This window comes from Schistocerca piceifrons, chromosome 8, assembly GCF_021461385.2.
Source record: "Schistocerca piceifrons isolate TAMUIC-IGC-003096 chromosome 8, iqSchPice1.1, whole genome shotgun sequence".
Lineage (NCBI taxonomy): Eukaryota > Metazoa > Arthropoda > Insecta > Orthoptera > Acrididae > Schistocerca > Schistocerca piceifrons.
Window position 1 is genome coordinate 33,062,474 of NC_060145.1, and position 72,089 is coordinate 33,134,562.

Consider the following 72,089-nt stretch of genomic DNA (forward strand, 5'->3'; position numbering starts at 1 on the left):
TCGCTTTCTAATACACACATCTTATTCATCGTTGCTGTCCTTTACAAAAAAATCATTCTTCGTGTAACAGATACAACCACAAGTCAACATAGCAGTACAAAATACGTCCTATCACGCTTCAACTAAGAACGTATCAGACTGTGCAGAGGCAAGGACTGTGCCCAGCAAGACCACAGTTTGTTTTAACAGTAGCGTAGCTAATCTGAATCTGACATGAACATCGATAACATACAAAAATCAATATGACATGTCCACCTTACAAAATGTTTATATTTGGAAGCAGCCTTGAGTACATAGGCTGGCAAAGAAAATAAAAACATTGGAAACATTTTCAAAAACAAAACCAATAATGGAATCACCACTCTTGGCTCTACTCCTAACAACGAATGTAATGAGAAGAAAACACAATTTCCTGTACCATTTTTAGGGATTAGCGTCTCCTCCAAAAGAACTGGAAACATGAGTTTGAAAAATAATCTTATTCATAATTTGAATCCATTAAAAAACTCAGATGTCTACAAAATTAGCTTTGACATATGTTCAACTACTACAAAGGATAGCACGACTATCAATTGCTCTTAGATTTAAAGAACATCTCTTACGCAAAAAAGGTACAAATATAACCCTTCCTTTGCTGATCATTTATTAGTTACAGGCCAAATGCCTAATGAAGTTCCTGACGTCCGTTTCCAGCACAGAGAATTAAAAATCATTAGACCTAATATTCTTGTTGATGAGAATGTTTCAAGCACCTTTCTCTTAGCGACGATTTCATTGTGAATGAACAGATGCAGATATGTAATAAAAAATTCTTTAATGATGTAATGTACTTATGTCCTTATTTAGAAAAGTCTAAAATCGACTTCTCATTTTCCTCAGAGTACGCTATAAAATACTTTTTCCTTCTCTCCTTTTTATTTATTACATTGTAATTCTTTTTCACACAAAACGTATAATAAAATATTTGCTGTCGCTCTGTCCTGCATAAGTTTTATTTTGCATAATTCTTACTGTTAAGTTGCGAGATGAGCACTTAGGATATTTAAAATATTTGTATTAAACCAAGCAGCTGATTTCTTCGATTGTTCATAGATTCACGAGGCTTGTTTCGTGTCCACGTTGTGGCAAATTTGGCCAATGGACCTCTTAGTCTTATGCCAGCTTCAGTGTCCATTTCCCCTTACAGTCCTTAGTGGCGACAGTATGCTACGGCATGTAGCTACAATTTTTACTGACAATTACCATTGTTATGTCAGTTCCCATTCAAGTAATTTTATGTGGTTTCAAACATGAGTTTTATATATATATGACGAGTGCATATTGCTTGTAAATGTCTTTTCATCTGTCACCACATTTGAGTATAGTCACTGCATAGATTTGTTCCGTTTTCCCAATGAACTCTCATATTCGGTGTCAAAATCGGGTCAAGTTAAATGTTATTGCAATCTGTTGGTTGTATTTTACAAATGATAATTCTTGCTGTTCTCACTTCTGCTACGTGTTTTTACTATTGTTTTTTTTTTCGATTTACCCTCAGTACTAGTTCTTTATCCCTCTCTTGAACCTTTATTTCATTTTGGTCATGGATTCTTTGATGTAGAGAATGAACAACAGGGATTTCTGTGTTACATCATTTTTAATTCAAACACTTCGTTTGTGGTCATCCATTTTTGTTGCTTCCTCTTGGTGTATATTAACCGTTTTTCACAGTATCTTATTTTAGTTTTCTTAGAATTTCGAATATTTTGCTACATTTTACATTGTCCAACACTTTCTCCAGATCGACGAGTGCTGTGAATGTGTCTTTAATTTTCTTCAGTCTTGCTTCTGTTATCAAATACAGTGTAATAATGACCTCTCTGATGCCTTTCCTAAAAACTGGACGAGCTGCCATCTAACAGACCTTCCTTTTCTTTCTCTTTCTCCTGTATATTATTATATTCAGCAAGTATCTGCTTTTGATATATTCAGGGTTGTCCTTTCACCTCGGTCTGCGTTACAGGGCCCTGCAATGCTGAGGAAGCACCCCAGTGGTCTGTGTAAGGCAATGCTGTGTCGTGCCAGCCTTGTAAGCCAGCTGCAGAGTTCCAATTACATCAGGATAGCTGTGCCAGCAGCCAACTTAGCGTCCACCATCCCCATTGACTCCGCACTGCTCTGCTGGGAGCCGTAGGCCGGCCCCACTACTGCTTCTCCTCGCCAGTGCAGCTGAGAACATGGTAGCAACGACCGCCCGCGATCCGGTATCCGAATCTGCAGCCCTCGCCTTGGAAGTCTCTTGCATGTGTCGGGAGCCGAGACAACTGCCCGCGGTAGCGATCCGAAGAGTGGCCCGCCGCTGGCTGGCTGCGTACCCCGCGTCGGCCTCAGATGGTCGAACCAACGACCTGCCGTGGACTGGGATGCTGTCGCCCCATCTGTTGTTGCGTGTAGCCCAGCGGTGTGTCACGCCCCGCCGTCCAGGAGAGCTGCCACACTTGAATGAATCTTTTTAGGAAATGGCACATATTTATACTCGGCTGTGCGACTGCGTTTTGCCAAGCGCGTCACTTCACGTCACGTATGCATAACACTTCGCTTGGCCAGTGGTCCTCTTCTGCCTCTGACTTGCGCCTTGGAAACTGCTGTGTGCGCCCTCTCTGGCAGTTCTACCCCCCTGTGGCCTCTATTTGCCTTTGCAACTGCTGGTATGCGTAACTTACTGCAATCCGGCCCGCACTTGGCTGTAGCTCATCCTCCTAATATCACACAAAACTAACATTCCCTATCCTAAACAGTGTTGCCGCTACATTATGCCCCTCTTCAGAAAGACCCGGTCCCCGGGCCGACCCTTAACTTATTTTGATCGGCACCTATGGCATATTTCCTTACTATTACAAACCTTCAATGTGGTCTAGCGCCCTTTAAAACCATGACACGAAACAAAACGTAAAATTTCCTTACTGGACGACCACTGCTCGATCAAACGGTTACCTACTCGTCTCACACCCTCTGTTCCCTCAGGGAGTTGCCTCTTCGCCTGATCAGAAAGAAACAACACATAACGAAGTTAAGGCTGTGATGACACTTGGCACAGAGGTGCTCAAAATGATTGTTATTTACCGTTGCCTCTTGCTCTAAAATGAACTTGTTTATGGATCTCAACAGACCTGGCTCCAGAGTTTGATTTCAAAAGGTCAGATTCTGCCTTGTCAAAAGCTCTAAAGTGGTTTCTGGACAGTACAGCTGAAGCTGCGTAACAAATGGTTCAAATGGCTCTGAGCGCTATGGGACTTAACATCAATGGTCATCAGTCCCCTAGAACTTAGAACTACTTAAACCTAACTAACCTAAGGACATCACACAACACCCAGTCATCACGAGGCAGAGAAAATCCCTGACCCCGCCGGGAATCGGACCCGGGAACCCGGGCGCGGGAAGCGAGAACGCTACCGCACGACCGCGAGCTGCGGACAGCTGCCTAACATTCAATTGCGTGACTCCTGAAATTGACGCTGGCAGATGGAAGGTCGGTCCTATTATGTTACACTTAGTTCCATTGATTAAAATTCCGCTCCCCTCGAGCTCTATACGTTTCGCTCCCTTAAACACTCCTTGCTAGAAACAAGTTGCTACTACTACCAAACTCTCATAGGTGGAGAAGATCCAATGCATCCGAACCTGCCGCAAGCTTTAATTTTGGCTCCACGATGTCCCTTGTAGAGTCTATTCCTTTCCTGCTAGCTAAAAATAACTGCACCGTGCATGTGTCCCATATTTGTAGCTTCACAGATTTTTCTCCAACATTCACTATTCTTGATCAATACTCAACACCAATTGTGTCACTACTTTCATCCTAAAATTACATTATATGAACTGGCGCAATACACACGACTTTCCTGACCCAGCGCTGTCGATAACAAAAAATTTAAACAGGAAATAGAACGTCTCTGACATCGTTCAACACATATATTTATTACGGCTTTGCCACAAAATTTACTCTGACACATTTATTTCTCCAGAACCGCGTTTCATTCCTCCTCCAACTACACTCCACATACTTCAGATGCTACACTTCCCTTTTCAGTGACCTGAGGACAGGGATCACCATCACCCTTCCTCCGTCTTCAAAAGGACTGTTGTCCCTACCAGGCTCACAATACTCGAAAACACATATAAAATACACTGCCCAATTACTCTACGCCAACCCAATGATACATGACACGAAAACAAAAAAAAAAGACTACAAATACTCTACTACTTTCTAGATCGCAAAGCATACGGTACTTCACGATGTACTCTATCTTCCTGGTTTTCTCTGTGCTTAGCACCTCCTTTCACTCTCTTTTTCTTCCTCTTCCCTTTCTGTGACACGCCTGGAATCACATCCGGGCAACCCTTAAATGGTCGTAAAGCCCAACGTGTACTATCGTCGTTCTAGTTGGCAGCTGAAGCTTAACATTAACGGGAGATGAGGTTTCAACAACTTGGTATTGCCCTTGATACCTCGTGAGAAACTTCTTCGTTTTCCCTTTTTGCGTATAGGGGCTGGACAGCATTACCCATTGCCCCACTTTATACTGCGGTAAACTTACTTTCCGCTTTACTGCGTCTTCCTGCCTTTCCAAAACCTTTGTATTCGCCTTTTGTACCCGTTTTCAAACATCCCGAATTGTCCTTGCGATTTGACATACAGATTCACCTGTCCTTCCTTTCTGTAGCTCACTAAATCAAACGGTGACGGCATTTTTCGCCCATACACGACCTCATTTTGAGACAAACCGGTATTTGTATAGACTTCTGCATTTTATGCGAATTCAGTATGCTTCAAATACTTGTCCCACTGATGGTGATGAGAATCCACATAAAAACTCGACATCTTCCCGATTGTTCTGTGTACCCGTTCTGTCCTTCTGTTGGCCTGTGAATGCAGCGCGCTCGTCCTCAACTTCTTTGTGTTCAACAATTTACACAGTTCCTTCATTAACTCCGAGATGAAGTTGGCCCCTTGGTCAGTAATTATTGTCTCTGGTACACCAAAGTTCAGAATCCAGTTGTTCACTAAAGCTTGCACGACCATTGCTGCCTGTTGGTTTGGCTTGGCCCCCATCTCCACATACCTCGAAAATGGTCTATTATTGTCAGAACGAATTTGTTCTCCGATGGTGTTGGCCTAAAAGGTCCTAGGACATCAATCCCCAGAAAAGAAAATGGACATGTTGCTTCTGGTAATCGTTGTTGCTGTATCTGTTTCCGACTCAAATCTGCTCTCTGCGCACATGGTTTACAATTATTGACATTCTGATCCACATCTCTCTTCCTTCCTCTCCACCAATGCCTCTCCGCCACTCTCCTAATCATCGCTCTACACCCTCCAAGACCGGATAGCAAGTGATCATTTGCTTCCTTTAGAACCTCATCCCTCAACTTTGCTGGCACTACTTCCCTTGTCCCTAACATCGTTTCCCTACACAGAAGAACGTCGTGCATATTAAATTGTGGCTGTGTCCGATACATTTTACAATAGTTGTCCGCGTCCTGTAATTTTTGCCATACCGCTAGGTCATAACCTATGACTTATATTTTTGCCACCTTCCTACTCAGTGCATCTGCATTACCGTGCTTCTTCCCAGGCTTGTGCACCACCCCATAGTTTAATTCACTAAGCCTCACAGCCCATCTAGCGAGTCTAGTGGACGGATCCTTCAACCCTAACAACCACTTCAATGCAGCATGATCTGTCACTACCTGAAATCTTCTCCCATATAAATAACATTTAAAATATGTGATTCCATAGATTACGCTAAGCATCTGTTTCTCGGTTGTTGAGAAATTCTTCTCTGCTGTATTCAACTGCCTAGACGCATAGGATACAGGATCGATTTCCTGACTAATAACACCCCCTGATGCTTCATTCGATGCATCACATGGTAGTACAAACTCCTTTTCAAAATCTGGAAACACAAAAACCGGACTTGATGTTGACACTTCTTTCAGTTTGCCAAACGCTTTCTGACACTCTTCAGTCCACTCAAATTTCACACCCTTGGCGTCAACGGCTATGCTAAATCTGCAAAACCCTTCAAGAAATTACGATAGTAATTGCAAAGTCCGATAAATGACTGCACTTCCTTAACTGTTTTCAGTTCCCGAAAATCCCTTACAGTTTGTACCAACCTGGGATCTATTCGCACTCCGTCCTTACTGATAATATGACCCAAATATTTACTTCTTCTAATGCGAAATGGCATTTCTCCAAGGTCAACGTCAAACGAGCTGCTCTTAACCTAATAAAGACTTCCCTTAACCGCGGTCTATGCTGCTCCATACTATTTCAAAACACTGTAATGTCATCCAAATAGACAAGACACTGCCGTGATTTCAAACACCTCAAGATACTGTCTAGCAACCTTTGAAACGTTGCCGGAGCATTTTTCAAACCTAATGTACTGTTAATGGCCTCCAGGTGTACAGAAAGCAGTTTCTGGACGATCCTCTGGAACCACCTCTAACTGATGATAACCACTTCTCAAATCCATCGTAGAAAAGTACTTGCACTGTCCTAAGTGATTTAAGTCTCCGATATGTTTGGAATGGTGTATGCTTCCGTTACTGTTTTATTATTGAGGTATCGGTAGTCACAACAGAACCTGTATTTCTTAGTTCCATCAGCAGATTTTTTAGGCAACTATTACTATGCTCAATAATGCAGTCCGCAAGCTGCTGATCAATGAAATCCTCCACAATCGGCTGCAAATACCTCTGTATTCTGTATGGTTTACGGTAAACAGGTGCTTCATTCCCTGTTGGTTTCCGATGTTGCACTAATGGAGTTGCTGGCAACGGCCATTGTGGAAAAAAAACAAATCATTAAATTTCCACAATAATTCTTACACATGCTCTCTTTCTCCTCCTTTCAAATGATTAATTTTGTCACGCAATGCAGTTCTATTGACAGTTAGTGGTTGGCGCTTCGCCTACTTCTCGAACACCAGTCTTCGTCATCTGGCACATCTAAATTTGCTATTAAAACTCCTTTCCTCAAATTTGCGTTCACGGGAACTACTCGCCCGTCGTTCCCCTCCTGTATGCGTGCAACACTACGTTTCCGAAAACAACCCAGTGAACCCAAATCCTCATTATCCTCCATACTGTACCCATAGGTAGATTCGACTCCACATTTACCCAAAGCGACTTCCTAGTGCCACCAGACACACACTCATGCAAACTAAGTCTTAATGCTAGTGTACGCGGTTAAATTGGTTTGTTCATTACGTTGAACGCCCCTCGCAACAGCTTTGCACTGACAACAGTTTCCCTGGCGGAAATAACATTCCACAAAGTTCCACTGTTCGTTGCCCTAGGTCAGTTTTGGCAAGATGTTGATGCAACAAATCCAATCATGTCGTAGCCCTCGCTTACCCATGGTACGATCTCCATGCATGCATTAAATCGGACTTTCTGTATGCGGAAGTCAACTGTCACCGACCCCAAAGACGTGACCTCCTTATCCCCCACTCCACGCAACCTATAATGTTGTGGGTCTAACTTCCTTCGTCCCATTATATTCTTAGTAGCCACTGACACTTGCGCCCCTGTGTCCAACAAAATCTTAAACTTTTTAGTTCCTACCGATCCTACCACCGAACAATCCACTTCTGCATACATATTCGTATCATTGAAATTAAATGGGAGCTCCCTTAGGTGGGTCTTGGGTCCCCTCTGCCGTTTAACGCTCGTCCACCTCTCCTATCTCCGCTTCTCCAACCTCCACGCTGCTGATTTCCACCCCTTCCTTTGTAAGTAGGCTGTTTAGGTTTTCTTATTGGTAACGCCATGTGGCGCTCTGTATGAAGATCGCTGGCTGTGCTGTGTGCAGTCTGTGGCTAGTTTGCATTGTTGTCTGCCATTGTAGTGTTGGGCAGCTGGATGTTAACAGCGCGTAGCGTTGCGCAGTTGGAGGTGAGCCGCCAGCAGTGGTGGAGAGAGATGGCGGAGTTTTGAAATTTGTAAGACTGGATGTCATGAACTGCTATGTACATTATGACTTTTCAACGCTATTAAGGTAAATACATTGTTTGTTCTCTATCAAAATCTTTCATTTGCTAACTATGCCTATCAGTAGTTAGTGCCTTCAGTAGTATGAATCTTTTATTTAGCTGGCAGTAGTGGCGCTCGCTGTATTGCAGTAGCTTGAGTAACGAAGATCTTTGCGAGGTTAGTGATTTGTGAAAGGTATAGGGCCACTCTTTTGTAGGGATTATTGAAAGTCAGATTGCGTTGAGCTAAAAGTATTGTGTGTCACTTTAGTGAATGTTTGAGTACGTTCAGTTTTGCTCAGCTGTTTGAAAAGCATACAATGTAAGAGGTTTATCAGCACAGTAATTCATAAATTTTTCTAAGGGGACGCTTCATATGCCAGTAGTCTTTAATGACACAGAAGAGTGTGCACAAATTAGGAAATTCAAACAAAATCAGAATCAAATTAATATGCAACACCAAAGAGAAATCAGGGAAGTACAAGATCAGCTGACACAGGTAATACAAGAATTACGTATTTCAGAGGACACTCGCGCCCCAATACGGGAAGAGGGACATAGAAATACGGAACAGCCACAAAATAATGACACAGCGCATTTCGGAAATTATGAAAGAAATTGGCAAGGTGCACCGAATTTTGAAATGGAACCACCGAAACGACGTAACAATGACCGATATGCGACTCGCCGACATGATGATTTTGACTATAAGCAGTTCATTACTACACGTAAATTTAAAACATTTAAGAATTCTGGCAACGACATTCATCCACAAGCGTGGCTCCATCAATTCTCTCATTGTTTTCCTCCCAACTGGTCATTAGAGCACAGATTAGAATTTATGTGTGGCTACTTAGAGAATGAACCAGCTGTAAAAATTCGATTGGTCATTCACGATTGTCACAGTGAAGGAGATTTTTACCATGCCTTCCTCTCAGCATACTGGTCTCAAACTACACAAGACCGAGTAAAACATAGCATCATAATGATGAAACATTTCGAACAATCTGAATTTTCCGGTCTTGTGAAATATTTTGAAGACATGTTGCACAAGAATCAGTACCTGTCAAACCCATACAGCCCTCAGAACTCATCCGCATTTGCTTAATCAAATTACCTGAACATTTACGACATATTATTTTGGTAGGACGTTGCAAAGACGACATTGAAGCTTTTCAGGAACTCTTACAAGAATTAGAAATTGACACTGACAATCGCGGAACGCGAAAACAGGAACACAACAATTACAGGTCACATCCGTCGCAATTCCTGATGAAGGAAATAATAACTGGACGCGACAAGGCTATTCTCACAACACAGATCGTGACCAAAACAGACACCACCCATATGACAACCGTTGGCAGAGTAGTAATAATTACAGGGAAAGATCACCTCTCCGCGGTAGTGACTATCACAGAGACAATCAGAGAAACAGACAATATGGGAACAAAAATAATTATTATCAAGGGAGACAGAATAACTTTAGACGCAACGGTCCAGCACGCAGTTACGATTCAGGGAGAAATTCTCCACCACGTGACCGACAAGAAAGAAACTATGGAATCTACCGACATGACGACAGACGATATGATCGTAACGACAGAGCTGAATTGCATCAGAACTGGCGGGATTCAAACAGAGCAGGGCCCTCTCGACAAGGTGAATTTGTAGAAGTTAGGTCTCCAAATCCCAATAACGATGCGCGCCAACAAAGAGACAATAGGCAATGACTCATACCACTGGCAGCCACGAAACGTACGCATGAAACTGACGACGCAGCTGCCGTAGCTAGTAATTACGTAAAAATGGAAGACATTAGAGACATCTTACTCCAGGAACACGACGTAAAACGTAACAACATTGCATATCCTGTGATTCACATTACAGTAAATGACGTAAAATTTACGGCAGTACTGGACTCTGGCAGTCCCATTTCAGTAATTAGTGAAACAGCCTTTAGCAAATGCAACAAATCGAACGATTGTCCCACACTTCCGTTACGTAAGATTAAATTACAAAGTGCAAGCTTTGGAAAAAGAGTGGATGTACGCCAACAAACCAATTTAGAATTCTTTTGTCAAAGCCACAGGTTCTCTATGAACTTTCTTATTGTTCCATTATTGTCGACGGAAATTATATTGGGAGTAGACTTTTTGAATGAATACAAAGCAAATTTAAACTTTCACCATGCTGAAATAAGTTTAGAGAAAGCAGGTAAGTCAATAGCTTTGAAATTTGAAGATTGGCTCTCAAACCATGACGAAGAAATTAATCGGCATTACCTCCTGTCAGACAACAGTTCGGAATTTTCGACGGAACTTGACACTAACAATCACTCTGCAAGTTCTGACAGGGATGATATCGACGGCGCATTTGATACTAATGAGTTAATTCAGAATAAAATTCAAACAATTGAGAATTGTAATGACAGTGATAGGCAAGACCTTTTTGAGATTTCACAAGCACATTCCACAGTTTTTACTCACAAAACAGGAACAATCAAGGGATTTCAAGTTCAATTTCGTGTTCGTGAGCATACTAAATTTTGTGTTAGACCATACGTAATTCCAGCACATTATAGGGACCGTGTTAGAACAGAAATACAATCTATGCATGACGAGGGCATTATTGAGCCTGCAGTAAGCTCATACAACAATCCATTACATGCTGTTGAGAAGAAAAATGGATCGATCAGGCTTGTCTTAGATTCGAGACAAATCAATACTGCCATCATTCCTGAAACAGACAGGCCGCAAAAGTTAGAAGAACTCCAGAATGAGATTTTCGCTCTGCAGCAGAGTGAGATCTGATATGAAACTTCCTGGCAGATTAAAACTGTGTGCCCGACCGAGACTTGAGTCGCGTTTTAATCTGTTAGAAGAACTTCTTCAAAATTTTAATGGTGTAAAAGTGTTGTCTTCTATTGATCTCAGATCCAGCTTTTATCAGATCGAACTTCATCCAGAATGTAGAAAATACACAGCTTTCCTTTGTTTCGGCGTTTGTTATGAGTTTCGGAAACTTCCTTTTGGTTTGAACATTTCTTCGGCAGCATTCATTCGCGGGCTAAATTCCATATTGCCTGAGTTCTTAAAAGTCACATCACCTTATATGTGGACGATATTCTGGTAGCAGAAGCCTCATGGGAACAACACAATCGCATCCTCAACAGCGTGTTACATATTTTTGCAGAATGTGGAATTACAGTTAACTTGGAAAAGTCTGAACTCGTAGGACAAAGGTGATGTTTTTGGGACATATTATTTCTTCTGAAGGCATTCAGCCGGATCCTGAAAAGTTAGAAGCAAACAGAGCCATTCCAGTTCCATCCACAAAAAAACAAGTCCGCAGTTTTCTAGGTCTCGTAAATTTTTACCGTCGTTTTCTGAATATGCAAATTCTAGTTACACCAAAACTTTGTTCTCTCACTGGAAAAAATACTATTTGGAACTGGGACGAACAAGCACAGTTGGAATTCAATTCTTTGAAAGAATAGCTACTTAACGCGCCAATACTAGCTCATCCAGATCTGTCACAAGATTTCTGCCTTAGCACGGATTCTTCTAAAGTCGGTCTTGGTGCCCATTTATTTCAAGAAGCCACAGAAAATGACACTACTGTTCAGAAAACCATTGCTTTTGCTAGCCGAGTGCTAACAAAATCTGAAAAAAAATTATTCCGTTACTAAATTAGAAGCTTTAGCTATCGTTTGGGCATTTAACAAATTCCGTTTCCTTCTTTCTGGTGAGCACGTAAAAGTATAGAGTGATTATCGTGCATTACAATTTCTTATGTCTTCAAAATTAAATCATGACAGGTTAAAACGTTGGGCATTGTTTCTGCAAGAATTCCACTTCACAGTAGTCTACATTCCCGGCAACGAGAACATTGTTGCGGACGCACTGTCACGCGCACCGGCTGGGCTTGAGAAAAGTAGCACAGAAGGCTCATTTGGTACATTCATTTCAGCTACGCACATTTTGGTCCACGAAAATGTTATCATATTCTTCGAACGACTTGTTATTTTAACAATATGGAAAAGAGAATTCGAAGAGTCTTGAAAAAACTTTCAGTATTCTTTACATTCAGAAAGTCGCCTTTGAAAACTTCATCACCACATCTTTAAAGGACATTGCTCACAAACAAGATAAAGATCCGATTTGGAAAGACATCAAAAGTAAATGGCATGAAAAGACACACACTCAGGTTCGGCACTATTACCTGGTTAGAAACAAAATACTCTTCAAACGCTGCACTGTTGATGACAAACTGTGGGTACTTTGCATTCCAGACGATTTTGTTAATAAGCTCATTTGGTACATTCATTTCAGCTACGCACATTTTGGTCCACGAAAATGTTATCATATTCTTCGAACGACTTGTTATTTTAACAATATGGAAAAGAGAATTCGAAGAGTCTTGTCTATTTGTAAACTTTGTCAAAAGGCGAAATCATCTACTATCTCACATCGTGCTCCGTTGTTTCCTATTATTCCTTCTAAATTAAAAGAATTTGCTGCTGTTGACCTCTTGAGACCCCTTGTCAGAACATCTAATGGATTTTCGTACGTTCTAGTCGCTGTTGAACTTACTCCAAAATTTGTTTCTTTCAATCCGTTACGTAAAGCCACTGGACGGTCTGTATCCAACGCCTTTGTTAAAAATTTCTTACGTGAAGTTGTCCAAGTTGCTAAGTTATTTCAGATAACGGACCGCAATTCAGATCTGCTGTTTGGTCACGCATGCTTCGGAATCATAAAATCAAACCTGTTTTTATTTCATTGTACTCACCACATTATAACCCGTCTGAACAGATTATGAAAGAAATCAATGAGCTTTGCAGACTTTATTGTCACAGAAAGCATCAGCATTGGGACAGATATTTACACTTATTTCAAAATGTGCTGAATGAAATGCCTCATGATTCCAGTGCTTTACCACCTACTCTTGTACTGAAGAATGAAGAACCACCGAACAGAATCAGAGAGCTTGTACCTTTCCCGAATACACGTAAACTTCGACACAAAGACATAATTGATTTGGCTCTTAAAAATATAAAATCTGCAGCAGACAAAAGGAGAAAACTACACGGTAAAGCAAATGCAAAGAAATTGTATATTGGTCAGAAAGTTCTCATTAAAGCTCATTCATTGTCACATAAGAAGAAACACTTGAGTCACAAATTCTTTCTAGTTTACAATGGACCCTACAGAATCTGACTTATACCACATGATAATTGCGTTGAAGTTGAAACTCTGCGTACTAGGAAGAGTAGAGGTTTACACCACATTTCACATGTACAACCGTTTATTGAAAGATAATCTGCTTTTTAAATTTGTCTTTGCCATAAAACTTTTCACTTTACATTACTGGTATGCTTTGTCAGACTTAGAATCTGTTAACATGCAACAATGTTTGAGGTTAAATATCCAGTCAAGAACCAAGAGAACTTATTTAAACAGAAATTACGAATGCATTGTTATAGTGAGCAGACGACACAGTGTTGTTATTTGTATATTCTTGCTTGTTAGTTCCACTATCACTTAACGACTATAAGGATACATACTTAGAACATATACCGGCAACGCTAATGAGATTTTCACGCAATATTTTGGTTTACTTGAAAAGACATTCTTTATTTGAAGTACTTTCTGTGGAATTAAAGATGACTTAGCATTTGGTTTCTTTGACAGCTACACGATTATATCACGACGCTACTAATGTGTGACACAATTTACATTGTTGCTTTTGTGCTGTATCTGCTTTATATCTGCACAGTTCTTTCTGAATTCTTCTGGAGAGTAAAACACGTTTTAGTAGTAACTTTTGTGGTATAGCTACAATGAGACTGCCTTTTCCGTAGCACAATAATACGTTACAGCACAGTAGTTTCTTCATCACGGCAATAAGCGTAATAACTAAGATATCTATACGCAAAGCATTTCACTTTTGTTTATCATGAGGTGAGTACATTGGCTTCTGCAGAACTTAGCTTTCGGACGACGATAACTACGACACTTCCACAGAGATTATCTTCCAACAAGACGCACAGTTTAGCGCTACAGTACACGTATTTGAGTGATTAATTTTGTGCTTAAATCAATTAATTTGCATTAATAATATGTTATTTACTTTGTAAAGATGTTTAGACATTATTTATTCTGTTTTGTTTTAATGCTCATGTGTGAAATCAATGTTTAGAAAACTATTCTCATTATTTTATTTATTTACTTATGTCATAATTCCTGTAACACTGATGTATATGTTATTTCGATTCTTTTGTAAAGCCCATATTATTACAAATGGTATCTCTATTGTTATGTTTTTTAATGATGTATTTTGTACCTTTGTTATTGTATTCTCATGTTATAAAGTTGTAATCGACACCAATTCATCAAATTAAGTAACTTGTAAGTTACATTTCACTGCACACGTTTCTGTTGGTCATAGTATATGGACAATATGTGAGAAGTAGGGACTGTTAGTGTTTGCACATGTGTTAATAATTCAGCAAGGGACTGGTTAACAGCATTGCTGGTTCTAAGGACAATTCCAATAACTTTGTGAGTGCACAAGTGGTGGTTATGGACTTGCTATATTACCTGCAAGACTCTTCAGTGGTGATTGTGCACCTGCACAGTCACAAGAGATGGCTGCTGGCCATCTCTACAAGGACTACAGTTGGTCTGCATCTTTGATGACCCACCAATACCATTATTTCTACAAGGACTGCAGTGGGTCTGCACCTCTGGTGGCCCACCAATACCACAATCTCTACCAGGACTACAATGGGTCTGCACCTCTGGTGGCCCACCAATACCGTAATCTCTACCAGGACTGCAGTAGGTCTACTCTGTGATGACCCACCTACCAATATTCTTCAAAACTTCGAATGACTCTGCTGTGGGTTTGCTCTGTTGTGACCCATTACCTGTCTGCATTTCTAGAGTCAGCAGTGTCTTTCCGTTGGAAGGACAACACTACTTCTTCAAGACTGCATGGAAATCCACTACTTCCGTGTGCATTTTCTTCTACTGCTCAGACTTTGAGAAAAACACTGCAATTTTACTGTGATGAATGATCAGGACTGTTTTTATGGACTGTGAGAAAATTTTAGCTTTCGACCAACATTGTATCAATAAGTGTGTGCATTTGATATCTTTGTTATTGTAACTATGATAAATTTTTTTCAAATCTGTGTTGGCCACTGCCAAAAACAATTTGTAAAATTTTTTTTGCGGAGCATGGGGGCTATGTAAGTAGGCTGTTTAGGTTTTCTTATTGGTAACGCCATGTGGCGCTCTGTATGAAGATTGCTGGCTGTGCTGTGTGCAGTCTGTGGCTAGTTTGCATTGTTGTCTGCCATTGTAGTGTTGGGCAGCTGGATGTTAACAGCGCGTAGCGTTGCGCAGTTGGAGGTGAGCCGCCAGCAGTGGTGGAGAGAGATGGCGGAGTTTTGAAATTTGTAAGACTGGATGTCATGAACTGCTATGTACATTATGACTTTTCAACACTATTAAGGTAAATACATTGTTTGTTCTCTATCAAAATCTTTCATTTGCTAACTATGCCTATCAGTAGTTAGTGCCTTCAGTAGTTTGAATCTTTTATTTAGCTTGCAGTAGTGGCGCTCGCTGTATTGCAGTAGCTTGAGTAACGAAGATCTTTGTGAGGTAAGTGATCTGTGAAAGGTATAGGGCCTTTCTTTTGTAGGGATTATTGAAAGTCAGATTGCGTTGCGCTAAAAGTATTGTGTGTCACTTTAGTGAATGTTTGAGTACGTTCAGTTTTGATCAGCTGTTTGAAAAGCAAACAATGTAAGGGGTTCATCAGCACAGTAATTCATAAATTTTTCTAAGGGTACGTTTCACCTTTATTCCTTGGTGACTGGGTACAATGCCTCTGCACATGTCCCATACGAGCACACTTATAACATTATAAACCCTCTGCAAATACTGTTTGCCTCTAGTGTACCCCTGTTGCCACGTCTATTTCCTCACATTGAATTGCCAGGTTAATGGCCGAATACAAATCTTTCTGAGACCCTCCACGCATCTTCCGTGACATATGCGCCGGTAACGCTCTCAAAAATAGATCAACTACCCTTTGCTCAGCCTCCTGCAACAGAACACTATTCGCTTCATCTCTCTGACCCAACTCGTAAGTATACTCATTAATGTCCCTATCCTGTCCGCAAATTTCTCCACAGTCTCCCCCAGTCTCTTTGCCATTGTACTAAACCTCTCCCTAAAGTATCGAGCGCTATTCTGTTTCTTGTACCTTTGTAAAAGCCCTTCCTTTAACTGCTAAAAGTGTCCTGCCTTCGCCGGCCGATGTGGCCGAGTGGTTCTAGGCGCTTCAATATGGAACAGAGTGACCCGTATAGTCACAGGTTCGAATCCTTCCTCGGGCATGGATGTGTGTGATGCCCTTAGGTTAATACGTTTAAGTAGTTCTACTTTCTAGGGGAATGATAACCTCAGATGTTAAGTCCCATAGTGCTGAGAGCCATTTGTACCATTTTTTGTCCTGCCTTCCTTAGGGCCTCGGAACACCTTACGTATGTTTTCGTTTCACCAATTAATCTAATCTTGGCTATGTGTGACAACCGCTCACTAGACCAACCATTCATCACCGCTGAATTCTCCAAATCCTCCACAAACGAACGCACATCCTCAGATGCCTTGCCAGAAAACGTAAAAATCAAACAAGTAGCGGCTGGATCAATCTCCTGCACCCTAGGTAACAACGACTGATCAGATGTGGTTTCCCGTTCACTTCTAGATATTAATTCATTTCTCAGCTGCATATTGTCCTCTGTCAGAGGCTATCTTTTCCATCAAAATCCTCACCGCTTCTGGTTCCGACACACCTTGCATCCTTGACTCTGCCATTGTGTTGCATTCGTTCCCAGTTAGTCCCGAAACAAAACGATTAAGTACAAGAATAATCTGACTCCCTACAGCTCTGTGTCTTCATACTTAGTATCATCATAAACCAATACAAAAGTAATTAAGTGGCACGAAAAAAAATAATCTTACTGTCCCAAATACACTTACTCTGACAACAAAAAGTACTATGCCCACACAAAACATCTACAATGTGGATTTTAACTCTTCATATTCAAAACACAAACAAAAAAGAAAGAAAACGTCCAACATTCAAAAGAAAAATTTCCACAGCACTCACCACATCTTGTGACTGTACTGCAACGAAACATCGTCGATATGGGCTTTTGAAGCATAAGGCCCACTCGTGTGCCTTTAATGGCTGTACGACACAAAGCTTTACGCCTCGCCTTGGCCCGTCAACACCTACAGTGGACTCTTGATGACTGGTAGCATGTTGCCTGGTCGGAAGAGCCTCGTTTCAAATTCTAACGAGGGGATGGACGTATACAGGTATGGAGACAACCTCATGAATCGTGAATCTATGGACCCTGCATGTCAGCGGGGGACTGTTGAAGCTGGTGGAGGCTCTGTAATGGTGTGGGTCGTGTGCAGTTGGAATGATATGGGCCCCATGATAAGTCTAGATACGACTCTGACAGGTAGCACGTACGTAAGCATCCTGCATCCATTCATGTCCATTGTGCACTTCGACGAACTTGGGCAATTACAACAGAATAATGCTACACCTCACAAGTCCAGAGACATCCCACAAGTCCAGCGACACCCCACACGTCCATAATTTCTACAGAGTGGCTGCTGGAACATTCTTCTGAGTTTAAAGACTTCTGCTGGCTACCAAACTCCCCAAACATGATTATTGTTATTGAGCATTTCTAGGATGTCTTCTAACGTACTGTTCAGAAGAGATCTCCGCTCCCTCGTACTCTTACGGATTTATGGACAGCCCTGCAGGATTCATGGTATCAGTTCCCTCCAGCATTACTTCAGACATTCGTCGAGTCCTTGCCACGGCGTGTTGCGGCACTTCTGCCTGCTCGCAGGAGCCCTATACGATATTAGGCAGGTGTACCAGTTTCTTTGGCTCTTCAGTGTACTTTCGTAATCATGCCAAAATTTAATCCACTTTCTTTCATCTGAGTAATGTCCTAGCTAACCGAGAACTGAACCATAACAGATATCCGCGGTACCTTGAAGTTATACATGACAGTTCCCATTCAAAAAGCATCTAACAAAGACTGCAACTAAGTTGACGTCAAAAGATAATATTCTGCATAAGCTATGTGGTACGTTACCGGGTTCCGCAGCTTCAGCCGTAAGATCACAAGTCCTCGACCTAGTCTATTCAGCAGCAGAATATTGCACCCCTGTTCTGATAAACAGCAGCCACAGGAGGCTGGTAGACACGCAACTAAATCAGACTACGCGGATTGTTTCTCACACAATCAAGTCCCCAACAATATTCAGGTTACCTGGCTTGAGCCGCGTTCCAACACCTGATAAGAAAGCATAATCTTCCGATGGAGTATAAGACTACCTGCAGCAACCTGCTGCTACCCAAATCAACAGACTCCCCTCCACACGTCCCGCATTCAGAACAATCAGCAACCTTATAAAAGACATCATATGTACGCCAGTGACTGTAACACTTTCTTTACCTCACTATTGTGATTGTCTTACCAGTAGTTTGCATGTGTAGCGGACTAGTTCTTAATTTCCGAACTGTAGCCTATGACATAGCTGCTTTATCACCGTCATGGAATTCGTCCATTCGTCTGTGATTATGATTTTCAGCACACCAACGACTGAGCAAATACCTGTTGAGTAACGCTTGCATTACCGTTGCTGTTTGCTGATTATAGACGGTGATAGTTTATACACATCGTGAAAAGCGATCAATAATGGTTAATACCAAACGGTTCCCGCCAGAAGCTTGCATTCGGCCTCACCTCCTTGTACTGTTTGCCACTACGCAAAGCCGTAACATAGTGCCTGTACTACTTTCTGCTTAAACCATCAGTGTCCGAGTGCTTCTCACCAAACTTGTGTACAACTACTTTTGAACTCGCTCAAACTCCTAGAACACTGCTTTAGCCCTACCAACCATTAAAGAGCTGCACGGATGGTTACCACCTCAAACTTCTTCCTAAAGAATTAACACCGATGACATGTTATCCCACATATCAAACTGAGCATTTTGTCTTCTATCATGGAATACCCTCTCCTCTCCATTCAACTGTCGAAAAGCGAATACTGTAAGATGTTTATCGCCGTTTGAATCAAAACACTCCCATTTGCCGGACAGGAAGCTTCACACGAAAGAACAAGCTCGTTCTCAGCGTCCAGAAAAACTGGCACGGGGCTCTACGATAACGCTCTCTTTCTTTTCTTGAATACGTCCAGACGTTCCTGTGCTCATTCGAACTTCATGACTTTCTTTGATAGCTCCCTAGGTCGTCTCCACGCATCTACCAACCCTTGCACAAATTGGCAAATTGCCACCTTGAGTTAGTTAAATTCTTTCAGGGCCTGTGGTTTCGATGTGAACCACTTATTTTAAGACGTCTATTAGCTGAATGGGCAAAATTCTTGTTCTGAGTCACACAGCAGAGAGAGGTCTCGTAGCCCGCATCTCGTGGTCGTGCGGTAGCGTTCTCGCTTCCCACGCCCGGGTTCCCGGGTTCGATTCCCGGCGGGGTCAGGGATTTTCTCTGCCTCGTGATGGCTGGGTGTTGTGTGCTGTCCTTAGGTTAGTTAGGTTTAAGTAGTTCTAACTTCAAGGGGACTGATGACCATAGATGTTAAGTCCCATAGTGCTCAGAGCCATTTGAACCATTTAGAGGTCTCGTTAGATACCACGGTATTTGATAAAAATAATTTCGCTTTCCCTCTTCTCTACTAATTACAAAGCCTAAGTACGCAGCTTCCTCCATAGCAAAATGACACGCCCCAGTACTTAGCGTCTAATGTGCTGCAAGTCATCTTCTAACACGCCTCGTAACGATTATACACTGAGGAGCCAAAGAAACTGGTACACCTGGTAATATCGTGTGGGCCCCCCGTGAGTACACATAAGTGCAGCAGCACGACATGGCATGGACTCGACTAATGTCTGAATTAGTGTTGGAGGGAAAAGAATTGACAACATGAATCCTGCAGGGCTGTCCGTAAATAAGAGTACGAGGTTGGGAGATATCTTCTGGACAGCATTTTGCAAGGCATCCCAAATATGCTTAATAATATTCATGTCTTGGGCTGCGGATGTGTTTAAACTCAGAAGAGTGTTCCTGGACCAACTCTGTAGCAATTCTGTACGTGTAGGGTGTCGCATGGTCCTGTTGCAATTGCCAAAGTTCGTCGGAGTGCACAATGGAGATGAATGGAGGCAGGATGCTCACGTACGTGCTACCTATTAGAGTCGTATTTAGACTTATCGTGGGTCCCATATCATTCCTGCTGCACGCGCCCCACTTCTTTACAGAGCCTCTACCAGCTTGAACAGACCCCAACTGACATGCAGGGTGCATAGATTTATGAGAGTGTCTCCATACCTGCACACGTCCATCCGCTCGATACAATTTGAAACGAGACTCGTCCGACCAGGCAACGTGTTTCCAGTCATTCACAGTGCAACATCGATGTTGGCGGGCCTAGGCGAGGTGTAAAGCTTTCTGTCGTGCAGTCATTAAGGGTACAAGAGTGGGCCTTCGGCTCCGAAAGCTCATATCGATGATGTTCCGTTGAATGGTTCACACGCTGACACTTGTTGACGGCCCAGCACTGAAATCTGCAGCAATCTGAGGAAGACTTGCACTTCTGTCACGCTGAACGATTCTCTTCAGTCGTCGTTAGTCCCGTTCTTGCAGGATCTTTTTTCGGCCGCAGCGACGTCGGAGATTTGACGTTTTACCTGATTCCTGATATTCACGGCACATTCTTCAAATAGTAGTACGGGAAAGTCCCCGGTTCATCGCTACCTTGGAGATGCTAACTCCCATCACTCGTGCGCCGAATGTAACACATCGTTAAAACTCACTTAAATCTTGCTAACCTACCATTGTAGCAGCAGTAACTGATCTAACAACTTCGCCAGACACTTGTTGTCTTATATAGGCGTTGCCGACCGCAGGGCCGTATTCTGCCTGTTTATATATCTCTGTATTTGAATACGCATGCGTACACCATTCTTCAGTGTATATGTTCCGTCACATCCTTTCGAAAGCAATTATGACGTTGCTGAGTTTTCAGCTCTCTTAATACCCTGTCTAACAACCACTGAAATGTTGCTGGTGCCTTTTCTTTTTTAACCAAAATGGCATCCTTAGATGCTGATAATGACCCCAGAAGACCGATAATACTGTCTTTGGCCTGCCTTTAGGAAATATCTCTAACTGATGCTACTCACTCCTTAGATTCATGGCACAAAAATACCTGCACGGTCCCAGGTTGTCGACCGTCTTATTGTTGAAATGCCTATAGCCACAGCAGAACCTATATTTCTTAGACCCATCGGGTAACTTCTTTGGCACAATATCCACGGTGACTCCCAGTTGATTAGTGTTGTCCTGTTTTTCATGTGTTATGCTGGTTTATAAAATCTGCCCTATCTGTCTGCAAATACTTAGGTATAAGATATGGTTTACGTTGTCTGCTGCTTCATTCCCTGCAGGAATTCGGTGTTGCGTAACAGCTGTTACTGCCTACAGGCATTAAGGAATAATAATTCCTGAAATTCTAATAAAAGTTAGTCCATTCCCACACTTTCCGTTCATTTAGATTATCGCCTTACATAATAGAGTTTTAGAGGCGAATTCCGTCGGATCAGGGTGCACATTTGCAATTTCTTAGTCACCCTCATCTAGAATACCCAGACCAGCTACCAACAATCCATTGGTCAGCTTTACCTCATCAGCACTACACTTACCTACATTTACAGGTACCACTTTCCCATCACGTTTCTCCTGTATATGCACAATGCCTCTTCTCACAAAACTTGTATCCAATGCATCATTTTCTGTAAGTGGCTCTAATACACAAAACATACGGAGTGTTGGAGGTATACGTACAAATTTTTCTTGATGACACAGTGCAGTGTACTGATCAACATTACATCAGTATTTAGTTGCAGGTCAACAATTGTAGCTGTTAAAAGTAGTATGATTTTAGTTTGGTTAGTATCTCCACCTACACGTGGAAAGAGCAAGCCATTAATGTATACTTTTTCCTGTGCAGTAGGTCAGCTGTTGCTTGTGGATGCATAGATTAAAACGGTTAGTCTGTACAGACAGGCATAGTCCACTTAGTGGTGCAGTTAAGACCATGCAGAAAACATTTGATCGTAAATTAAGGCTGTACAACTATGGCACTGACATGGGTACATATTAAGGTGCCAACGATCACAGTATCTTCACCTATACCCCTAACACCTTGTGTTAACTGATCACACTCAAGCGAGCAACTTCCCTGTCCCTTGCAGCACAGTGTCATGCAAATCAAGTCTTACAGTTGTTGTCCTTAGTTCATACGGTTCACCCTTTAAGATAGACGAATCTTGCAACAGTTTCTCGTAATTGGAATATTGTTCCTCTAAGCTCAATCACATGTTGCCTAAGGTCAATTTAGGCATGCTGTGTTATAGGAAGTGTAACCCTTGATCACAGAATAACCTTCACTTATAGGACGCACGGCCTCTACACAATGCTTAAAATGTTCAGCCCCAACCTGGGACTTCAATATTAGTGAATCCAAAGATTCTATAATATTGCCTCCATCCCCACGTAAATTGTAGAGCTGTGGGTTCAATTGCCAGGGTCCTACAAGGTTTACACTTGTGACTGACACATGCGCCACTGTGTCCCAAATAATCCTTCTTGACTCTCACAACTCCACTTTATCTCATTCCGTCTCTCTAAACGTACTTGTGACATCCAGTTTACCCAGAGCGCCGCTCAGCGGATTTGGGGCTCCCTCTTGTGTTTAAACTTGTCTATTTCCCCTTTCTTTCCTCTTATTGTACCTACAGTCGTTTTTATAGTATCCAGCTACACCACAACACTATCCCGAGGTTGCACTTTCACATCTGTAACACTTATCATGTAATCCTGTTGCTATTTCAAGTCACTCAGACTCCGTAGCCAACCAGACACTTGAGTACAAGTCTTTCGGCGTACTCGTCGTGACCGATCTAGACGTATTGGGTGACAGACCCCTCAAAAAGGCATCAAATGCCCTGTGTTCGCCTCTGCCTCGTGATGACTGGGTGTTGTGTGATGTCCTTAGGTTAGTAAGGTTTAAGTAGTTCTAAGTTCTAAGGGACTGATGACCGTAGATGTTAAGTCCCATATTGCTCAGAGCCGAGCCCCTGTGTTCGGCTCCCTGCTGTAAGACTGTTTGCCCCAACCTCGGTCGTTAGTAGATTAATTGTACGTAATCTATCTCTAAACTTTTCCTCCGACTTACTGCGCTTTTTCATTTAACAGCTCAACAGCTCGTGGAATAATCTGGCGCTGTTGTGTTTCTTGTGCTGTGCACTAGGCCTTGGTTCAAATGGTTCAAATGGCTCTGAGCACTATGGGACTTAACATCTGTGGTCATCAGTCCCCTAGAACTTAGAACTACTTAAACCTAACTAACCTAAGGACGTCACACACAGCCATGCCCGAGGCAGGATTCGAACTTGCGACCGTAGCAGTCGCGCGGTTCCGGACTGAGCGCCTGAACCGCTAGACCACCGCGGCCGGCACTAGACCTTGTTTCAAGTATTTAAGCAACTGTGAGTTTCTTAACCCGTCTGCACAAGTAAAATAGGTTTTTGCTTCTCCTAACAAATTTAGTTTTGCTATTTGCAGTAATTTATCCTGTGCCCACTCTTCAGTTGCAGCTATTAATAGGAGATATTCCAAGAAATATATTATATTAGTGAAATATCCACAAAAGGAAGTGATCAAACTGGCTGTGGCTGGATCTACTAGAAGGGCAGGTTGTTCGCCTAGTGCTGATTGCTCATCCATACCTGCAAGTTGTTCAATTAATTCTGTTGTATACGCCCTTAATTGTAGTATCTTATTAAGCAATAACTGATAGCCTTTTACCCAGTGCAATGTATTCTGTTGCAGTTCCTAAATATGCAAATTACACTAACTGAAACAGAACAACATGCAACAGTAACTTACATATTACGATGAATTAGTTACAACCTAAGCGTCTTCATGAGCCATCTCATCTCAGTGCAGTGTCTAGCCACATGACCATTCAAACAATCTGCTGCCACCGAATCAGTGCAGAATCACCTAGTAAATTCAACATCTCATAGGTTGCAAATATTGTTCTCTGGCAATAGTACGGAACTGAGAAACATCATCTGTATCTGGCGACTGCACCGAACTTACCCTCTTAGTCTGAAGACTTTCCTGTGTAGACACCACGTTCTCACCTGAAGAAAAGAGAAAAATTAACCAGAAACGCAATAGTCTGTTCACTCAGCCGCACTATATTGCAAGAACTTCTGACATCAAACTATAGTGGCCCAGGAGCGAGGGCCACTATGGTGTAGAGCAGGTTGTTACAACAAGTGCTCCGCGGGCGTGAACGCTCACGGTCTCACCTCCGAACTGTGGTGGTGTGGGGAGCTGACGTCACAAGCGCTAGTACTCTGCGGGCACAAGTAAACAGATGCACCACCGCCTGTTTAGTTTTCGTAGCTGGGTAGCTCTGACAGCGGCCCTGTTTAGTTTTCGTAGATGGGTGGCTCTGACAAAAACAAAATATCTAGTCGTGGAAGCACACTATATGCTTCAACGGAAAAACATCTCTCTTCATTGACAGAGACGTCCATAGTGCCTGGAGCGTCACAAAACGTGTGTTTCTGCAAATATATACAATTCACAGCTTCATTACAATCGCTTTCGCGTAGCAGATTACACTATGCGATCAAAAGTATCCGGATACCCCCAAAAACATACGTTCTTCATATTAGGTGCATTGTGCTGCCACCTACTGCCAGGTACTCCAAATTAGAGACCTCAGTAGTCACTAAACATCGTGAGAGAGCAGAATGGGGCGCACCGCGGAACTCACGGCCTTCGAACGCGATCAGGTGATTGGATGTCACTTGTGTCATACGTTTTTACGCGAGATTTCCACACTCCTGAACTTCCCTAGGTCCACTGTTTCCAAGTGGAAAGGTAAAGGGACACATACAGCACAAAGTGCTGTGTGTTGGCTGACAGAGACAGTCGACAGTTGAAGAGGGTCACAATGTGTAATACGCAGACATTTGTCCAGACCATCACACAGGAGTTCCAATCTGCATCAGCATCCACTGCAAGTACTATGACATTTAAGTGGGAGGTGAGAAAACTTGGATTACATAGTCGAACCGCTGTTCATAAGACACACATCACGCCGGTAAATGCCAAACGACGCCTCGTTTGGTGTAAGTAGCGTTAACATTGGACGATTGAACCGTGGAAAAACGTGGTGTGGAGTGAAGAATCATGGTACACAATGTTGGTCTCCGATGGCAGGATGTCGGTATGGTGAATACCCGGTGAACCTCACCTGTCAGCATGTGTAGTGCCAATAGTAAGATTCAGAGACGGTGGTGTTCCGGTGTGTTTTTAATGGAGGGGGCTTGTACCCCTTGTTGTTTGGTGTGGCACTATCACAGCACAGGCCTACATTGATGTTCTAAGAACCTTCTTGCTTCCCACTGTTGAAGAGCAATACGGGAATGGCGATTGCATCTTTCAACACGATCGAGCAGTTCATAATGAACAGCCTGTGGCGGAGTGTTTACACGACAATAACATCGCTGTAATAGACTGGCCTGCACAGAGTCCTGACCTCAATCCTATAGAACACCTTTGGGATGTTTTGGAACGCCAACTTCGTGCCAGGCCTCACCGACCGACATCGATACCTCTCCTCAGTGCAGTACTCTGTGAAGAATGGGCAGCCGTTCCCCAATAAACCTTCGAGCACCTGATTGAAGGCAAGCCAGCGAGAGTGGTAGCTGTCATCAAGGCTAAGGGTGGGCCAACACCATATTGAATACAAAGGAAGTACTGATTAGCAAAACAGGATAATTAAATGACTGGCTCCCTATTAGGGTAATGAATATCCAGAATCCTAAGAAGTGTAATAGTAAAGTATGTTAAGCAAATAATAACTGGCGTGGCAACAGAGGGTTGTCACACTTTTCCACAACACAACAGTTCATTAGAAAATGTGTGAATCAGAATGCACTAAGTTGCAGTTACTTATTCTGAAATACTAAATTCTGAAAGTAAAGTTAAATGAAACTGCTGCTTAAATGAATGACGGAACGTAACTACTACTTTGTTTCGTAAATACTGACTTAGTTACCTCAGCATAACGTAATGCAAAATTTGTTCAACACAAGCAACAGTAGTAGGAAGATGGGGGCCCTGGGACATTTCTGATATCAAATTTGTATGCAAATTAATTGAAATGATCAATTAATTACCCCTCAAAGAGGTCAACACTCATCCCCCATGACATGGTGTGTTTTCCTCAGCCTGCACATGGAACCTACACCCTCCGCCATCCCCACCCATCCTCCTCCCCCACAGGAGGCGGGAATTCCTTTGTCATAGGGTTGTGCCGACATATCTCCCACCCTTCACCCAGGAATTGGCGGGAAATTAAAACCAGAAGTGTCCTTTCCATAACTCAAACCCTGGTCCTCCTGGAAAGCACAAGTGCACCCCCTAACACAATTATACCACCACAGGTGCTTGGAATTGATGGGGAAATTAAAAATGGTGGTGCCCTTTCTGGGACGCAAACTATGGTCCTCCTGGACAGAAAATCCAAGAGCACTTCCCAACACATGAAACTGTCCAGATGTGGGAGAGAATGTTTATGCTAGCGTACTTTATTTATTTTGGTTGGAAAACTGAAGTAAAGTTAGGTCCTAATTACGTAATTAATCATAAAGATCGGACGTAATTAGACACCTACATGCATAGCGCTACACAAGGACTGGATACAATTGACGACGACATACAATTGATGGTATCCTGCTGGGAAACATTTCACAATACGACTCGAAACTTGTGGCAGACACGATCAAACTCCACCCAACACCTAGAAGCTGGCGCGCGGCTCCCCCCGTCGGAGGTTCGAGTCCTCCCTCGGGCATGTGTGTGTGTGTTGTCCATAGCGTAAGTTAGTTTAAGTTAGATTAAGTAGTGTGTAAGCTTAGGGACCGATGACATAGGCAGTTTGGTGCCATAAGATCTTACCACAACAAATCACAACAACAAACCTACAAGCTCGCAGAAAAGAGTCTGGGGTATAAGGTATTATCTTTTTTTTTTTGTGTAAAATACACTCCTGGAAATGGAAAAAAGAACACATTGACACCTGTGTGTCAGACTCACCATACTTGCTCCGGACACTGCGAGAGGGCTGTACAAGCAATGATCACACGCACGGCACAGCGGACACACCAGGAACCGCGGTGTTGGCCGTCGAATGGCGCTAGCTGCGCAGCGTTTGTGCACCGCCGCCGTCAGTGTCAGCCAGTTTGCCGTGGCATACGGAGCTCCATCGCGGCCTTTAACACTGGTAGCATGCCGCGACAGCGTGGACGTGAACCGTATGTGCAGTTGACGGACTTTGAGCGAGGGCGTATAGTGGGCATGCGGGAGGCCTGGTGGACGTACCGCCGAATTGCTCAACACGTGGGGCGTGAGGTCTCCACAGTACATCGATGTTGTCGCCAGTGGTCGGCGGAAGGTGCACGTGCCCGTCGACCTGGGACCGGACCGCAGCGACGCACGGATGCACGCCAAGACCGTAGGATCCTACGCAGTGCCGTAGGGGACCGCACCGCCACTTCCCAGCAAATTAGGGACACTGTTGCTCCTGGGGTATCGGCGAGGACCATTCGCAACCGTCTCCATGAAGCTGGGCTATGGTCCCGCACACCGTTAGGCCGTCTTCCGCTCACGCCCCAACATCGTGCAGCCCGCCTCCAGTGGTGTCTCGACAGGCGTGAATGGAGGGACGAATGGAGACGTGTCGTCTGCAGCGATGAGAGTCGCTTCTGCCTTGGTGCCAATGATGGTCGTATGCGTGTTTGGCGCCGTGCAGGTGAGCGCCACAATCAGGACTGCATACGACCGAGGCACACAGGGCCAACACCCGGCATCATGGTGTGGGGAGCGATCTCCTACACTGGCCGTACACACTGGTGATCGTCGAGGGGACACTGAATAGTGCACTGTACATCCAAACCGTCATCGAACCCATCGTTCTACCATTCCTAGACCGGCAAGGGAACTTGCTGTTCCAACAGGACAATGCACGTCCGCATGTATCCCGTGCCACCCAACGTGCTCTAGAAGGTGTAAGTCAACTACCCTGGCCAGCAAGATCTCCGGATCTGTCCCCCATTGAGCATGTTTGGGACTGGATGAAGCGTCGTCTCACGCGGTCTGCACGTCCAGCACGAACGCTGGTCCAACTGAGGCGCCAGGTGGAAATGGCATGGCAAGCCGTTCCACAGGACTACATCCAGCATCTCTACGATCGTCTCCATGGGAGAATAGCAGCCTGCATTGCTGCGAAAGGTGGATATACACTGTACTAGTGCCGACATTGTGCATGCTCTGTTGCCTGTGTCTATGTGCCTGTGGTTCTGTCAGTGTGATCATGTGATGTATCTGACCCCAGGAATGTGTCAATAAAGTTTCCCCTTCCTGGGACAATGAATTCACGGAGTTCTTATTTCAATTTCCAGGAGTGTATATTCAGCTGATGAGATGCTGGTGTTGGACAGAGAGGAGATTCATAAGTATATTACCTGTGAGGACTCAGCTGAGGACTGTATCTGATGCGGTTTGACATCAAAGGTCGCTACAGGCGCCTGCTCGACAATACCCCTACAGCCCGAAGTAGTCAAGGCCAACACACGTTACCACAACTTATTGAAAATGCATCACTGTTCTGATTACACATCGAAATTTTCACGAAAATAATAAGCAGTCTTAATCAATGGGTCATAATACAACACATGTACTGGGGATTGGTAAAAAATCGTCATCATACCACAACTACCGCAAAAACCGACCCCAGAAGATTGCAGAGTGGCAACAGCTGCAACTGTGTCCATCTTGATGGGCGCTCACGAACTAACGAACGTAGAGGCAGTCTACCCATCCCTCGGTATCCCCCTTCCAACCCCCCGCCCTCCCCCCCTTGACTGTAGCTGGGGGCAGAGGCTGTAATGCTATTGTAAATATAATACTGCCATTAATCTGTATATTTTAAATTTTTTTTTGTTCCATAATAATTTTGAAAAATTAAGAAAATGCCTTAACGAGGGTAAGCTTTTGTTAAGTGTAGTTTATCTATTTAAAATAACTTCTTTGACGTAGGTGGAATAAATGTATTAAAACATATTTTGTAAGTAATTACGTAATATTTCAAGTACAACTGCAATTAATTAGGTCAAGTTTGTATGTATATGCTGTCATGCAATTTTAGATGGTTCATACTTAGGGTTTTTGTAAGCAGAAGTGTAAACTGAAAAGGTGTAGGGATCATAGGTAGAACGGGACTCCGTTCTGTAGTGGAATGGAAAAGGTGGAGTGGTGCCCGAGTGAGAATTGGCGCGCAAGTAGCATACAGTCGGTAGCTGCCCTGCAGGTGGTGAACACGCATTACGTTGGTCAACCACTAGAAGCCCCGAATTTACCTGCAAGACTGAGTTTTTGGCCTCGGACGTGTTCTACATGATTGGCGCAGTACGGCAATAAATTAATAGCTCATAAATTTGCAATTTTATAGTCGCCACCAAGAGGAAGGCAGAGCTATGTACATCAAGAGCCGTACCTGCGCAATGTTACTACGCAGCACCGCCTCACGCCACCTTCGACATCTGTAACAGACAAAGTACTTTATTTAGAAGTGTATCACAGTATGAACCATCCATCTTCAATCAGTGGAATGTAAGTGTTAAATGTAACTTTGTATTTAACCGTGATTTTCCTATGTCTTTTACCTCAGTAGTGTCCTTACCTAAACGAATTTATTCCGAGTATCCTGATGTTTATTGAACCTTGAATACCGGTAATTTACTGGAAATAGTACTGTTTTGATAGTAAATTCTGAAAATCATTATTAAATACTAAAGTTTTCACGTATCAGAAAGTAAAGTAATTGTTTAACTGCAACAATCTTAACAGTAATTATTCATGTTGCTTCTCCATGTCAAAGAAAGTCAGACAAATAGTGGTGTTAGTAAAACGTTAACAAATAACAGTCGTAAAGAAATGAAATTTAGTCGTGTTAAATAATAGTATTGGTCATATGAATGATAGCTGTAAGTTTAATATTTTTTTGTATCCTTTTTGAAATATATGTGTGTCCTCTTTAAATAATTACTGAAGTATAGTGATAAATTCCGTAAGTAACAGAAACTGGGATTAATAGTACTTACTGCCAAGTGACCATAGTAAGTGAAAGTAGTTATTTATTCAGTTCGAAAATTGACTTCATCTTTTTGTGTGGACACTGTGCCCGATTTGGGCTGGCGGCCGTTTTATTAAGCGAAGCAGTTTATTGTTATAACAGACTTTGTCTGATAAAAGGTTTCCAAAAATAATTATTGTCACTGCTTTTCCCCAAACTGTATGATTCGGAGAAAAATAGTTCGATACTTTACCATTAGGTTGAACACGGTTAAAATCTCTCTCCGAGAGTCGATGGTTTGGAGTGGTCGTGCTGTGTGATTTTGTGGTGGTGTTCCTGCCGCTACTTACTACACAGTTGTGACATTCCGAATCGCGGATCTTCCGTCTTCACAGTCGTAGAACTTAAACGTTCTGGTACCGTATTGACGAGAAAGCGAAAGTAACGTTGCAAGGCCTGTTTTACCTTGCTGCTGGCGCTCCGCATTGTTGGCACTGATATATTTATTTATTTTATTTGTTTATTGATTTATTTAACCTGGCAAGATTAGGGCCATCAGGCCCTCTCTTACATCTAACCAGGCATTCTACTTATTTTACATTCATATGTTTTAGTAGGCATGTTAAACTACATCTAGTACAAAAAGTGAAATAAACGATTAGAAAGGCACACCTGGAAAAATACATACATACAGAGTTTATATTCGTAGATCATAAGTACTGTTATAATTAGACATTATTGAAGAGACAGATTTTAGATAGGAGTGCTAGCAGCAGGGAGTATGAGGGAGACTCATGGTGAAGGGAGGAGAAGAATAGACACATGGTGAAACATAGTTAAGGAAATATAAAGGAAAAGAAGATTGCGTGGCTAATAAAGATAGATGAAGAGGAGGACATCTCAGGAGCAAGATAGGAGACTCTAGCTTTGCTATTTGACAGATGAGAGGATTGGCCTTGTACATAAATTTTGTGTTGAGAACTTTATGATGATGATAGTAGGATATGCTTCAACTTCTACTTAAAAGCAGCAGGAGATAGAATTTTGCGCAAGGTAAGGGGCAGTTTGTTCCAGAGGCGGACAGCGGCAACTGAGAAGGAGTTTGCAAAAGTTTTTGTTTTGTGAGTGGGCACAGTTAGGATACCAAATAAGAGTGACCTCGTGTTTCGATTATGATGGCATGACAGGTTTTTAATCTCTGAAGCAAGGTACTGGGGTGCTTGCGCGACGAGGAGTCGGTGAAGTAGACATAGAGTGTTGTAGTCACACAATTTCTCCGGCCGCAGCCACCCTAGCTCGGAATATGAAGCACTAACATGATCATATCGGCGAATGTTGCAGGTGTAACGCACACAGGCATTCATTGTTAGTTCTATCCGTCTTTTGTTTTCACTACTTGTAACGCCGGAAATGCATATCCTCCTATTTCCATCTATCGCACTGCAAATTTTTTTCCTTATTTTGTTACCTGAAGATATAACATTTGTGTGTCTTTGTATATTGTAATTGTTTTACTATTTGTATATATATGCATTTATGTCGATCTATAATTGGTTTGTTTTGTGAATATTATTTGTATTTATACGCTGGGTCTGGCCTAGGGAAAACTATGCTATGGAACGAATACATCGATAGGTCGTGTGGAGAACCCAAGTGTTTAGGATCTTTGGTAGTGTAAACTCTGTCGCGTGGAAGGCGGGCAGAGGGGGAGTCTGGCTGGGGTGGTGCAGTGGAGCAGGTGTGCTGTGTGACGCTCCCGCGAGTTGCCGCGCTTTCGGGGTTGGGCAGCATGTAATTGCGCTCGACTTGCTATGATAGTTTCTGACACGGTGTCGCGGACGGGAAGCATTAGCTGGCGCACATCAAGAGCCCGTTTCGCCTGGTGACCGTGACGAGAAGAAGGCGCTTCTGCAAGCTTCTGCAACAGCGACGGCCGACAATGAGTGACTGTCGCCACCTCCTCGATCGACGGCTTCAAACCTTCAATCAACCAACAAGGAAGACTGGAAGCACGTAAAGTCTTAGAACTGTATGGCAGACCTCAGCTTTTCAAACTGTTCCATTTTCGTAACTATAATTACAGCAACTTAGCATGAACATTTGTTGCTCATTGTCCCAATTGCATTATCAAGCAGGGTCCCTTCCTTTTCCGGAATGAACTCGAGTGTCGTTGAAATTCAAACGCTAGCATTAAAGTAATATCATTCCATTTCACTGCTTTAATTTCAAAGTTCAGTTAAAGTATTCATAGCTGGCTACAATATTTAGATTACACAAGCACAAATTAAGAGTGCGAGTTTTGTTTGCACATTTTAGCTTACCTGTGACTCCAGCAAAGCTTGGTACGTACTAAATTTTGCTATTGTTAATTGTTCAGAATCATTTAATTCAAGTTGAAAGTTAAATCTCTTATTTCTAAATTGCGTAGATTCAAGTAGCTTTTGAAATGATTGTTGAGGTAGCCCAAGACTAACTGTATTTTACTGAATTTCGATATGCTTCAGAAACAAAGTTCACTATTAATTTCAGTCACTAAATTAACTTTCAATTTTCCGGTTTTATTAATTCTTTTGCTAAATTAAGTCAGAGTGTAGCGAAATTTATTTCTTCTGACAAACTTTCAGTTTTCACACTACACGTGACAACCTTCAGTTGCCACGCTTCTAGTGCTAATTATATGTGTAATAACCTTTCTTTTTCAGTTACTACAGTAATTGTCCTTAGGACTGGCGACTGTAATTTCCCCCAAATCTCAAATATCTAATTACCGCTAGTTAATTGTTAATGTAACGGCCGCACATTTACTCTTTATTAACTTTACCCCTTTTCAAAATTAATTTCCACCAGTTTCATTTGCATTTTTCCTTTCATTTAGATGTAACCCTTTCCTCCCTCTTTACCGACAGATTAACTTCGGTGACGATTGCTTTTCCCAAATTTCCATTAGGTACACGTGGTTTAATTTTTCACTGTCATTAAGGTCGATAAGTGAGGGAGAGGTTACATACTCATGCCTTGTTGAATCACATCACAGTAGTGGAGGTTCGGTAGAACGAGTGCTAGCACGAGCTGGCGTTTCAAGTCCTGTGGAAATATGTTCCGAAACTTTTTGAGAGCATAGAGACAAGCAGACATCTTTCGGCACACTGCGACTTTATTCTCCACCCAGTTGAGATGCTCATCCAAAGTTACACCCAAGTTCTTAACTGTTTTCTGAGATGGTATTGGGTTACCGTCAAGCAGAATAGGAGGTAGCCGTTCGCGGAAATCTGAACTTATTAATTTCTGATGGGCTATTAAGATTACTTGCGTCTTTCTTGCATTTAGTTTAAGCCCCAGGTTTTTCGCCCATGTCACTACTGAAGACAGATCATCATTCATCTGAGAGATTGCAGTGTTTACATCTTCAGGTCTGACTCTTAGGTAGAGCTGGAGGTCGTCGGCATAGAAATGATATTTACAGGAGGACAGAACCGACGAAATATCGTTGACATATAAAGAAAACAAAAGTGGTCCTAAGACTGATCCTTGTGGCGCTCCTGAAGAAACATGTTTCCAGGAAGATTTTTCATTTACGCAGACAACACATTGCTGTCTGTCTTTTAAGTAGCTTTCAAACCATCTCATTGCACTATCTGAGAAATTAAGCTGTTTCATTTTTCTGAGCAATATGTCAAAGTTAACAGTGTCAAAAGCTTTGCCGAAGTCCAGTGGCGTCAATATTGTTGCCTTTCGATTGTCGATGGCATATTTCAGGTTATCAGTTACTTTAATTAGAGCGGTGTTTGTGTTGTGATGTTTACAGAAACCGGATTGAAATTTGTCATATAGGCTGAATTCATGCAAGTGTTCAGTGATTTGGTCATGATCAATATATTCAAGTGCCTTGGAAACAGCAGACAGTATGCTAATTGGTCGGTAATCACTAGGCAGTTGCGGGTTTTCGATTTTAGGGATGGGTCGAATTATGCTTCTTTTCCATGCAGTGGGGTATATTCCGCTCACGAGGGAAAAATTAAATATGCCAGTTAAGACAGATACTAAGATATCGGCAACATTATTAATCATGGTTATACCGATACTGTCGTTGCCTATTGCATCAGAAGAGGTTTTCTTGCCGTATTTGTTGTTACACGTTTTAGATGGAAGGTATCGTTGTTAGTTATCCTGTTTGGGGATTCTTGTGGACGGTAATTATCAGCCGTGCGGGTATTCAGAGGTGCAGAGAAGAATTCATTTAATTAGTTAGCTGACACATGAAAAGTAGTTTCCGATTTTGCCTTTCCGACCCCCAAGCTACGGAGATTCTTCCATAGAGTAGTGGGCGTCAGATCGCTGCATACAAGGGAGCGAGCGTGCTTGATTTTAGCATTGCGAATGCATTTTTTCACTATGTTCCATAGCTTTCTATATTCTTTGAAACGCTCGGGTTTCGGATCTGCCTTGAAACGCCTGTGGGCAGCATCCCTATTAGTCATCATTTGACGTAATTCAGCTGTCAGCCATGGAGCAGATTTTCTTACACGGATTGTGCGTACAGGTGCATGTTTGTCGTAGAGGGCAGTGAGTTTATCACCAAGTTCATTAATTTTGCCGTCGATTGTAGGTTCTCTGATTATTTGATGCCATGAGATTTCTGAGCAATCGGCTGTTAGAGCGTCAAGGTCAATACGTTTCATGTTCCTACAAGTTATGTAACGCGATTTGATCCTTGGGGGCTGCACAGAGTAGGCCAGGAATATTACATCATGTGCTGAGAGGCCAGGGCCCGATGTTTGACCAACATCTCTTACTTTGTCAGTCTGTTTCGTTGCGATTACTTCTATGAGAGTATGACTGTGCGCCGTATGGTGTGTAGGTTGTAATGGAAGAATGTTCATGCTATTGCAACTAAACAGTCTTCTTAGGTTTATTGCGGAGGGAGTGTCTCCTAGCAGGTCTATGTTCAAGTCACCCATTACGATGACATGTTCGTATTGACACTGCAGTGAATGTAATTCCGACTTGAAGGAACTCATTGAGCTTATTTTTGGCGGCTTGTACACGACGCCAGTTAAGAACTTCCGACTTTGTATATTTATTTCAATGAACATGAATTCAGCCTCTTTTTCTTCAGCAGGATTTGACGTACGTAAGACTTTCGCTTTGAGATCTGTTCGTATATACGCGCCGACCCCGCCACCTCGCTTTTTTGATCTGTCTGCCCTAAGAAATGTGTACCTGGGAGATGAATAGAGGCAGAGGGTATGTGTGGTTTCAACCACGTTTCGGATAAGAGGATTACGTGGTAGTTTAGTTGGTTGAAGAGGAGGCTAAGTTCTTCGTAATGTGCAGGTAAAGACTGGATGTTGCAGTGAGCTGGTTTGTCCCTTTGTTAGGCACTGCCTGCCGCGAGGGGCACCGGCCGCTGCTTCCGCCAAGTGACATAACACAGGGGTGTCCGAGATTTTGCGCGCCCTGTTTGTGACTCCGCGAGTGCCGAAAGAAGGCGACTGCAAGAGACTTCCTGAGGTTGCAGGAGTGTATAAAATGGATTAGTGGTATTCGGTGCAAGGAGAATATGACCAAAATAGTGACGGCTGTCTGTCACTGTGTATCCTATGTCGTAAGAGGAGAAATGTAATTAGCGTATTTGAAACAGCTTAGGGTGGAAATAAAGGAAAGTGATTTAAGAGGCCGATGCTGCCAGCAGAGAGAAGTAAGCTTAATAATTAAGAGATTATCGTAGGAAGCTAGAATTAATTTGAAATTTACCTAAGTGATACTGGTAGTGATTATCGTAGGAAGCTACGATTAGATTGAAATTTGCTAAAGTGATACTGATAGTGATTTTTGTTCTGAACAATTCAAACCGAAGAGATAGGTGATTAATGAACTAAAGGAGAGACTATTAATTGCAATAGAACTATTACAGAATGGAAGAGAATAAACTGAGAAAATGGAAAATGGAAAAAGTATTAGCAGTAACTAAAATTAAGTAATGGTTAGTGCTACAGATACAAAAAAAATAGTAAAAAATTAATACAGTTACAAAAACAAGTAGTTGAAGGTACAAATATGGGTATAATTAAAACGTTAATACAATTACATGACTATATCTGAATATAGGGCTGTTACAATTAGCAAATGGTGTTATGTTTGCACTTTTGGCTCGAGTGGCTTCACTTAATACTATTCAGTTCTGTCACGTTTGTGACTGTCTTCTTTCCAGCTGCTGTCTTAATGATCACTCTGCCATCCTGAGTCCACACATTCTGAAGACCGAAATGGGATATGGCACTGTTTAAAATCTTTAGCCGTTCGTGTGTCAGATCTTCACTTATTGTAAGCCCTGTCCTTGCTAACTTCTTCTTCTCGGTAAAGATCTCTGCCCTTTTTCGGTATGAGACAAATTTAATTATTTTTGGACGAGGTTTGGTAGCACCTGGTAGTTTTCGTCCCACCCGATGGCTCCTGTCAATGTCTGCCTTAGTCACTTCAACGCCTAATTTTTCACGCGCAACCGGTATAAGCAGGATGTCTGTGTCTACTTCCTTGTTTTCTGCTACTCCAAACAGTCGTAGACTACTTCAGCTTTGGTACTGTTCTAACTCGTCTGTTGCGGCAGATAGTTTCACTTCCAACTCTCGTGCCTTTTCCTCGTATTCAGACACAGACTTTTTTAGTGCTGTAATTTCGGCAGTATTGGCCTCAACGGTTTCACGCATTTTGGCCAATACTGCTGCCGTTACAGTATCTGGTATAGTGCCTGCTATCAGATCGATATTGTTTTTATCGGGAAGCGCAGCGTTTACCTCAGGGCGGACCAGCTCCGCTATACCGGGAGCCGCGACCACACCTTCCGCCAAGAGCGGGCCCGCCGCACCTGCTCCTTCCCCGCTGCTGGACGCGCTGCTGATTGACTCTTCTGTTTACCATTTTCTCGACGATATTGGCGGAGCACAGAAAAAAATAGCACTACTGCACAGAACACTGTTGTTTACACAATTTCCACTGGTAATAGACAACACCACCTGCGAGAACACCTTCGAATTCAACTAAGTTTCGCGAGCCGAACTTAACACGTGTTACACTGCAGCCGCCATGACACTATTCTGTCACCAGACTGCAGAAATTAGTAACATGTTGGCAAATATGCAAGAAGAGATCATTTCTTGCAATCTGTTAAATGTATTTCTCAGAAAGCCCTGGAACAACAACGAAATTCCAGAGAAGTCTCCAAATTGCTTTTACAAACGTCCACTGCTTTTAGAACTGGCAGACTGCCTGCACCACATCTGTTAGCTGCAGGCCCTGCTGTATCTTCAGCCGGGTTCACACACGCAACGAAAGTATCGCCAGAAGTCAAGTCATTCTGAAGTGGCGCTGCGAGCTACCGTTCACACAGGACGCCACAAATTCTTCGTAATTGCGCATTTTGCAAAATGGCGTCACCTGTCTCAGCTGATTAAACGGCTGTACATATTATTAAATAAGATGTTTTGGAAACATAATAAATGTAAAATATTACTTACCAAAGTGTTTCTCGTCTCTCTTGTCTCGACTACATGTTTTAAGAACCGGTCTGCAGCTTCAAGCCAAGCAAGGCTGGGTTTATAAAAACCGTCTGTAGACGCACCACTCTTAAGTGATTTCACTACATTTTTTATGTTCATTCATGTAAGCATTTCGAAAGCATCGAATTTTTAATTGTGTTGTAGCTACATCAATTCCAGGTACATATTCACGCATACTGTTTACTATTTCAATTAATGCAGCATCTCTCAAATTTCTGTCTTTGTATGATTCGCTTTTGTAGTTCCAAAGGCATTCTCGTTCTTGATACACCTCCAAGAATCTCATAATTGTCGCTGTTGACCACTTTTTCTGCATACTAATAACAAACGCACAAACAAAAGCACTATCTGAGAACGAACACGCACTAGAAAGGTTTGAACCCAGGTAGCAATCGAATGACGTTACTCGATTGTGGAGAAGACAAAATGGCGCAACAAAGTAGAACCAAGTTCAACTTTTTGTGGCGTGACAAAAGTTGCGCTTCTTAAATGGCGCCACCGAAAACTAGGAGTTCACACATGCAACTACAAAGCAACTGCAGTTCGCCATTAGCAGTGGTGATACTTTTGTTGCCTGTGTGAACCCGGCTTTAGAGCAGACTCTTGCCCAACTGCGCCACAGGGCAGGGCACGGGGCCCGGGTACTCAATTCAGCAATTATTCTCTAACATAAAAGGGAAATTTAGGGGCACCAAATGACCTACACGCTCCCCCTGTTCGGGTGCAGCTGCATCGGCGATCTCACAGAAACTCGACCGTCCGCACATCGCCATCGCAAGTGACCGTTGTAAAAATAGTTTAGTGTATATCAATGATATGTCCTCTAGTACTACGGGTAACTCTAAAATATATCTGTTTGCTGATGACATTAGCTTGGTAGTACGGGATGTTGTGTGTGACATCGGGTCGGTTTCAAATAGTGCAGTTCATGACCTAAGTTCATGGTCTGTAGAAAATAAACTAACGCTAAATCACAGAACGACTCAGTTTTTACTGTTTCTGACACACAATTTAACAAAACCTGACGTTTTAATTTCACGGAATGGGCATATGATTAGTGAAACTGAACAGTTCAGATTTGTAGGTGCTCAGGTAGATAGTAAACTGTCGTGGAAAGCCCACGTTCAAGATCTTGTTCAAAGAGTTAATGCTGCCATATTTACTATTCGAACGGTATCTGAAGTAAGTGACCGTTCGGCACGGATATTAGTCCACTTTGCTCATTTTCATTCGCTTATGTCGTATGGTATTATATTCTGTGGTAACTCTTCCCATTCTGAAAGGATATTTTTGGCTCAGAAACGGGTGGTTCGGGCAATAAGTGGTGTAACTCCACGAACCTCTTGTCGAACCCTGTTCACGAGTCTGGGTATTTCGACATTGGCCTCTCAATCTATATATTCCTTACTGTAATTTCTTGTTAACAGTATTAGCTTATTCCCAAGAATAAGCAGCTTTCACTCGGTCAATACTCGGCAGAAATCAAACCTGCATTTGGATCGGACTTTTTTAACTTCTTTCCGAAAAGGTGTGAAGTATACTGTTGCATCCATTTTCAATAAGCTACCAGACGAAGTCAAAAATCTTAGCAATAATCCACGCGCTTTCAAATCAAAAACTGAAGAGTTTCTTCATGGGACACTCCTTCTATTCTGTCGAGGAGTTCCTTGGAAAAGTGAGCTGATTCTTGTTGTATTGTTGATTGCGATTACTTAAACTTATGGACTCACATTTTTCGGGTTCATAAACATTTTATTTTTATCTGTTACTACTTTCATGTTGTAATTTCATGTACTGACACGTTCAATGACCTTGGAGATTTGCTTCACAATTTGGTCCTACGGAACTTGACGAGTGAACAAATAAATAAAATTGTATCTAACACCAATGTATCTCTTATAATCAATCGTCTTTCAACGAAAATACGCGCACCCTATTTTCTTTTATTTTTATGAGCAAAATCGGTATAGTTTTTACGTTCGACTGTAGGGTACAATTCGCATCGTATAGTCTTGCGGCACCCAATGTAGTACACCGCCGCCAATTACGTATGACCAAAATTCAGCGGTCAGGTCGTCGTTATTTCGAAACCGCCATTGGGATAAAGAAAAAGCGAGAATTTAAACTCTGAAGAAAAAGTAAATCCATATTAAGCAATTTCTTTCAGCTTGAGGGACAAATTGCACAATCTAAGAGTTTCTCTCGCGTTCAAACCACTGTCTGTAAATAAATGTCATGCACATGTGTATTACAAACGTTTCACACACATGAAATAAGATTAGAGAATACAATCTTCCACGCTATTAGATTACATGTCGAAAGGAACATAATTTACATTCTACAACAACGATATAATTCAAGATGATGTTGCAGTCCTGAACACTATGGCACGTCCTGTTTTTCAATACCAAGCTATCTCACACCTGCATTTACGAAAGATATCGTGAGAGAACCTGTCTTGTAAGAAAACCTCCTATAAGATTTTACCACATCTCTCTCTCTCTCTCTCTCTCTCTCTTCTATTACATCGAAACCAGCTATCATCTGCGTGCTTACATTTGCTATTTTTCCTCCATAAGTCCTCTCTACCGACATGTACATGAAGTTTCTGTCATACAGCAGACTCTTGTGTAGTAGGTTTTCAAGCAATTAGGTCATCGTAGAATGTTTCATGTAATCTACTCACATTTCAGGAAAAAAAGCATTATCATATCTAGGTTCCACAACAAGCTATAATTCAAGTGGTGTTCACTTTATAATTATAGGTTATGAAGTATGAAATAACACAGAACTTCCGGTAATTCCTACTTTTTAATCATGCAATAAAGGCGATAATATTAAAAACAGTCAATTCCACAAGAATAGATACAGCCGATTTGTATTAGATTCATGATCAAAAACGGGGTAGTTTTGAGAGAACTATGTGAATACAAATTTTAACCAGTTATACCACTCCTTGTAATAGAACCTTCTATAAGATTTTACTGTGCCTCTCTCTTCCAATATATCAGAAAAGACAATACCGTCTGTGTGTTGATGTTCAGCATATTACATGTACATACATCGCCCCACTGAAGCACGTGGACTGTGCTCAAAGTCGCTTGCACAGATCTGTGTAATGTTTTGTCGACTGTGTTGGAGGAAGACCATATCAAACATATCATCAATCCCTAAAGAGGATTCCTGTATTGGTCCTTCATAAGCAGTTTAATGCATTGTTTTTTCGGCAGTGTATGACCACAGCTTTGTACCCACAATATGCTTCGTTCTTTTTTCCATAACTTCGAGGCCCGTGTCAGCTGCTAAAATGACATTAACACATTTCGATCCTTTGGGTCTCACAGAGAACTGGATGTCGCACAGTGTAAACTATGCAGCTCCCATAACACACAAGTTGGTAGAAATAAAGTAGAGAGGCGATGTTTCTTATTAACAAAAATGTGGAAGACATCGAAACTTATGGAAACTGGAAAGGTTTGCGGCATTACAGAGAGATTCCAACAGCTGTCCGAAGGTGACGATCTCTACAGTTAATTCATCTTCCGCAGTGACGTGCTAGCGGAAGTCTCAGTGGCCCATTTTCAAGAGCATTGTTTCCTCAGTTTTCTGTCATGCAGATTATTACTGTTCCGCTGATGACCATCGCCAGAAGGTGCAATTCATAACACACGTGAGGTTGAAGAAATGAGAAGAGATACTACTTGTTACGGTGCTCGCTTATTTCCAAGTCCATATCGATCTTAGTACTGAGTTTTCACTCAGACGGAGCTTTGGCGTTAGGCGGTTGTTTCCGTGTGTGATCGCTGGCTGCAGCTTAGCTGGAGGCGTGTGAGGAGGAGAGAGTTGGCTGCCTTGGCGTGGAGACAGTTCGGCTCGGCTGGGGTTGTTTGTGTCTGGACGCCGAGTGGGCCCCGATGGGAAGACCGGACCGTGATTTTACGGCTAACAGTGCGGACAGCGGCGTGGTGCGCCGTGTAACTTGATTCGCAAGGGAGCAAAATCTCGCCTGTTGTAGTTTGTCGAGCCTGAGTTTGAAATACCTTCTATGTGCGGTGGGATGTCATTTCGTCCTCGTGTCTCTCCGTCACTGGGATTGCTATCTTCGTTTACCGTCACATGGATGTATATCGATGGGGTACGTTGCTCTCCGTACTCTACTAGAGGCTGGTGATGGAAGTGCGTCGTTCAGCGGCACGTTAGTCTGGGTGCTTTATGTTTGACCTTCAAGTGCATAGTCTTCGAGTGGCACTCCTTAGAGTTTGCCTTGCGCAGTTAGATTGGAGTTTATTTGGTCTTGTGATGCTTCCGCTTTCCGTTAACGAAGGTTAAGCTTGATTCGGCACTCCGTACGACGCTTGGCAACTCAGCAGGTGGGTCGGAGCCACCTTCGCGACTAAACGGAAGCCTTTGGACTGAGAGGTCTTGTATTTTGCATATTGTTCATAAATTGTTGTTTTGGTATTAAGTTGGCTGAGGTTTCTTATGGATTTCCCGGCATTTGGTCTGTTGTCCGGCCCGGGCTAGGTCTCGTTATTTCAAAAGTCGGTCCTTATTTTGGCTTAGTACGATTTTGGTTTACAGCCTGGTGGTTCTGGTAGTACGCTGGGTCGTTATGATAGTGTTGCATTTTGTATGGGACTGTGTGCTCGGAGCCGTGGAGTACCATTTGTGTGAACTGCTTCACTGGGGAGTACTGGTGGGGCCATTCTTGGTCCTCTGATGTATGAAATGATTTTATTATTATTTTAAAGTAACATTATCACTTAAATGATTTAATTCTTGTTGCGTTATTGCAACTTGGGTACTGAGAAATGAATCTGTTAATTACCTGAAGACCTTAAGCTCATAGTCGTATGATGTGATTTTCTTAAATTATTGTATTTTTATGTCATGTTATTGTTTTTTTTTTAATTTGCTGATCACTGGTGTACTGTTCCAAGTATTGAAATGTTTCAGGTAGCTATTACTAGGGTTGAACGCGCGGAACCGCAACGGAGAGAGTAGTTGCGTGCCTTACTTGTCCGTTGTTGGCGCGGCCTGGTGTCCGTTGTTTGTTTTGGTGCACCTGAGTTAAGTATTGCATTGCCTCCTCCCTTGCGGCCCCGTCGTGTTCTTCTCATAAATATTTCCAACAAGGCATTTTAGTTAATTTTATGCCAGTATTATTTCAATTTCTGACATTGGTAGAATTGTGCGCATGTTCCCTTTTTAAAAGCAGTGCCTGAGGATCGTGGATAATAATGGAAGAGTTGTGGAGGAAATGCATGAGCTCAAAAAGATTTGGAAGGAGTACTTTGAAGATCTGTTGAATGCAGCCAAGCGGGTAAATAACAGCGATGGAGAGCCTAAGGCAGCAGACGATTATAATAGTGGGGAAATTGATGATCTAACTTGGAATGAAGTGGAAGAAGCCATAAAGAGGATGAAAGGGGGCAAGGCACCAGGTTGGGACGAAGTAACAGTGGATATGATACGAGCAGCAGGAGAAGTAGGAACCCAGTGGCTATACAGAGTGCTGAGGGTGGTGTGGAAGGAGAACAGAATTCCTGAGGATTGGAAGAAAGGAATTATAGTCCCGATCTTCAAGAAAGGGGATAAAAGGAGATGTGAGAACTACAGAGGAATCACCCTGCTATGTCACTGTGGAAAAATCTATGAAAAGATCCTGGAGAAGTGAATAAGAAGCAGTATTGAAAGTAGATTGCAAGAGGAGCAGTATGGTTTCAGACCGGGAAGATCAACAACGGACCTCATATTTGCGGTAAGGCAACTGCAGGAAAGGCACTATGAGTACGGGAAGGACTTAATCATGGCCTTTTTAGATATTGAGAAGGCGTATGACAGTATCTGTAGGGACAAGCTCTGGGATGTGCTGAACGCAAAAGGGATAGATGAAGAGATAACACAAAAAGTCAGAAAAATGTATGAGGGAAGTGAGAGTTTTGTGAAAGTGGGGAGGGAACGTACTGCATGGTTCAAGCTGGAAAATGGGCTGCGACAGGGAAGTGCACTTTCGCCTTTGTTGTTTATTATTGTTATGGATGAAATCCTACAGCAAGTATCAGATGCAATTGGAGATCATAAAATGAAAGCAGTGCTTTTTGCCGATGACCTGATGTTATGAGGAAATTGCGAGAAGGAGGTGCAAGAGCAGTTAGATGTATGGGAGGCAACGGCAGCACAATATGGAATGCATTTCTCTGCAAAGAAAATTGAAATAATTGTCACAACAAGGAAGAAGAATAGGCCAAATGTGGATATAACTTGTGGAGGGGAAAAACTACAAGTGGTAGAGAACTTCAAGTACCTGGGAAGCATGATTGAAAGTAAGGGGGGAAACGCAATGGAAATTAATGAAAGGTGCAGAAAAGCAGGGCAGTTCTACAAATGCATTAGGGGGCTTATTTGGAGCAAGAAGGTGCCACAGAAATCAAAGGGAATTATATGCCGAACCTACTTTGTCCCCATATTGGCATACGGAAGTGAGACATGGGTAATGCACAAAAGCGACAAAAGTAGAATACACGCTAGTGAAATGAAGTTCCAGAGGAGCAGGTTGAGTGTAACAAGACGAGACAGATTGCGAAATGTGTATGTGAGGGAAAGACTAAAGGAGGAACCAGTACAGGACAGGATAGAAAAATCAAGACTGCAGTGGTATGGACACATGAAGAGAATGGATGAGGGAAGGATTCCAAAGAGGATGTTTGATCTGCAACTGGAGGGGAAGAGGCCCAGAGGAAGACCAAGAGATAGATGGGTGAAGGGAGTGAAGGAATGTGTGACGAGAAGAGGAGAGAACTGGACGAAGGTGGAAGAGGGGGAATGGTGGAAAGACAGAACACGATGGAGAGGCTTGTGTTCCCGACAGACCCAGCCAGTGGCTGGAAACTGTCCAAGATGATGATGGTAGAATTGTGCGGCCTTCATTATGCACACTGTTTGTCATAGCGCAGTTGATGTGCCATTGTAATTTCTTAAACTCCATTGTGTGTACCCTTCGTGATATATATTGTTTGTCATAATAGATTTGAGTACACCAATTGTAATGTCTCATATATCATGATGTGCGTGTGTAATGGTGCAATAAATAGATGATTGTTATCTCTGTTTTTGGCGCCCTTCATGCCTCCTTTCTTGTCCTTATTGGTACGATATCCATGTACTTGTGCTGGTAAACCACATCACTACTATCTTACTGATGAAAAGAAAAAGAAAACTTATGGAGGGTATCGCAGAATACGGAAACAGGACGAGTCTGTAGCACTGAGGAACACTTCAAAACAATTATCTGAAAGTGATGACAACTATATTTAACAACATGCTCCGCAGCAAAAAGTAGCAGGTGTCCAGTGTTCCGCCAAAGCTTCCCCCAATTCAACCCCCCAAGTGGTTTCCCTCAGTCATTATGTGGTAATCAACAGCGTACCAGAGAAAGGATGGGACAGGAAAAACACAGTTGATATGGGACGATTGACTGCAATATGAACTGCAGTTAACTGTCTCCATCCTTCCGACAGACATCTTCTTCTTCTTCTTCTTCTTTCACTGGTGCCATGTCACACGCTGACGCAGGGTCGGCATTGTTAGGAACGGATTTGGCAAGGTTAGTGGAAAGGGGTGGCCGGATGCCCTTCCTGCCACCACCCCGTACCCCCCGGAACGGAATTAGTGAACCCCTACCATCTGCGTCGAGTGTAAGCAGCGCATTAGTGCTCTCGGCTAATCTATCCTTCCGACAGACATCTAGCACACAAAATAGCGAAATTCGGATGATTATGTGCTGCCATCGTGGACCTTTAAGAGTATAAAAGGAGGTGTAATAGGCACAGCAGGATTCCATAGTTTGTTCTTATTACTTGAGAAACACCAACCGTAGGTCCACCGCGCGTGTGCGAACATAACTGCCCTCTAGCAACAGGCTCGCGGAAACGATAAATCGATATCAAACATAACTGACAGTTTTTGATGACCGAAACAAGTACGTTGTTCCTTAATATCAGTCCGCCCCGATAGCTGAGGAATCAGCGCGACGGAATGCCATCAAAGGGGCCCGAATTCGAATCCCGGCTGGGTCGGGGATTTTCTCCGCTCAGGGGCTGGGTGTTGTGTCGTCATCATCATCTCATCTCCATTGACGAGCAAGTCGCCGAAGTGGCGTCACCTACAAAGATTTGTACCAGGTGAGCGGCCTACCCGACGTGAGGCCCTGGCCACACGACGTTTCATTTCTTAATGTCAAACAGAACAGTGCTCCAGCTCTTACTTAAAGGATACCCCTTATCTCTGTTTATAATATTGTCAGACAGACGGACTGCAATCACTTCTTTCACTACTCAGTCCCTACACCGTAACGCAGGGCAAAAACTTCTGTGTTATCGTACATTTTGTGTCTTTCAGCAAGGTGATGTTCTGCCACTGCAGATTTTTCTGGCAGAAACAAACGCCTTTGACAATTATGTCCCGACCAACGTTCCTGCACCGTATGAATCGTCTATCCTATACAGACTTACCCACGATTGAAGGGAATCTTTTAGACTGCAGGCATTCCCAAACTCAAATCATCCTTCACCGAGCCTAGCAGAGCTTTGGTCTTAGCTGGTGGACGGAAAACACTTTTAATATCAAATATATTTAAAATTCTTCCTACTTTCGAAGATATGCTCGCCGCAGAATGTAGCAATGCCACCGATATGCGTCTATCTTCAGTTGGTTCCGCGAAGGTCCAGTCTGTATAGCACAACGGATTTAATTGTCACTCTAACCATTCTGCTTGAACACAGCTTTTAGATGATCCAGTTCTTGTGTCAAACTATCTGCATCTGAGGTGGCGTAAGCTATTTTTACCAATGTACCTAGGACCCCATTGCGTTGCTACGATGGATGCCAATTTGATGTATGAAGATACCCGATCCGTATGCATGGGCTTACGATAAACACTATGTCCTAATGTCCCATAATGACTCCTGTAGACCAACACATCTAAAACGGAAGTTATCCATCGTTCTAAATCTGCAGTGGCGGAACATTGTCTTACTGAAGGACATAAAATGTTGTACGATGACACACAAGTGGTTGCCCCTGCGTTGCGGTGTTGGGACTATGTTGTGAAAAAAGCCATTGAAATCCGTCTATCTGACAATATTATAAACAGAGATAAGGGGTATCCTTTACGTAAGTGCTGGAATCCTGTTCTGTTTGGCATTATGAAACAACGGTCCTTGTTTCAGTCATCAAAAACTGTCAGTAATGTTTGTTATAGATTTATTGTTTCCGGGAGCTTTCACTACCAGGTTAAATTGCCTGTCGCTAGAGGGCAGCTATGTTTGCGCACGTTCCGTGGACCCACGGTCGGTACATAAAGGAGTCGCCGCGGCGTGTTTGATTTCAGTTCCGGCGAGATAGTGCGACGACCTACGCATCTGAAGATGGCGGTCACGTGGACCGCGAAAATATTGTGTCCAGATGACGATACGTTCCGGCTGGGGGTCCGACGCGAATACAAGTTACGAATAACTTATTACTAGGATTAAGAAATCCCTTAACTCTACAATTTGTAGATGTCCTGGCATGGTTGTGGGGACGCATCAGAGTTGGCAGTTTAAACAAAAGTAGGGAAGCTAATCTGCTTAGCAATGAGAGCATACACTTGCGAAAAAATATCAAAGCATCAGCAGAAATGAGCTCTGTACACATTTCAATTCCATGTAGCAGTTCCCTACACGATAGAGTGGTAATCAGATAAACTTGTAGTACTGTGCTGTTCTTTGAGTTTCCATCAAGTGCAATGCTACATGGGTGAGCAGACAAGCTATCTCACGTGCCATAGCGGTACTCGGATTAGTTTCCAGACTACGAGTTTCCAATCAGCACAGCTCGTTGACCCTCATCTAGATACAACGCGAATGTTACTATACTTTGTATGATCTTCCTATCCAGAACGCATGCATGTAGATCATCGGGAAGAGTGGAATTCATAGGATATTTTAGTAGGCTTCTGTATAGGACACGCAGATATCGTCATATAAAAACAAACAACGCATGGGTTTGCCAGCAATATGACGACATACATGTTGAAAAATATTTAAAAAAAGGGAAGAAACGACATAAAATCGGTAAAATCGAGGAAAGCCTTGTATAATTACGACAAATTGATGGTAAATATGTGAAATTGAGGGAAATGCGACGAAATATGCTATCGCGAAAAAAACTTGCCAAGTTAGTTGAGTGAGAATACATACAATTAGAGAAAAAGTTACACGAAATGCGAGGAACTGAGGTGAGTTGGAGGTATCCAGACTCTCAAGACTGAAAAAAGCTTAAAACTTACGCTCTGACTGCATTCACTTCTAACCCTCCCCGTCCACCTGCAAACTACGTGGGTTTTCGTAACACATATTCCAACAAAGGCGATATAAGAATTACATAGAGGCAAAACAGATTTAGCACAATCGAAAACTGTGTTCTGACATATATATATATATATATATATATATATATATATATATATATATATATATATATATATATATATATATATATATATACAGGGTGAGTCACCTAACGTTACCGCTGGACATATTTCGTAAACCACATCAAATACTGACGGACCGATTCCACAGACCGAACGTGAGGAGAGGGGCTAGTGTAATTGTTTAATACAAACCATACAAAAATGCACGGAAATATGTTTTTTAACACAAACCTAAGTTTTTTTAAAATGGAACCACGTTAGTTTTGTTAGCACATCTGAACACATAAACAAATGCGTAATCAGTGCCGTTTGTTGCATTGTAAAATGTTAATTACATCCGGAGATATTGTAACCTAAAGTTGACGCTTGAGTGCCAATCCTCCGCTGTTCGATCGTGTGTGTCGGAAAGCACCGCAAGATACATTGCGTTTCTACAGAATGACCTGCCAACGTTGCTCGCAAATGTCCCACTGGAAACGCATCGACGTATGTGGTATCAGCATGATGGTGCACCTGCACATTCCGCAATTAACACTAGGCTGACCCTTGACAGGATGTTCGACGGGCGTTTCATAGGACGTGGAGAACGCATAAATTGGCCAGCCCGTTCTCCTCTGGACTTCTTTCTGTGGGGTACGTTAAAGGAGAATGTGTACCGTGATGCGCCTACATCCCCAGAGGATATGAAACAACGTATTGTGGCAGCCTGCGGCGACATTACACCAGATGTACTGCGGCGTGTACGACATTCATTACGCCAGAGATTGCAATCGTGTGCAGCAAATGATGGCCACCACATTGAACATCTATTGGTCTGACATGTCGGGGCACACTCTATTCCACTCCGTAATTGAAAACGGAAACCACGTGTGTACGTGTACCTCACCCCTCATGGTAATGTACATGTGCGTCAGTGAAAAAGACCAATAAAAAGGTGTTAGCATGTGGACGTAATGTGCTGTTCCAGTTTCTTCTGTACCTAAGGTCCATCACCGTTCTCTTTGGATCCCTACGTAATTCGGTGCTCTCCGATTCACACGACCGAACAGCGGAGGAGTGGTACTCAAGCGTCAACTTTAGGTTACAATATCTCCGGATGTAATTAACATTTTACAATGCACCAAACGGCACTGATTACGTATTTGTCTATATGTTCAGATGTGCTAACAAAACTAACGTGGTTCCATTTAAAAAAACGTAGGTTTGTGTTAAAAACATACTTCCGTGCATTTTTGTATGGTTTGTATTAAACAATTACACTAGCCCCTCTACACACGTTCGGTCTGTGGAATCGGTTCGTCAGTATTTGATGTGGTTTACGAAATATATCCAGCTGTAACGTTAGGTGACTTACCCTATATATATATATGTATATACACTCCTGGAAACTGAAATAAGAACACCGTGAATTCATTGTCCCAGGAAGGGAAAACTTTATTGACACATTCCTGGGGTCAGATACATCACATGATCACACTAACAGAACCACAGGCACATAGACACAGGCAACAGAGCATGCACAATGTCGGCACTAGTACAGTGTATATCCACCTTTCGCAGCAATGCAGGCTGCTATTCTCCCATGGAGACGATCGTAGAGGTGCTGGATGTAGTCCTGTGGAACGGCTTGCCATGCCATTTCCACCTGGCGCCTCAGTTGGACCAGCGTTCGTGCTGGGCGTGCAGACCGCGTGAGACGACGCTTCATCCAGTCCCAAACATGCTCAATGGGGGACAGATCCGGAGATCTTGCTGGCTAGGGTAGTTGACTTACACCATCTAGAGCACGTTGGGTGGCACGGGATACATGCGGACGTGCATTGTCCTGTTGGAACAACAAGTTCCCTTGCCGGTCTAGGAATGGTAGAACGATGGGTTTGATGACGGTTTGGATGTACCGTGCACTATTCAGTGTCCCCTCGACGATCACCAGTGGTGTACGGCCAGTGTAGGAGATCGCTCCCCACACCATGATGCCGGGTGTTGGCCCTGTGTGCCTCGGTCGTATGCAGTCCTGATTGTGGCGCTCACCTACACGGCACCAAACACGCATACGACCATCATTGGCACCAAGGCAGAAGCGACTCTCATCGCTGAAGACGACACGTCTCCATTCGTCCCTCCATTCACGCCTGTCGCGACACCACTGGAGGCGGGCTGCACGATGTTGGGGCGTGAGCGGAAGACGGCCTAACGGTGTGCGGGACCGTAGCCCAGCTTCATGGAGACGGTTGCGAATGGTCCTCGCCGATACCCCAGGAGCAACAGTGTCCCTAATTTGCTGGGAAGTGGCGGTGCGGTCCCCTACGGCACTGCGTAGGATCCTACGGTCTTGGCGTGCATCCGTGCGTCGCTGCGGTCCGGTCCCAGGTCGACGGGCACGTGCACCTTCCGCCGACCACTGGCGACAACATCGATGTACTGTGGAGACCTCACGCCCCACGTGTTGAGCAATTCGGCGGTACGTCCACCCGGCCTCCCGCATGCCCACTATACGCCCTCGCTCAAAGTCCGTCAACTGCACATACGGTTCACGTCCACGCTGTCGCGGCATGCTACCAGTGTTAAAGACTGCGATGGAGCTCCGTATGCCACGGCAAACTGGCTGACACTGACGGCGGCGGTGCACAAATGCTGCGCAGCTAGCGCCATTCGACGGCCAACACCGCGGTTCCCGGTGTGTCCGCTGTGCCGTGCGTGTGATCATTGCTTGTACAGCACTCTCGCAGTGTCCGGAGCAAGTATGGTGGGTCTGACACACCGGTGTCAATGTGTTCTTTTTTCCATTTCCAGGAGTGTATATATATATATATATATATATATATATATATATATATTACGGAATTATGGCTGGTTCTCACAAACAATGTTATTCCTTAAGTATTGAGATTAAGAATCAATGCATTTATGAGACTTACGTGATTCTCAAGAGCATTCTTTTGAGAATTGACGAATGTCACAGTATTACCTTTAATAGTGTGAGGGGGGGGGGGGGAGGATACATGAGAGATGTTGTGTTAGGACGAAATTACTATATTATTCTGCACATGAGCGAAACTACCTAACGTCAGACCAGGACTTCCTAGTGCAAGAGGAATCCTACCAAGCTATGGTGATGCTAATAAATAGCAACCAGACTTTGTCTACTGATAGTAGTGCTTGCTCCTTCGTAGGAAGTTGCTGCTTCTTCGTGTGCATTTGCGTGTAGCAGGGTGTGGGTGGTACATCAATGTATCAGCTATCGAAAATATTCATGTGGTGTTTTCTTCACTCTATTTCCTAGTGAAACATAACCGCATCTCTCAAAGCCGATACTACTGCTACTAATGATATGCACGACTGACACGGGAAGTGTGATTGAAGGTACGTGTGCCTGACTTAAAAAGACGTACAAAAGACATTAATTTCCTAGGAGACAGAACAGCTGTTGTGGACTTTGGTCTAGTTGGTTTACAAGCAACTCGAGTAGTGGATATACACTGACTATGCCATCCTAAGACCCTAGGATAGTGTAGGTCTAGGAGGAAGGTTTACAAGCAACTCGAGTAGTGGATATGCACTGACTATGCCATCCTAAGACCCTAGGATAGTGTAGGAGGAAGTAGGTTTATCATTTTAAGTTTGTCACCATAGTGATTGGGGAAGGAAACTGCGGGATTGTTGTAAATCTGATGTTCGACGAATATGTCTTGCATTAAAGTATTAAAGAGTGTTGCATTCCGTAGAAGTAATACTTTGGAAACTGTATGGCATTAATAATATAGCAATTTTAAATGCATTATCTTGTAATCTTATCTGGACGATAAATAGTTTGGACAAGAAGAGAATAGAAGCTTTCGAAATGTGGTGTTACAGAAGAATGCTGAAGATTAGATGGTAGATCACATAACTAATGAGGAAGTATTGAATAGGATTGGGGAGAAGAGAAGTTTGTGGCACAACTTGACCAGAAGAAGGGATCGGTTGGTAGGACATGTTCTGAGGCATCAAGGGATCACCAATTTAGTACTGGATGGCATCGTGGAGGGTAAAAATCGTAGAGGGAGACCAAGAGATGAATACACTAAGCAGATTCAGAAGGATGTAGGTTGCAGTAGGTACTGGGAGATGAAAAAGCTTGCACAGGATAGAGTAGCATGGAGAGCTGCATCAAACCAGTCTCAGGACTGAAGACCACAACAACAACAACAACATCTTGTAACCATCAGTGTGTGTGTGTTTATGCCCTACGATCATTTCTCTCATGCCAGTGCCTTTCTGGTACTGACTCCAGACAGTGGAATAATGCTTCAGAACTGATAGCACGGTTGATTTATGTGAAATGTTTCAAATTCCATCCCACTGGAGCTGCATCATCTATAAACCACACGTTTCTTCTCAACCGTCTGTTATATCACCACAACACTCTCATGTCTACTATGCACCGACAAGAGGTACTACTCTCCTCGACATGAACGCATCTGGAGAGATCTCGTGCTTTTGGATGTGTGCCGTGGATGAGATTGGTGTTGCAGGGAGCATTGGTGAAGGAAAATGTGGGAGGGATCTGTCAATCTCCGACATTATCCTACGAATCCAATACGACTCTATGACGCCTATCCACACGGGAAAAGATGACAAGTCGTAATCGTAAATTATCCACTGTGGTCGATGCTCTGGAAATACATAGATAACCAAATTCCATCGGTATAGGACGCTGTCTGGTATACTCTGGTGTACTGCGCCGTCATCTAGCTGCATTTGCAGTATAGTATATGGTACTTGCGAAACTGTGGAGGAGCGATTTAGAGATGATGCAGAAATTTGGAAACATCCTGCTGTGTTATTGGAAATTTGCGGTAAGTTCCTGTGGGACCAAACTGCTGAGGTCAATGGTCTGTAGGCTTGCACACTACTTAAGCTAACTTAACGTTACATACCAATTGGGGGGGGGGGGGGGGGGTCAGTAACTGACCCCAACGAAGATTTTAGGCTAAAACTCCTGTCGTGCTCAGTAGTTTATTTAGTAAATACATGACATTTATTATAATTGTAATTGCTACAATCGACAATAAGATCAGCTTTTGCTTTACACTCATTGTTGAGTTACAGAAATTGTTATAACTGAACGTGTAGCAGTGTAGCAGGTCAAGAATCACCACTCACAGTCAACTGGTAAACAGTGTGGTGAGTGGAAGGTAATATCTTTATGGCATTTGACAGAATGTACAAGAAGATGAAATTGATAGATGACAAAATCATAAATTTGTTTGAGAGCTCAGACAATGAATTTAGTGGGGAACTATCCGAAAGCTCAAGCAGTGAAACTGAAGACGTAGTCATGGAAATTCCAGATCAAGTAGTTTCTGACAGCAGCGAGTTGGATGAAAGTGAACAGGGTAAGTATTGATTTTTATTACTTTTTGCAGATATTTTGGAGTATATTAGGATGTGTGTCTCGGTAGAGTGCTTGCTAGTGTTCGGTTCTGTTTTCATATTTTTATAGATATTCAACCAACGAGAAGAAAGCACAAATTGATCAACTTGAAAAAGACATGGTGGTCCCGTCAAGTATGATATGGAAGAGAAGCCCTTAGGTAAATCAAAGAAGGAGGTCTGTTGCTAAAGTAATGAGAACCCTGAAAGGAACTAAGCCAGGGATAAAACCTGATACACCAGGTAAAGCTTTTTTCATGTACTTCGATGAAAACATCTTGGATTACATTTTGATGTGTACCAACTAAAAGCTTGGAATTCTTAGGGAATCATCTGAAGATATTTTTATAAAAAATTCGAAAGCATTTGAAAGGAAAGAAATTGTGTCAGCAGTTTTAATTCTATTGAACTGTGAAGTCCATAGACAGAACAAGGAGAGTTTACGTGATATATTTAGTAAAGAAAACTTCCCGATGTACCGAGCTTCATTTTCGGAGCATAGACTGAGGCTCTTACTGAAGTGCTTGCGTTTTGATGATCCTCTAACTCGAGCAGCTAGAAAACGGACCGACAAATTTGCTCCTATTCGGGATATATGGAGCATGATCGTTAGTAAATATCCTGAGTTTTATAATCCTAGTGAGTCAGTCACAGTGGATGAAGGACTTGTGACCTTCCATGGGCGATGCCCATTCAGGCTATATATTCCAACAGAAGCGGGAAAATATGGAATAGAGGTTAACCTGTTATGTGATTCAGATACGAAATACTGCTTCGCTGCGGATCTCTACGCTGTAAAGCACGCTAATGAGAAGAACCATAACAGTGGATCTGAAATAGTTAGAAGATTGATTGAAATGTGTAACAAACTGGAAGAAATGTTACCATGGACAGAAAGTTCACCACCGTTCAACTCGCAACTGATCTTTTGAAAGAGAAAGTAACTACAGTTGGTACTATTCGAAGTGACAAACGCGATGTTCCTACAGAACTCCGTCCTGTTTCTCTAAAAGAAGCTACACCGGGAACAGTCCGATTTCCCTTTAGTGATGATGCCACTTTAGTCAGTTACGTGCCTAAGAAAGGAAACGTTGTTACAGTATTGTCAACCCAACATCATGATATGAATGTGACGGAAGAGTAGCCAGACATCATACTATTCTACAATTGTACAAAGTCAGGAGTGGATACATTCGATAAGTGTGTAAGAACGCACAGCTGCCGTCGAGCAACGCGTCGTGTTTTTCAACTTCAATGACATTGCAGTATACAATTCATATGTTGTATTTCAAGATACACACAAGGAATGGACAAAGAATTACCCGACAAAGAGTTCTGGAAGAAAAAAGTACCTGAAAGATCTTGCTCGTGAACTTTGTGACCTCAACATGAAAAGACGAGCTCAAAATGCTGTAGGCCTACACTCAAATTACACTACAGAGTTATCAACTTTTGGGTATGAGTGTAATTAAAATCAAGGTGCTGTGAGCAGTGAAAACAACGTTACGGAGCCGCGACGGAAAGTAACACGTGCAGCTGTGCATAATCTGCCAAAGAAAGGACGCTGTTACTTATGCGCCAGAAACAAAGACCGTAAGTACATGAAGACTTACACTTCTTGCAGGAAGTATATCTGCCCTGCACATACCAAGAAAGAAGTAGTAGTTCGTATTGTAGAGTGTTCTGAATGTGAATCTGAGTAATCCTTTTAATTGTGAAATTAATACAAATACGAGGGTTATTCCAAAAGTAAGGTCCGATCGGTCGCGAAATGGAAACGACTATGAAAATCCGATAAAGCTTTGCACAGATGTGTTGGGTAGTGTCTCTAGTATAACCCCAGTTAGCATCACGTCGCTCTTCTCATTTCTGAGCTCGCAGTGAGTGCGTAAAGATGTCTAGAAAATAGTGTCTGCCGCCAAGTACGAGGGCCTGGTGAGAAATTTCGCCTGAAGCTATGCAGCCAACATTACATAACTGTCGTGCTGTTTCGTCTTCACGACAGTTCTCAGCCGCATTCTGCAGGGGCAATGAAGATGCTCCTGCATCGTTTTCAAATTGAAATGTTAGATTACTCACAATACAGTCCGCAATTGTCTCCCCCTGAGTTTCATCTCTGGTCACATGAACCGCTGTCTTTGAAGACAACATTTTGACACAGACAACGAGGTGTAGGCCAGCGTGGAGAATTGGCGGAAAGCACTGGCGGCTGCCTTCTATGATGAGGCTATTGAAAAGTTGGTACAACGCTATGACAAAGGTCTAAGTCAGAACGGCGACTACGTAGAGAAGTAGCTGAAAGGTGTAGCTAATTGTTACAAGTAAAACATTTCTGATGTTCACTGTGGTTTCAATTTGGCAATCAATCGGACCTTACTTTTGGAATAACCCTCGTAAATGGAAAAAAACTATTATTTTTTACTAAAAAAGTCCCAGAAACCATTTCCAAGCAATAATAATCAACATTTTAATCTTCTAATCTGCCGAAATTGTGGAAATACATAAGTAATGTGATTTATCCTAGGTAGAGAATGTGCGATGGTTATGGGGTCAGTCGCTGACCCCTCCCATTGGCGTTGGCCAGTGCAACATACAGAATTGGTATGCAACTGTTAAACTAACTTTCGCTAAGGACAATACACACAGCCATGCCCGAGGAAGTGGTCAAACATCTGACAGGGGAAGCTGCACGAACCGTGGCACGGTGCCCACGACCGTGCGGCTAGCCCGCGCGGCGCTGTGTTATTAGCTGGCGTTGAAATTACGGAGCAACTGATGTACTTTTATGTGTTTGACGGAATGGATGAACTAAACAGTTACCTATCTGCATTCTCAATCTACACTCCTGGAAATTGAAATAAGAACACCGTGAATTCATTGTCCCAGGAAGGGGAAACTTTATTGACACATTCCTGGGGTCAGATACATCACATGATCACACTGACAGAACCACAGGCACATAGACACAGGCAACAGAGCATGCACAATGTCGGCACTAGTACAGTGTATATCCACCTTTCGCAGCAATGCAGGCTACTATTCTCCCATGGAGACGATCGTAGAGATGCTGGATGTAGTCCTGTGGAACGGCTTGCCATGCCATTTCCACCTGGCGCCTCAGTTGGACCAGCGTTCGCGCTGGACGTGCAGACCGCGTGAGACGACGCTTCATCCAGTCCCAAACATGCTCAATGGGGGACAGATCCGGAGATCTTGCTGGCCAGGGTAGTTGACTTACACCTTCTAGAGCACGTTGGGTGGCACGGGATACATGCGGACGTGCATTGTCCTGTTGGAACAGCAAGTTCCCTTGCCGGTCTAGGAATGGTAGAACGATGGGTTCGATGACGGTTTGGAGGTACCGTGCACTATTCAGTGTCCCCTCGACGATCACCAGTGGTGTACGGCCAGTGTAGGAGATCGCTCCCCACACCATGATGCCGGGTGTTGGCCCTGTGTGCCTCGGTCGTATGCAGTCCTGATTGTGGCGCTCACCTGCACGGCGCCAAACACGCATACGACCATCATTGGCACCAAGGCAGAAGCGACTCTCATCGCTGAAGACGACACGTCTCCATTCGTCCCTCCATTCACGCCTGTCGCGACACCACTGGAGGCGGGCTGCACGATGTTGGGGCGTGAGCGGAAGACGGCCTAACGGTGTGCGGGATCGTAGCCCAGCTTCATGGAGACGGTTGCGAATGGTCCTCGCCGATACCCCAGGAACAACAGTGTCCCTAATTTGCTGGGAAGTGGCGGTGCGGCCCCGTACGGCACTGCGTAGGATCCTACGGTCTTGGCGTGCATCCGTGCGTCGCTGCGGTCCGGTCCCAGGTCGACGGGCACGTGCACCTTCCGCCGACCACTGGCGACAACATCGATGTACTGTGGAGACCTCACGCCCCATGTGTTGAGCAATTCGGCGGTACGTCCACCCGGCCTCCCGCATGCCCACTATACGCCCTCGCTCAAAGTCCGTCAACTGCATATACGGTTCACCTCCACGCTGTCGCGGCATGCTACCAGGGTTAAAGACTGCGATGGAGCTCCGTATGCCACGGCAAACTGGCTGACACTGACGGCGGCGGTGCACAAATGCTGCACAGCTAGCGCCATTCGACGGCCAACACCGCGGTTCCTGGTGTGTCCGCTGTGCCGTGTGTGTGATCATTGCTTGTACAGCCCTCTCGCAGTGTCCGGAGCAAGTATGGTGGGTCTGACACACCGGTGTCAATGTGTTCTTTTTCCATTTCCAGGAGTGTAATATGTGGTATTGAAAAGTAGTGGGGGAGTGATCTAGTGATTGGGAAGCATCTTTCCATGTCATTGGCTGGCGTTGAAATTACGGAACAGCTGGTGAAATTGCGAATGCTGATGACACTATCAACTGTGCTGCCTATTACAGTACATCGTTCCATATCAAGTGTGTCTTTCTGTTCCGTCCCTCCACTGGTACGCTGTAGATTAGCACATATTGATTGATTGAAATTACGTGGTTGAGATGGAGGGAGCCACTAAATTCACTTTTGTGTTAACAAAGAAGCGCTGAATTAAACATCCGGCCACGTGCCCCGCCGTGAGACCTCAGCTGGGAAAGACTCTGCTCTCAGATACGGCAGGGTTTGTGGCCGACAGAGGCGGCAGAGGCAGTTCGCCTGTTCTCCAAGCAGCGGACATTTGTAAAACAGATTTGGAGAGTTCTCTGGAATTTCGTTGTCGTTCCAGGGATCCAGCCTTTCCGAGAAATACGTTTAACAGATTGCAAGAAGAGACCTCTTCTTGCTTTTTGTCTACCTGTGACCGATTTCTGCACATTGGGGGCAGTATATCATTGCCACCAGAAGGATCTCTTTGTGGACCACCAGAAGCAAGATAGAACAAGCCTCTACCTGTATCTACAGTAAGGGGAGAGTGGGAGGGAGGGAAGTGGTACTGCGGGTGGGGGGGGGGGGGAGTGGAGGTAAAACTGCCTCTCAGCCGATTTATTGATGAGCACCCATCGAGGACACAGCTGCAACTCTTCTGGTGTCGGTTTTTGCGGTAGTTGTGTTATTACATGTGCTGCATTACGTCCCGTTGATGACGAGTGCTGGCTTTTTCACGACAAATTCTATGTTTAATTAGAATACTGATGCGTTTTCCGTCAGTTGCGTTAGCGTGTATTGGCTTTGATTACCTGGACTGCAGGGTGATTGACGAGCATAAGTCTGTAGTGAACTCTGATGCCAAACCAATACCAGCATCTCGTCAGTTGAATATACTTCCTGTTTAAAAAAGTAAAGATAGTACCTACCTCGCTAGCCTCTTTTCCTACCAGCTTATAGGTGTTGGGTAGAGTTTGAGGGCATATGCCTATAGTTTCGAGTCGTATTGTGAAATTTTGTCCCAGCAGGATAACACCAGTGTGCGGCATCGTCAATTTTTAAGCTGCATTGTGATTGTAGCGTCTTTGTGTAGCGCTATGGATATTGTTGTATAATTAGGTCAAATCGTTATGACTAATTACGTAATTATGAGCGAGCTTTACTTTAGTTTCCCAACCACAATTAACAAAGTACACTAACCTAACCTTCTTCTCCCACATCTGGGAAGTTTTATGTGTTGAGAGGTGCACTTGTGTTTCTATCCAGGAGGACCAGCGTTCATGTCCCGGAAAGGGCACTGCCATTTTTAATTTTCCACTAGCATGTCGCGTGACTAGGGCCTCCAGTCGGGTAGACCGTTCGCCGGGTGCAAGTCTTTCGATTTGACGCCACTTTGGAGAATTGCGCGTCGATGGGGATGAAATGATGATGATTAGGACAACACAACACCCAGTCACTCAGTGTAGAAAACTCCGACCCATCCGGGAATCGAACCAGGGCCCTTAGGATTGACATTCTGTCACGCTGACCACTCAGCTACCGGGGGCGGACAATTTTCCGCTAATTACGTGAGCCTTTGGTGATATACTTCTGTTAGGGGGAGGGTACACGTAGGCTTTCCTTTCAGGAGGGGCATGGCTCTAGTCCAGGAAAGGGTACCACAATTTTTAATTTTTCGCCAATTCGAGGGGGACGGGGCTGGGACGTCAGCACAGCCCCAGCAAAAAGAAATTCCCAGTAAATTTCAAAATTGCCGCAAAAATTCTAAATTCTTTCCAGTGGGGTAGGAGGGGGGAGGGGGAGGGTGCAGGGATCCATATGCTGATTGAGGGAAACACACGATATCATTTAGGGTGGGCTACAGCAAGGTTGGGAGGAGGAAAATAATAGATAAATTTGAAAGATTTGCATATCAATTTGATATCAAAAGTGTTGCAGAACCCTCATCTCCTTACTACTAGCAATTTACTTGTACTCTTAATTTTTGAAACATTGAACTGAATTTATTTTAAGCAAATGAGTAACTGATTTACTTTTATCATAACTATAAGGTATGTACCAAGCTAGAAGAAGTCACTCGCTAAGCTAAATACAGAATAAATGAAGTTGTGCACTCTTAATTTGCGCGGTATCTTCAGTTATTAGTTTTGCCACTGAAATTTTACGTTACTTTATGTGAGTGAAGTTAATACTTAAAACTGCAAATTAGTTATGCCTCTGTTATGCAGAAAAAAAATAAACAGTTACTGAGATAGCAAAATGTAGATTGAAACTAGTCCTTAGCAAACAAACAGAACTGGCCGTAAGTAGTAAATCAATTTTCATATTTCACGACACTCGGTGATCGCATCGAAAGGAAAAGTACCCTGCTTGGTAATCGTCTCTGAGGACAGTGACAACTGACGTGCCCTACGAGTTTTAATTATTGCACGTCATTATTAAAAGTTAAATTTTGTGACAGAAATTCCAACGGGTAATGCCTATACATCATTAGTTAAACAGTTGCAGGTGCGCAGACGATGAAGAATGCAGGCGGCGACAACGCTGAGCTGCTGCTTGTGTTTGAGAACCACGAGTCGTCTCCAGAGCCAAAGATAGTTATGGGATAGACAATAGTTAGAACTGCAACTTCTTGCGCCTGTTCACTCCTACGGTGCTCTCAATACTTGCGGGTTAACGGATTAGGTGCGCCTCCACTGGCGCGACCATTCCCGCATCCCGCTTCTGAGGGAGCGCCCAACAAACACTTCCGCACTTTCTCATGGCTCTAGCTGCTCTGATACCTTCCTGCTCGTAACGCGACAGAGAGTCTCCATACGCAAAGATAAGCAACGGCGCAGCTACTGCCACTTCTTCGTTGCTATCGATACATTAAAATGAACTTCCCTTGGCTACTACCCAACAATTTACAATATTTACATGATAAATACAATCAATTGCGAGGCGCGTTTTTTAAGTAAGTACCGTTTTGAAATTTAAAAAAAGACGTGCTAAGATATCTGAATAATTTTATTTTTACATGAAAGCCTGTACCTTAATCGACGCACTGACGCCACTACAGTCTGATTCTTCCTTGTTTACGTTGTTTACTGAGTGTTTAAGATGCCTCCGATAATCGTGAGTCCCACCGACTGTGAGGTACGGGCTCTTATAATATTTCTTAGTGCTAAAGGCCTAAAAGCGATCGATATTCATCGTGAGATCTGTGTAGTTTACGGAGAAAACGTTATGAGTGATGGAATGCTAAGAAAGTGGGTGAGAGCATTTAAATATGGCCGCACAAATGTGCACGATGAACAACGGAGTGGGCGTCCTTCGGTCGTTAATGAAATTTTTGTGCAGGAAGTGAGCAATAAGGTGAGAGAAAACAGACGCTTTACGATTTCCTCCTTGCAGGATGACTTTCCTAATGTTTCTCGTAGTGTTTGTATGGCATTGTAACCGAGCACTTGAATTATCGAAAATTGTGCCCACGTTGGGTAACGAAAATTTTGACGGATGTGCACAAAACCAAACGTTTAGACAGTGCATTGACTTTCCTTGAGCGGTACCACAACGATAGTAATGATTTCGTACGTCAAATTGTTGCGGGCGATGAAACATGGGTGGCCTACGTCACACCAGAATCAAAGCAACAGTCCATGGAAGTTGAGCAAGGGCATCGTTTTGCTGCAAGACAATTCCCGTCCGCATGTGGCGAATCAGACCAAAGATCTCATCACATCTTTTCGATGGGAAACTCTAGATCATCCTCCGTACAACCCCGTTCTTGCACCCAGTGACTGCCATCTGTTCCTGCACTTGAAGAAACACACGGCCGGTCAGCGTCTTCAAGACGATGACGAAGTAAAAACAGTGCTGATGCAGTGGTTAACAAGTCAGGCGGTAGATTTCTATGTGGAGGGTATTCAAAAACTGGTAACAACGTTATGACAAGTGCCTCAATATTGACGGAAATGATGTAGAAAAGTAGATTAAGATACAGGCTTTCATGTAAAAATAAAATTATTGAGATATGTTAACATGTCTTTTTTTAATTTCAAAACGGTACTTACTTAAAAAAAAACACGCCTCGTATATACATGCACTATTACATCTGTTACGTATTAAACATGGTTTCTGTAATAAAGCTTACAGATTCAGAATCAGAAATACACTCTAGGTTCCCAACGGTTATTAAACGGCGAAAAATTTTGGATGGTGCAGAGGATATTTTGTCCGCATTTTCGGTGTTACACTATAATATTTCCTAGTGCTTTGAAGCTGCGGTCGTAGTCTTTTAGGCATGTAGTGAGGAGGATCCGTCGATAGCTGCAGAGACCAGCTGCGAGTGGGCGACAATGGCCATCGCAGGAGCCCTCGCCCTGGTGTTGGTGTGTCGACGGCTCCACGACCCTGGCCACAAACCAGTGCCCTCCGAGGAAGTAGTTGGGCTGCTGCTGAAGACAGTTTGGAAGCTGTACATCCGTCGTCCGGCGATAAATCCTCACGTGGTGGACCAAGTTCTGGAAAGTAGTCTGGCGATAACAGCCCAGACCGGGGTCGGCTGCTTGTTGCCCCGTAACCCGGTGGTGACAGGCGTGGCGGTCACATCGTGGCTGATGCTGCCACCGCTAAACTCCTTAGTATAGGCGCTAATAATGAAACGTCCTTCATATAACACTGTGTTCATAAGTTAAATATTCATCTGAGCAATCATTGTAGGTGAAATATTAGGCTTACTATTATCATGCAACTTAGTATAAGGGGCAGTCAAATGGAAAGCCGACAGATGGGAAAAAGTAAGTAAACTGTTCATTATTTCAAGAGTAATTGCGAGAACTTTTAATACATTTAAGCCATTGTGAGACAGTACGGTCAATGTCTTCATGGAAAAATGTTTGCAATTGCCTACTGCAGCATGATTGTACCCAAGCGTGCAGCTCTTCGTAAAAAAAAAAAATCTATGGCCTCGAATATCTTTCTTCAGAGTTATAAAAATATGTAAATAGCATGTCGAGTGCTCGGGACTGTATAGAGAACGTGTAAGGACTTCCCAGCAACAGAATGATACCGTCCGTTAACATTTCTGGACGTTTGGAGTCGCCTACACTTTTTAATTTTGGCAAATTCGTTCACGAACTGCTGTGCGTTATTTGTGGCGCCGTGTTGTGTTCCAGAAACGAGCAGTGGTCTCTTGCTGTCAGGGAAAATGTTATCATGACTTTCCGGAAATGGCATGCCTGTTGCTTTGATTGCTCTCGCCTACTGCTAATATCAACTAGTATTTATACTTGTTAATGACAGATATGTTTTTCCGAAGTAATGCTCTGCGTCTCACCGATGTAGTAAGCCCATAGTCCAATCCACAGCTATGCTGCACTTCTGCTACGTTGTAGGGATCTCAAGGTGAAGCAGAGTGGCTACTTTCACAGGAGTGCCAAAAAAATAATAGCGGCACTAAAGAAAGCATTAAGTGTCTTAAAGAATGTATTAGAGGCAAGAGAAAGATAGTAGCTAAACCATTTGTTACACTACTGGCCATTAAAATTGCTACACCAAGAAGAAATGCAGTTGATACACTGGTATTCAATGGACAAATATATATTATACTTGAACTGACATGTGATTACATTTTCACGCAATTTGGGTGCATAGATCCCGACAAATCAGTACCCAGAACAACTACCTCTGGCCGTAATAGCGGCCTTGATACGCCTGGGCATTGAGTCAAACAGAGCTTGGATGGCGTGTACAGGTACAGCTGCCCACGCAGCTTCAACATGATAATACAGTTCATCAAGAGGACTGGCGTATTGTGAGGAGCCTGTTGCTCGGTCATCATTGACCAGACGTTTCCAGTTCGTGAGAGATAAGGAGAATGTGCTGGTCAGGGCAGCAGTCGAACATTTTCTGTATCCAGAAAGGCCCGTACAGGACCTGCAACGTGCGGTCGTACATTATCCTGCTGAAATGTAGGGTTTCGCAGGGATCGAATCAAGGGTAGGGCCACTGGTCGTAACACATCTGAAATGTAACGTCCACTGTTCAAAGTGCCGTCAATGCGAACAAGAGGTGACCGAGACGTGTAACAAATGGCGCCCAATACCATCACGCCGGGTGATACGCCAGTATGGTGATGACTAATAGACGCTTCCAATGTGCGTTCACCGCGGTGACGCCAAACACGGATGAACCCATCATGATGCTGTAAACAGAACCTGGATTCATCCGAAAAAATGACGTTTTGCCATTCGTGCACTAAGGTTCTTCATTGAGTACACCATCGCAGGCGCTCCTGCCTGTGATGCAGCGTCAAGGGTAACCGCAGCCATGGTATCTGAGCTGATAGTCCATGCTGCTGCTAACGTCGTCGAACTGTTCGTGCAGATGGTTGTTGTCTTGCAAACGTCCCCATCTGTTGACTCAGGGATCGAGACGTGGCTGCGATCCGTTACAGCCATGCGTATAAGATGCCTGTCATCTCGACTGCTAGTGATACAAGGCCGTGGGGATCCAGCACGGCGTTCCATATTACCCTCCTGAACCCACCGATTCCATATTTTGCTAACAGTCATTGGATCTCGACCAACGCGAGCAGCCATGTCGCGATACGATAAACCGCAATCGCGATAGGAAACAATCCGACCTTTATCAATGTCGGAAACGTGATGGTACGCATTTCTCCTCCTTACACGAAGCATCACAACAACCTTTCTCCAGACAACGCTGGTCAACTGCTGTTTGTGTATGAGAAAGCGGTTGGAAACTTTCCTCATGTCAGCACGTTGCAGGTGTCGCCACCGGCGCCAACCTTGTGTGAATGCTCTGAAAAGCTAATCATTTGCACATCTCAGTATCTTCTTCCTGTCGGTTAAATTTCGCGTCTGTGGCACGTCATCTTCATGGTGCAGAAATTTTAATGTCCTACAGTGTACTTGAAAAGCAATCGCAATAACTGTTAATACCTCTATCCCAAAGTGCCTTCGTGAAAAAATGTTCGTGGTTGCCTAAGAAGTAGCGATGGACCCTGGCATCGACCTCTTCAACCGAATCAAATCGATGACCACGAACGTTTTTCTTCAAGGCTCCAAAAATATGGAAATGACACTGGGAGAAATCAGGCCTCTATGGTGTGTAAGGGCTTCACCAGTGAAATTTCTGCAGAATAGTCAAAGCATCAGGCATGCGATTTCTGGAAAGTCGTGATGACTTCTTCCCTAACAGCAAGAGGCCACTGCTCGTTTTTGGAACACAACACGGCGCCACAAATAACACACAGCAGTTCGTGAATGAATTTGCGAAAATTAAAAAGCGCCATCAAGTCCAAACGTTCATGAATGTTAACGGACGGCACCATTCTGTTGCTGGGAAGCCCTTACACATTCTCTAAACAGCCCCGACTACTCCCCAGGCTATTTCCATATTTTTATAGCTCTAAAGAAAGATATTCGTGGGCGAAGAGTTGCACGTCTGGGTACAATCATGCTGCCGTAGGCAATTGCAAACATTTTTCCATGAAGACATTGACCGTACTGTCTCACACAGGCTTAAATGTATTAAGAGTTCTCGCAATTACTCTTGAAATAATGAACAGTTTACTTACTTTTTCCCATCTGTCCCCTTTCCATTTGACTGCCCCTTATACTAAGTTGCATGAAGATAGTAAGCCTAATATTTCACCTACAATGATTCCTCAGATGAATATTTAACTTATGAACACAGTGTTATATGAAGGACGTTTCGTTATTAGCGCCTATACTAAAGAGTATAGCGGTTTTAAGCAGTATTTTAATATGTATTTGAACATGAATGAATATATGGATGGTATGAATACATAGCAGTACTATGCATACATAGTAGTAAAGTTTATTGTTAGAGATTTGTTGGATGTGACACGGATAATGCATTTCACGGATGTACTATATGTTATACTAAAAAGAAGTAGATTCTTTAATGGAACCGTAGAAGGCAAAGACATGAGTTGTAGATATTGACTAGACTGGGTCGGAGGCTACGGTATTTGGTATCGGAGGCACTATGTAACATAACAGTTGCGGTGCTTCTCATATTAACGAATGACGAAAAGGGAGAGGTAATTTCACTCAATTTGCAAGGTGTTTAACAACATTTATACAGTTACATGTAAATTATTTACCAATCGGAGGTAAGCCAGGCTTATTTATTCATTTATATAGTTACTGCTTGATGAAATAATGAATATAAAATATTTTGGAATTTAGATAATGAAAGAGATGTTATTAACTCCAATTGTTTCTGTTAACCTTAACGGAAGCCTCAGTTGATACAATATTATCGCTGGCTTAGCGTAACAGGGAGTAAGTGCAGTTTAAATACAAATTCTCGCAGTCACTATTGTGAAACTGCTTAAAAAAATCTCTCAGCCGCTGGGATTTTATCATTCTGTATAGGAAAACTAAATACAATCCTGAAATGTTGGTTAAGAATATTTTAATGTGAGATATAATATTTTGGTGTGAGGTATAAGTAGAAGGTACCTAGTATTTTCATGAGTCATGTATATTTAAAATGAATTTCCATAATTACGTAACGAATGAGCAGTAAAAGGTATTACATATAAATGAACAGCGCTGTGGAGAGCACCTACAAACGCGTAGCAGGAGATTTATTCTTGGTTCCGACGTGTAAAGTAATACTTCAAAGCAAATTAATGTATGGAGCAGGTCAGCATATGGTTGGTTTGCAGTTACAGAAGACGTACAGGGAATAGATAAAATAATGTGAACGGTGGTAGTAATGGGATAGTTGTGTTTGACGGTCAACAACGCAGGTAAGGCACATGTCACGCAGAACTGTGCGTGTTCAGTACGGACTAGGCATCAGTGCAGGTTGTTTAAGAGTAGTTCACAATTCGTATTTGCGTTCAGAGCCCGATTTCGACGTGCAATGATAGACCTAACAGAGTCCCAAAGAGGGCAGATTGTGGGGGCCCTATTAGCTGGAGCATCAGTAAGCAAGACAGCCAACTTATTGAATGTTTCAAGAGCAACTGTTTCAACAGTCATGACAGCCTACACAAAACATGGAAAGACGTCATCGTGTATACGTAATAGCTGACGCAGGCCAAACCTAAATGAAACAGATCGTTGTACGCTAACATGAACTGTGTCAAAACAACACAAAACTACGGTGGCTAAACTGACTACATAGCTGTTAGAGACCCCGTGCCTATCGACACTGCCCGTCAAGAACTCAATAAAGCGAATGTTCATGGACGAGCTGCTACACCGAAACTATTGCTGACGACAACCAACGCAAAGGAGAGTAAAACATGGTGTCAGAAGCACAAATCCTGGACGGCTGATCAGTGGAAGCACGTCATATGGACCGACTAGTCAACGTTTTCGTTATTTCCAACATCGAGCCGGGTTTGTAACTGGAGAACGCCAAAAGAAGCCTACAATCCCGACTGCTTGAGTCCAACGGTTAAGCATGGCGGTGAAAGTGAGATAGTATGGCCAGCCATATCACGGTATCCTGCCGGTCCCATCATTGCTCTCCAAGGCCGTGTTACAGCCACCGAGTATGTGATCACTGTAGGTGACCAAGTGCACTCCATGATCCCAACGTTTCTCTGCATTAATGATGCCATATTTCAGGACGATAATTCACCCATTCGCACAGCCAGGATAGTACAATCATGGTATGAGGAGCATGCAAATGAACTGCAGCGTCTTCTGTAGTCAGTACAGTCCCCGGACTTGAACATTATTGAACTCCTGGCGGTGGTATTGGAGCACAGACTCTGGGGCTGATTTCCGCCTCCCTCGTGGCTACAGAAAGAGTGGCATAACATTCCACTGGAGACTGTAGAATCATTATACGTGAGTATTAGAAGAAGAGTCGCAGCTGTGTTACGGGAATATGGGGGTAATCCAACTCCAACCCCTTATTAATAAACCATTCCGAAGTAGGTAGAGGTATTCACATTACTATGCCTATCCTCTCTACGTGTTTAAAAAAAGGCTGAAATGGTTATCTATACGTAGGTAAGTTTATTCTCTAATGAAACCATTATGAATTGTCACTGAAACCTGGTTGCTTGGTAACCAGAGAGCGCACAGGATAAGTTTAAGGTTGTGGATGGGGCCATAAACAGTTACTGTGGGTTGCACAATCAAATACTCAACTTTATTTTCTAAGAACCACTTATTTACACATTGGCTTAAAAGATCACAATTAAGCACCATACCATGGCCCGCACGTTCACCGGATCTGAAGTCCCCGGTTTTCTTTCTGTGGGGAAAGTTGAAGGATATTTGGTATCGTGATCCACCGACAGCGCCTGACAACCACCGTCAGCGCATTGTCTATGCATGTGCATAACATTACGGAAGGCGAACTACAGCGCCTGACAACCATCGTCAGCGCATTGTCTATGCATGTGCGAACATTACGGAAGGCGAACTACCCGCTGTTGAGAGGAATGTCGTTACACGTATTGCCAAATGCATTGAGGTTGACAGACATCATTTTGAGTATTTATTGCATTGATGTGGTGTTTACAGGTAATCATGCTGTAACAGCATGCGCTCTCAGTAATGATAAGTTCACAAAGGTACATGTATCACATTTTAACAACCTAAATAAAATTTTCGAACCTAGCTACATTCTGTATTTTAATTTATAAAACCTACCTGTTACCAACTGTTCGTCTAAAATTATGAGCCATATGTTTGTGACTATTACAGCGCCATCTATCACAAAGCGAAAAAAGTGGTCCAACTAAAACATTTATATTTTTTTACATACTACACGAACATGTAATAAAAAATGGGGGTTCCTATTTAAAAAAAACGCAGTTGATATCCATTTGACCTAAAGGAGCGCCATCTAGCGGGCCAACCATAGCGCCGTCTGATTTCCCCCTTCAAGCTAGACAAGTTTAGTTCTTTGTAGTTTTTTCGTTTGACGCTTAATTCGTGAAATATTTGGCCCGGTCACGATCAATGGACCACCCAGTATAGGAAGAGAGCTGGAAGATTTCGCCGACTCCCAACACATGATACGGTGCTGCTAGCCCGAACGGCCAAGGGGGCAACAACCCGCAAATGAATGAAGAGATGTCACAATAGTTGAGGCTTCATAACAGGTTAACTGATCACTCAACTTCAGCGTCCAGGTTCAGTGGATAACGAACTTTGTTGCTCTCGGACCTAGTGCCTCATGGTCCCGGCCTAGGACCGCGCCGCGGAGACTAGCTTGCTGCTCTGTCCCAACCGACGTACTCAATCCAGCTCGATGACAGCATTAAAATAACTGCTCAGTCAAAATCACACAAGCTACACACGGTTCCGCGAAACACTTCCACAAACAACTCGAACAATACTGAAACCAGTGACTGTGGAACAACAAGGATGAATCACAAATCGACACACACAGAGAACCCAGAAACGGTCGGCGACCAAATACACGTCGTCCGATGAGACGACCGACCGAACGACCAACCAAGGTCGTCCCACTCAAGTGATGTGTGTCGGTAACGGTTCGGCGAGTCATGGCTGTCCGGACCTCACTGCTGCCGCGTCCCGACTCCCTCCAGACGCACACTGATCCAGAGACACTGGCTCGGACCCAACCATGCGGAGGGAACACTTCGCCATAGGCCACCCGACATCTCCGCACAAGCAAGGAACCGACCCACGTCCCACAAGATGAGCAACTGAAGGAGCCCGGAAACGGTCGGCCGAGAAATCGCTGGCTGGACCTCACTGGTGCTCAATCCCGACTGAACTCACCGCACACCATGACCCGGAAATACTAGCGGTCACTCGAAAGATAGTACGAGAATGCTCTTATCGATAGCGCTGCTGCTGCCACTCACGGGTCCCTAAAATCACTCCAGGCACATGCCGGGATGGTTCCTCCGAAAGGGCACGGCCGACTTCCTTCCCAATCCTTCCCTAATCCGATCAGACCGATGACCACGCTGTCTGGTCTCCATCCCCAAACCAACCAACCAACCACTCACGGGCAGGCAGGCCAGCAACTTAGTAACGCCAGTAGATCTTATAAGAAACGGAACGGCAGTACTGAAAAGACAAGATGTCAAGTAATAAACGGCACCAATACGAGTCGCGCACAGTTCAGTCACTACCCTGAGGTTTGGGGTGTGGCTCCAGTGGAACCGAAAGTACTTTTTAAATCGAAAAATCTTTCCTAATTTCTTGTATTAAGGAGAAAGCCTGTTTGGAAGCTGTAATATATGCTCATATACGAGGTGTTTGAAGGCAGCGTTGAGATGAAGGATGAATATTATACACAACTGGCCATTAAAATTGCTACACCAAGAAGAAATGGAATGATAAACGGGTACTCATTTGACAAATACTTTATACAGGAACTGACATATGATTACATTTTCACGCAATTTGACTGCATAGATACTGAGAAATCACTACCCAGAACAACCACTTCTGGCCGTAATAACGACCGTGATACGCCTGGGCATTAAGTCAAACAGAGCTTGCATGGCGTGTACAGGTACAGCTGCCCATGCAGCTTCAACACGATACCACAGTTCATCAACAGTACTGACTGGCGCATTGTGCCGAGCCAGTTGCTCGGCCATCATTGACCAGACGTTTTCAAAATGGTTCAAATGGCTCTGAGCACTATAGGACTCAACATCTGTGGTCATCCGTCCCCTAGAACTTAGAATTACTTAAACCTAACTAACCTAAGGACATCACACACATCCATGCCCGAGGCAGGATTCGAACCTGCGACCGTAGCGGTCACGCAGTTCCAAACTAACGCGCCTAGAACCGTACGGCCATACCGGCCGGCAGACGTTTTCAATTGGAGAGAGATCTGGAGAATGTGCTGGCCAGGGCAACAGTCGAACATTTTCTGTATCCAGAAAGGCCCGTACAGGACCTGCAACATGTGGTCGTGCATTATCCTGCTGAAATGTAGAGCTTCGCAGGGATCGAATGAAGGGTACAGCCATGGGTCGTAACACATGTGAAATGTAACGTCCACTGTTCAAAGTGCCGTCAATGCGAACAAGAGGCGACCGAGACGTGTAACCAATGGCACCCCATATCATCACGCCGAGTGATACGCCAATATGGTGATGACGAATACACGCTTCCAATGTGTGTTCACCGCTGTGGCGCCAAACACGGATGAACCCATCATGATGCTGTAAACAGAACCTGGATTCATCCGAAAAAATTACCTTTTGTCATTCGTCCACACAGGTTCGTCGTTGAGTACACCATCGCAGGCGCTCCTGTCTTTGATGCAGCGTCAAGGGTAACCGCAGCTATGGTCTCCGAGCTGGTAGTTCATGCTGCTGCGAACGTCGTCGAACTTTTCGTGCAGATGGTTGTTGTCCTGCAAACGTCCCCATCTGTTGACCCAGCGATCGAGACGTGTCTGCACGATCCGTTACAGCCATGCGGATAAGATGCCTGTCATCTCGACTGCTAGTGATACGAGGCCGTTGGGATCCAGCATGGCGTTCCGTATTACCCTCCTGAACCCACCGATTCCATAGTCTGCTAACAGTCATTGGACCACGACCAACGCGAGCAGCAATGTCACCATACGATAAACCGCAATCGCGATAGGCTACAATCCGACCTTTATCAAAGTCGGGAACGTGATGGTACGCATTTCTCCTCCTTACTCGAGGCATCACAACAACGTTTCACCAGGCAACGCCGGTCAACTGCTGTTTGTGTATGAGACATCGGTTGGAAACTTTTCTCATGTCAGCACGTTTTAGGTGTCGCCACCGGCACCAACCTTGCGTGAATGCTCTGAAAAGCTAATCATTTGCATATCACAGCATCTTCTTCCTCGCGGTTTAATTTCGCGTCTGTAGCACGTCATCTTCGTGGTGTAGCAATTTTAATGGCCAGTAGTATATTTACGTTGTT